This window comes from Coregonus clupeaformis, chromosome 15, assembly GCF_020615455.1.
Source record: "Coregonus clupeaformis isolate EN_2021a chromosome 15, ASM2061545v1, whole genome shotgun sequence".
NCBI classification, from domain to species: domain Eukaryota; kingdom Metazoa; phylum Chordata; class Actinopteri; order Salmoniformes; family Salmonidae; genus Coregonus; species Coregonus clupeaformis.
In genome coordinates this window covers 65,364,043-65,422,656 of record NC_059206.1, presented here as the reverse complement: position 1 = coordinate 65,422,656, position 58,614 = coordinate 65,364,043, and the positions used below count along the sequence as shown (strand labels likewise).

At 45.9% G+C, this 58,614-nt stretch overlaps 1 protein-coding gene across 1 annotated transcript; it reads left to right on the top strand.

The window, feature by feature from the left end:
- The first annotated feature begins 6,207 nt into the window (after positions 1–6,207).
- LOC121583448 (collagen and calcium-binding EGF domain-containing protein 1-like) lies at positions 6,208–27,485 on the top strand. Its single transcript, XM_041899610.2, has 11 exons — positions 6,208–6,550; positions 7,736–7,816; positions 23,986–24,038; positions 24,391–24,522; positions 24,736–24,873; positions 25,128–25,261; positions 25,453–25,573; positions 25,730–25,869; positions 26,044–26,079; positions 26,313–26,348; positions 26,566–27,485. Exons 1-11 carry the CDS (start codon positions 6,435–6,437, stop codon positions 26,752–26,754), a joined length of 1,176 nt encoding a protein of 391 aa, XP_041755544.1. The 5' UTR covers positions 6,208–6,434; the 3' UTR covers positions 26,755–27,485.
- The last annotated feature ends 31,129 nt before the right edge of the window (positions 27,486–58,614 follow it).

The window sequence follows — 58,614 nt, the reverse complement described above, 5'->3', positions numbered from 1 at the left end:
GTTCCATACCAGTCGGACAGGTGTAGTTATAGAGTGTGGGTTTGGTGCTATCAAGTGACTGACGTACCATACTGGACCTTTCCAGTCGGCAATGGTCTTTCTAGTGAGTTTCTTTGCTGCCTTCCTTTCCACCATCTCATGAACCTGAGTTGTGTATGCTGCACGCCAATCTGGTTCTCTCTTGAGTTGTTTCTCCGTCCTCAGAAACGTGGCTTTCACTGCGCTTCTGTTGTTGGGCAGGGAACTTGGATCTTCAATCCAAGGGTATTTTGTGTCCCAGTGAGGCTCCTGACTATGCACATCTGACTCCACGTAACTGAGACCTTGCCTGATTATCTCAAGCTCTCTTTCTTCACTAAGAGTCATGTCTTTGCCTCCTGGTTGACAGTTACCACAACGACATCCTCCACACATGGGTTCACAGGCCGCACCAATGCTGTCCCACTTCCACCAGTCCAAGAACTCTTTGCCAATAACAGTGGTTTTAGTTTCAGCTCTAGATTCTTGCATCTCAGCAATTTCTTGATACTTTACTGCTGTGATTCTCATAGATCGTGCAAAATGAGTTTCAGAATTGTGCAGGGCCATGTCCACTACTTCACAGAGGTCTGGATGTGCTTCTCCAACGGTCTTTCCTAAAGGGCTCTCCCACAGGACAAGATCTCCTACTACCTTTACTCTCTGTGGAGCAAGTCTTCCTTCCCGGTGGCTTATGAGAAGCTCAACATGTTCTGGTCTGTGAAGGTCTTCCAGGTTGGTATCGGGGAAGAACTTCTTGAGGTGTTGTGCTTTGATTGCTCTGTGAACTTTTGCAATCTCATCCAACCCATAACAGATCAGCTCATGAGCTTTCTCCGTGCCTCTTGGTGTCTTGACTCTCACCTTGAGTAAGTATCTTTTGGTCCTCACCTTCATGGCCATGCCTCCAACTCCATGGACGACTAGTGTGATCCTTTCACTTCGAAGCTTCAGTCTCCTGGCGGCTGTGTGAGTGATGTAGTTGGTGTCTGATGCTAAGTCAATGAGAGTTCCAATTTTCTGTCCTGTGTTAGTAGTTACCTCGAGAAGCATAAGAATAACTGGTAATTCACGTGTGCTTGAGTCCATTACCCCAGGAAGGCTTCCTCCAGTGCAGTGTGATTTTGCCATGTTGGTGAAAGCATTCCTGAATTTTTCTGCCACGTCCGGGGTGAGCTCACGTATTAATCTCTCTTGCTCCTCTGTGAATGTTTGCCTCCTGGTGCTGGGTTTTTCCACTTTCACGTATTCTTTCCTCTTAGCCCCTCCTTTAAGGCAGAGAAAGAAATGGTGATCCGAGGAGCTTCCTCTTTTGCAGTCTCTGTTTCTGCAAAGGTAAGTGTCCGTACATTCCTCATCCTCTCCATGACATCTGAGGCATCTTCTGCATGCTCCCAGTCTTTCGACAGCATTCAGCTTCTCACTAGGCTTTAGTTCTTTGAACTGCTTACAAAAGAAAATCTTCTCACGGTGCTTTTCATCTCCACACACAACGCATCCTCCCTTTCTCGTGGACCTTGTGGAAGCATACCACTTCTCCGGGTACGTAGCTTTCTTTTCAGGGTTTTCACTTACACCCAACTGGTCTAGTTTCTCCAGTATGTCCTCTTGTGTCTTTAAAAATCTTAGAAGGCTGTCGAAGTGATTGTCAGGTGTGACTCCATTTCTTGGGTTGACCATGAATGTCAGCCAGTCCCTCTTCATGTTATCCGGCAGCTTGCTCTCTATGGATCTGATGACAAGGGGATTCTTTATGGCTCCACTGCTTTCGAGCTCTGTGAGGTCATTCAGGGCCTTTTCCACAGCTTGAATCAGGTCAATAACCTTCCTTGGTTGGTGTGATTTTAAAGGAGGGATCCTCTCCAGGTCCTCAATTATCTCCAAAGCAATTGTTGGCTTGTTTCCATACCGGTTTTGGAGTACTCTAAACATGTCTTCAGCACTGTTATATGATGACAGGTGCAGGTCTCTACATATTCTCTCGTCCACACTGTCAAGAAGTTGAAACTTCTTCACCTCCACTGAACCAGTCGGCTCTCCCTGCTTTTGCAGGCTCTCCCAGTCTTTCCTCCATCTGTGGAAATTCCTCCTAAGCCCAGTGAATTTAGGTAGACTGGTTGGTTTTATTCTCACCACTGGTTGTGGGACTGCTCTTGGTTGAAGCTCTGTAGGTCTTCTGTCCTCTTCTGCAATTCTCTGTGCGATGAGGAATTCTGTTCTTTTGGCCTCTAGGTTACTGCCGAATATTCTCAGATCTTTTACTCTGCCTTTCAGCTCTGCAGTCTCATCGTGTGGGACCCATTTTTCCCAGTCTTTCAGGCTTTCACTTGCATCATGGATTAGCTTCCTCGCTCTTTCCAGCTGTAGTTCATAGCCGTCCCTGTTAATAGCAGTGACGGGGGGTTTCTTTGGCTCTGTCACAGGCTTTCTCCGCTTCTTGGATTGCAAAGTCTACCTCCTCTTTACCGTATCTTGGCCAGAGGTTGAATTGGACTGCCTCTCGGATTTCCTCCAATTTCATGTCGCACTCTTCAATCGTCCTTTCAAGATCAGCATGCTGGTCCTTGTCGAGCTTGACCTCTTCATCTCCCTTAGTTCCCGCTTCAGCCAGTAGGCCAGCCGCGTAGTCATCATTTGAATCACCGACACTTCTAGCCAGGGAACTGAGCTTGCTGAACTCCTCTTGTAGTTCATGCTTAATCATACCAGCTGCAGCTTTACTCAGGTAGTTCGCTTGTCTGGTGAAAGCAGATTTGGCTAAGGTCCGCTCTTGCTTCAGTTGCTTGACTGTTTTCCCAAAAGTTTCCTTGGCCATGGTGTAGAGTTTCACAGGCAATTCTTCCTTTGCGTCGACAGCTTGACTTCAGCCCTTTGATCCTCGTCTTCACTGCCGCGCTGGTTATCAACTGTCAAGTTCTGCGTGATTTCTGGCTGACCACAGCTCTGCCCAAATTTGAAAACGGCTTTATCCTTGATGAACGCAAAGGACAACTCAAAACTGTTCACTTTATGATTTTTTATTGTCATAAAGATGGAACAGAATAGGTTGATAACCTTCAAACAAAAACCCATGGATTAGTTACAAATAACTCTCAATTCCACTTTCTCAAAAATAAGCATAAACTAATGTTACTGAATCCTCAAACCTAACCAAACAATCATTTCATCATTTAGATTAACCTAGGATCATTGCAAGTTAATAATTAAATATCAATATCATAATTAAACATTTAACAATACACATGATTATAGTAACGTTACTGTCAAACAAAAGGGCATATAGAAGCATGAATTCACAACACATTCTGTCCTACCAGTTGCGTCTTTGGATGATCAGGAGCTGTGGTCATTGGTATCTCTTCTCAGGAATGAGTGAGAGCCAAGTAAGCTTTTACCAAACATTTCGATGCCATGCACATGCACTGCTTGTGGGTGCGCAGGTTAATATGGTCCCCAGAGCACTTCCTGGTGGTTGGTTTCAACAGCTCCGGTTGCATGGTTGCCCCCTGCAGGTTGGGAGTGCTTTGAGCCCCCTGGGTGGATTTAGGCTTGAGTGCTCGGTATAGCTTGTAGTCAGGAATTGACACAACAATGTGATTTTCTGGATTTTTTTGTCTGTCATAGTTGACGTGTACCTATGATGAAAATTACAGGCCTCTCTCATCTTTTTAAGTGGGAGAACTTGCACAATTGGTGGCTGACTAAATACTTTTTTCCCCCACTGTATGTATTTGCTATGAAGCCCCTAAATAAGATCTGGTGCAACCAATTACCTTCAGAAGTCACATAATTAGTTAAATAAAGTCCACCTGTGTGCAATCTAAGTGTCACATGATCTGTCACATGATCTCAGTATATATACACCTGTTCTGAAAGGCCCCAGAGTCTGCAACACCACTAAGCAAGGGGCACCACCAAGCAAGCGGCACCATGAAGACCAAGGAGCTCTCCAAACAGGTCAGGGACAAAGTTGTGGAGAAGTACAGATCAGAGTTGGGTTATAAAAAAATATCCAAAACTTTGAACATCCCACGGAGCACCATTAAATCCATTATTAGAAAATGGAAAGAATATGGCACCACAACAAACCTGCCAAGAGAGTGCCGCCCACCAAAACTCACGGACCAGGCAAGGAGGGCATTAATCAGAGAGGCAACAAAAACACCAAAGATAACCCTGAAGGAGCTGCAAAGCTCCACAGCGGAGATTGGAGTATATGTCCATAGGACCACTTTAAGCCGTACACTCCACAGAGCTGGGCTTTACGGAAGAGTGGCAAGAAAAAAGCCATTGCTTAAAGAAAAAAATAAGAACACCATCCCCACAGTGAAGCATGGTGGTGGCAGCATCATGCTTTAGGGATGTTTTTCATCGGCAGGGACTAGGAAACTGGTCAGAATTGAAGGAATGATGGATGGCGCTAAATTCAGGGAAATTCTTGAGGGAAACCTGTTTCAGTCTTCCAGAGATTTGAGACTGGGACGGAGGTTCACCCTCCAGCAGAACAATGACCCTAAGCATACTGCTAAAGCAACACTCGAGTGGTTTAAGGGGAAACATTTAAATGTCTTGGAATAGCCTAGTCAAAGCCCAGACCTCAATCCAATGGAGAATATGTGGTATGACTTAAAGATTGCTGTACACCAGCGGAACCCATCCAACTTGAAGGAGCTGGAGCAGTTTTGCCTTGAAGAATGGACAAAAACCCCAGTGGCTAGATGTGCCAAGCTTATAGAGACACACCCCAAGATACTTGCAGTTGTAATTGCTGCAACAGGTGACTCTACAAAGTATTTAGTCTTATTTCTTGTTTGTTTCACAATTTAAAATATTTTGCATCTTCAAAGTGGCAGGCATGTTGTGCAAATCAAATGATACAAACCCCCCAAAAATCCATTTTTAATTCCAGGTTGTAAGGCAACAAAATAGGGAAAATGCCAAGTGTGGTGAATACTTTCGCAAGCCACTGTACCTAACATCGCCACTGACACTGACTGACCACTGGCCCTTTAGGCTGACCACTGGGGTGACTGGTGGTCTGCTTTGCCCTGTCAGTGTGGTAACCATAACCTTTACCCTCTTCAGAGACAGAGCTCAACTATGCAAGTCACTCTCCTTGAAAACTGTTCAGATTCCAGAACAATCCTAGTACTGCAGCACAAACAAATTAAAAGCACAAAAAAAAAATCTTCCCTCATGCAGATAAATATGGTAATATTACATTGCATCTCCTAAATGATTTGTCAGGTGAATGTCAACAGTTCATGATTTACTCAATGAGCAATCAAATTTGTCTACTAGTCATTTAAATGTGTGATTATATCATTTTTTAAATAATTGAATCTGAAAATAATAAAGTAGCTTGTGTTGTGTAAACATATTAAAGATGTCCCCTACAAAGTTCCTTCAGTGACAAAGTTCCTCTGTTTTAGGATTATTTAATTTAAAGCAATACAATCAAATTAGGAAAACAGTGGTAGCTTTAGAGACTGAGCAACTGAAGAGTTATCTAGTTATTTCAGCTTTGATTTAGAATTACAAAAATATTTTACAGATACAGGCTAGTATTTATCTCGATTATGATTGAAAAAATATTATGTTTTTAAGACATTTTTGGACTTCATATAACTTCAGTATGTCAGTAGTGCAGATGAACATGAGATGAACAAGAATTTTCTGGACATTGATTAAAGAGTGGGCCTAAATCAACAATTTATGCGGTGAATTTAAATGGGAAAGTTAATTTCAGCAATCAGCAAATGTATTATGCTACAGCTTGTCCTTGATGAAAGAGAGAGTTAGTGGAGAATAGGAAACAATCAATCAAACGTTTTCCTCTAAATTGGTTCTGCTCTTTACATATAACATTGACCTCTTCCCCCACATATGTATTTTCTAAATCCACTCAAACGAATGCATTAATGTGTAGGGAAGAGTGGATGAGAGAAAGACGAATGTGGAATTAGAGAAATTATTCTGGATGAGAGTTCGCTCCACAAGAGGACGATAGAGGTATGTTCTACTGTGTCTTAAATGTTTCCTTTTCAGCAAAGTCTGTTTCTTAAAAACAGGAACGTAATTCCGCCGGGGTTTAATGATTGGAATCGCGCTCATCACCGCGCATGTCTATAAACCCGTCCAGAATCGCTCGAGGGGGTCTGATTCAGTGCGCAAAAGTTGGGACAGGACTCGGACTCACTACAGTGCCGCGCGAGGAAGTTTTGAGTGCAGTAATTAATGTGCAGGGTCTCACGTGTTTGACCTCTGAGTATAATTATGATTTCTGTTAGATTTAAATCTGTACATGTGAGACATTGATAAATTAAAACATATAGCTGTTTTGCAGAAGTCCAGCGTCTTCGTTCTCGAGGCATCAAGAAATTATAAACAAGGCTGTCACGGAGCTCGCCAGGGACATGGGTCAGCTTTGCGCTGCGACACTCTTACCATTTGGTGCCATCTACGTTGTTTTTCTTTGGGATTGTGGTGCCAGTTCTTTAATAAAAACAAGATTTGCAGTGCTCACTTCAGGGTAAGTTGATAGTCCGCGCATTTTTGAGGGAACGTTGTAGATATCAGTCTGTTATTTCCTATCAGAAAATGAAATAAAATATAGGACACCTGATCAAAGCTTAATAAAATGCATGCACATTCAAATGAAGGATTGGTAGGAAATGAATAAAACTGTCCAGTAACTTGCTATCCGGTTGGACATGGTGATGAATGTGCTATTTACACCGAAAAGTAACTGCATTTAATATTTCTGTGTGATGTGTGAGAGACAATAAAAACAATACTTTGCTTGTGAAAAACGTCGACAATCAGTCAAAGAAAGACCACCACGTTGCTCCACTCATTAAGCCTATCTACCCAATGATCCGTGTGTCCCCGAGTAAACGCGGTTGTGATGTGATGTGAATATTGAATGAGATCACTCAGTAGCATGCCATCTGTAAATTCTGCCCATAAGGTGACATAGGTTATTAAGGTGCGCACAGAGAGGTCTGGACCAGGGAGAGGGAGTTCATAGCCTACATACAATACTTTGAATGAAGTGGGCAAATTATAGACCACAAGAAATTTGAAGCATCTAATTTTGCTCAGAAATTATAATTGAATTCCGTGCTATTACCTCTTAGTTCAGCATTCCAGTTGTAAACGATTTCATGATATTATTATTTTCCTTTATTTTTTCAAGTAAATGTCTTTGTGATAGACCTCTGTATTTTCAAATGAGTTATTGTGTTTCTTAATCCTGGTTCTGGGGACCGAGAGGGGGTGCACATTTTTGTTTTTGCCTTAGACACACCTGCTTCAAATCATCCAAAGCTTGGTGATAAATGCACTTCTTTGCTGGGTTATTTAACTAACGTTTTCTTACAAAAAATGCAATCACAAGCTGGCCACTGCATGGCACAATACATTTTCTATAACTTTCATGTTGAAATATTATGGCTGCTTCACATATAATAGTTGCTGCCATAGAATTGTGATGATGTATTGTACCATGATGTACTAAAGTAGCCATAATGCTTGGGAACTCTGGCTGCTTTGAAAGGGAATTTCCACTATGAAATAACTACCAATTTAATTGAGTGACTCTCTCTTTAATACCACTCCTATTACTATAGTAACAACATTGTTACCTGGAGCTAGGAGCTCTCAGTAACCATTACACTGTTATCTCTCTCGTCTTCTTTCTCGTGGCTTTGTAAAGGGAGGAGTGTCCGGAGAACAAGGTAGTTACAGTGGAGTACCCCTGTATTACAGCAAGGGGCACGGATGGCACCTGTCTCAGGTAAGAGTGTCCCATCCTTTAAAAAGAAAAGAAGAGCCGCAACCTTTACGACAGGGTTTCCCAAACTCGGTCCTTGGGGCCCCCCTGGGTGCACGTTTTGGTTTTTGCCCTAGCACTACACAGCTGATTCAAATAACCAACTAATCATCAAGCTTTGATAATTTGAATCAGCTGTGAAGTGTTAGGGTAAAAAACAAAACGTGCACCCCTTGGGGTCCCGAGGACCGAGTTTGGGAAACGCTGCTCTATGCAATAATTTAATAGCAATGTTTCGACAGCCAAGCTGTCTTCATCATGGTTTAATGACAAACACTGCGGGTCACTAGTTTATATAGAGTTTCAAAGGACACACACAGGAGTCTGTAATCAAGGCCAGCTGTGGCATGATTTCATTGGTACATTTACAAATATCAATAGAACAAAGAAAAAAGCATGAATGGATTACATACGATCATAGATACAATTAGCCTACATCATATAGACCTCCAAACACATTATTTACAATGGATAACAAAAACACTATCACAGGAATGGCTTCAGATCAAACTCTATGTTGAGACCGAAGGGAGTGAGGGTCTTTAAATTAAAGATCCAGACGGCCCCTTGTTTTAACAATAAATTGTCAAGGTCACCCCCTCTCCTAAGGAGGGTGACGTGTTCGATGCCGATAAAGCGAAGGGATGAAATAGGGTGGTTCGCTTCCGGAAAATGTCCCTCCCATCATCCTGACAACCATCCACCATACGGAATGTCCTTAGAATCACACCACTCTACCAATATCCTCCACACACACACACACACACACACACACACACACACACACACACACACACACACACACACACACACACACACACACACCAGAAACCCCCAGCCTGCAGGTCTGGTTTAAGTCCAGAGCATTTGATCTGTGTACTGTCAAGGTTATAGCACAGCAATAGAAGTTGTCTCATTTGATTCTTGGCTCCAGACGAGATGTGTGTCTGGTGGTGGTGGAGTTTTAGCTAGTTTTCTCGTTTTTAGTGCCATGTCTCCCAGGGAAGCGTGGTAAGGCCTGTCTCAGGCTGCGAAATATCATTTAGATGATGGCCATGCATGAAAATGATTCTGTCTGGTCTGCCTAACCGTGCAAGCAGAGTGAGTTAACCATATAGCTCAGTGAGTCCTGGCAGTCTGCAGGCTTTCCCATGTCTCCACCTCTGGGGTTGGGGTTAGCACAATTACACTGGGTTGTTGTGGTGTCGGGCAGCAAACCCACACAGCCACTCTACTAGAAACAAAGAGCCAATGAGAGGCATTTGTTTTTTTTTCACTCCAATGAGGGTGAATCAGAAACAATCAACCCACTGGCATTGTTTTTGATCTCTGTCTCAGGCGGAGGTCAGTACAGACGATGCCAACTCAAACACACACAGTTGTTACCCAGTTTCTTTGTCTGTCTGTCTGAATGAATGAAAGGTCAGAGCTTACCCATCCTCCCCTTCCTGAGTCAAGGAAAACCTCTCTCTCTCTCTCTCTCTCTCTCTCTCTCTCTCTCTCTCTCTCTCTCTCTCTCTCTCTCTCTCTCTCTCTCTCTTTCTGAGTTGGCTGCTGTGCTGTCTCTCCTGGCAGGGTAGAGAAGGTCTGTGATGATGATGAGAGGAAGGAGCACTCTCAGCTCTGTGTCTCTGTGATGTTGATAAACCAATAAACACTCTTCCCCAGATTACTGTGTTGCTCTGCTTTAAACACCCGGCTGATGGCTCATTGGTCGAGGAGAAGACACTGATAAACAACATGCTATACTGTTTGAGTTAGGGCGCATTGCGAAACCTCAGAGCTGCTCCCAGTCTGTCTCTATACCAGAGAGACTGGTGACAGGGCAGCACATGGATAAAGAGCTAGCACTTTATGAGTCAATGTGATATAAAAGTCCTCCTTTATATTGCTTCACTATTCCATCATGTAGTCTTGACAGGGGATGTGCTAAAATAACTGATTATATAGATCCAGACTGTAAATCTGTCTCTCTACACCAACTTCTCCAATAGTGATAGATGGATTGAGGGATGAAGGGAGGTATTTGGGATTCGGGTATAGCAGGTTAAGGGTCTGTTTCCACGTCTGTTTTCACTTCCCTACTAGTCCAAACTGTTGTTGTTGTACAGTGGTAAGACTGGGCCCCCTGGGAAGAGGGCAAGTATTTGGGGATGTGGTATAGCACCTCTCCACCTAAACACACACACACACACACATATTCATCCACAGGCCAGAACGTGTGGTCAGGTCTGAGTGAAAAACTGTTACAACCCCAAGTCACATATGAGGTGGAGAAAAAAGAGAGGGAGAAAAAAGCTATTTACTAGCTAGGTTTCCATCCAATTGGCGACAGATTTTCATGCAAATATTCTAATATCTGCATAAAGAAAACGGACTTGTTGTGGATAAAAAGTAGTGCGTGATGACATAGTGCACACAAAATGTACTTTTTCATATACCGAATAAAAATCTAAAGTTCAATGTGTTTTCATCACAGATAGTTTTGTTACATAAACTGTTGCATTAAATAGCAAATGTGCCTACTCTGGTCTTGGCTAATGCACTCTAGCCAACAGCTCGCAGATACAGTGCGGCTAGGTTGTGCAGGTACTGGGTAGGCTAGTCTACATAATGAGATTGTTATGGATAAGAGGGAGAATTTTTGATGTTGTCAAGCATAGATCATTATGTCACCAGAATAGGACCCTCAATATTTTTTGGAAATGAGCATCAAACTCATCACAGTGCACTTTCAACATCCTGCAAAGTTCTTCATCATTTATTCACACACCATATCATTGCGAGACTCAAAGTTTACTTCAATATGATGGTTATTATATCAGTATTTGCACAAGGCGTTTCCACCGCCATTTCTCGCATAATACATTTTACAAACACAAAATGATCCCACCATCTAGAACAAATAAATTACCGGTCGGCATTTATAAAATTGTACCTAAACGTCCTGTTTCCTTCACAGCTGTCGTGATGTCGTGATTTTTTTTATACGGTATGACTTTACTCGCATACAAACTGTGGATGATAAGGTGGTTACTGTTAATGTTTCTCTAGTTTGCTTCCAGACATATCTAACGTCTTAGTCAAAACGGCTTTGGGCTGCATTTGCATCAGTGAAATTTCCTTGCTGTGGTCCACGATATGATCATTTCTCTCTTGGCTCACTTATGAACATTTTATTATTTTCTAAATATCCCATCCATCTTACTTGTCATGTCTGGGCCTGAGTGGGGATTCTCTGAAATGAACTGAGGTGAACTCAGTCACTCACTGGGCCTGCCTTCCTGCCACACACTCATCAAACCTCTCAAAGAAATCACAAGAATTTATTTACGTAATACTCAGTTCATTCCTGCCCGACCACTAGATTTCCTCTGCAAATCCCAGTTAAACCCGGCTGTCTTATCTCATTATACAGGGTGTGTTCTGCACCCAATCAGATGCCTCTGTGACCGGGGTTCCATCAGAAATGCCAATTCTGAGCATCCCCTTTCCCCTGTGTGTCAACCACTTGGCTTTCAAGTGGTCTGTGTTCATTAGAAAGACAGACCCGCTCCAGGCCTGGTCTCAATCTGCCCGTCCACACGACACAGCTTTTCTATTTTAACTGTGACTCTGCCTTCGTTTGGAAGGCTGAAGCCTTGACAGGGAGAGAGAGTCCAGGCCCCAGGCCCCAGTGTAGCCCAGGGTTTCCCAACCAGTTTTTGTACCAGGGGGTGTACCAAGGAGTACTGTAGTACCTTGGATAACCCCTTAGAACTTGACTTAAATTCTGATGTCAGCCAACCATCTGAGGGACTGGTCACAAGCATCTCAGGGAACGGAGGTTGAGAAAGCCAGGGCTAGTGTATGAGTTACGTGCCCAGGCCCAGGCCTCCTCACACAGGACTCCCTCCTCAGGGATGGGGGGGCGATGGGGGCTGATGATGACGCCAGGGAGAGGGTCTCGGGTGTCATTGTCCCACAGAGAGCTGTGTAGAGGATGTGTAGAGTTTCAGCCATTAAACCCTGAGATAACACCAAGCAGGGAGATGCAGAGTCTGTCTGGGGCCTCCAGGCCAGGGTGAACAACACTCAGGCTATTCACACTGGCTGCATTCCCCTCTTCTTCTCTCCTCTCCTCTTTCTCTGAGTGCAATGTGTGTGTCCTCCCTGGTGTTAAAGAGTACGTAGTGAGTGATAATGTGTGTGTCAGTCGAGTGTGCGTGTATGCATGTGTCCTAGGCTCTGACAGCTGATGCACATGCAGGCCCAGAGCATATGTACTACGTAGCTACTACCTCCTTAGTGTTATGCTCTCTCTCTCATCACTCTCTCTTTATTTGTTTCCTTGTGGATTTACTGCATTAGCCTTGGCTCTCACCTCTGCAGTGTTCTCGCTGTGGGCTCCGTACTCACTCACTCCCTCACCGCTCTGCTCCCCCATACAGCCCCTACATGTCGACAGGCCATGGTGGGGCCGGCTGTAAACAAGACTGTGACATGCATGGCAGGGGGAACAGGAGAAGAGAAGGAGGAGAGTAAGGGAGGGGAGAAGGAGGGGAAAACGTTAAGAATGGAGGTATTTTTTAAATCCAAATTAAATAAACCTGGATTCTGGCAATGCCGTGTGTTCCCCTCTGCAGTGGCTTGCCTGGAAAGCCACATCAAGTCCTTTAAAAAGGATCAGGAAGGGGAAATCACAGGAGGGAGGGAATCTCTATAGGTCAGAGCTCTGGCTTTTATGAACCTCTGTATTCTGCTGCAATTGGTGCCCGGTAGTCCAGTTGATGTGGTGGAACCCCGGTGGAGTCAAAGCCAGTAGTGTTGGAGCTAAAGCTTTAAAGTGTAATGAAGGATTCAGCACCAGAACAGCACCACCTCACTACGCTCTCTCTTTCTTGTTACCGCTCTCTCCTCCTTCTTTCTTCTCCTCCTCTCTCTATCCCTCTCTTTGCAACAACACTGTTGTAGTACATGTGGCTGCCTGCTGTAAGGTCTGGAAACCATCCTATCAGAGAGAGAGAGAGAGAGAGAGAGAGAGAGAGAGAGAGAGAGAGAGAGAGAGAGAGAGAGAGAGAGAGAGAGAGAGAGAGAGAGAGAGAGAGAGAGAGAGAGAGAGAGAGAGAGAGAGAGAGAGAGAGAGAGAGAGAGAGAGAGAGAGAGAGAGAGCGAGAGCGAGAGCGAGAGCGAGAGCGAGAGCGAGAGCGAGAGCGAGAGAGAGAGAGAGAGACAAACTCTCACAGTCCTGTCTCTCTTTTGTGCTCTGGTTTTATCATTTAAGCAGGCGAGAGGTGTTTGTGTGTGTCTGGGGCACATAGCTGAACTCTACTAAGCCCCCCTGTGATTCGCTGTCCAGGGCTCTGAGAGGTCTCCCCCCTACAAGCCATAAAACAAGCGACTATATAACACATACATCATACCTACCCTGGTAAGCCCTGTCTGTCAGTCAATCACTGGCACTAAATTGATTAACAATAAATAGAGAAATTAGGTGCTAAAACGAGTCATGTCAGAGTCAGGAAAAACATAGTGAAGAATGGGCAGAGGCGATGTGATTTAGGTCCGGAGCAACAGGCTCCGAAGCAGTAACGAGGACCAGATGCCTGCGTGTGTGTGTGTTTGTGTGTGTATCCAGTCAGGTCTGAACCCCACACTGTGCTCCACTAAGGCTCTGACAGGGTTACTATCTTCAGCCAAGTCCTCATCAGACTCACCACACTACAGCAACCAGCACGTTAGCCACGAAATGAGGAGAGAAATATCTCACCACTTCCACCCAATTGTACAAGCTTAGGTGATAAAAGGTTCAGAGAGACATGTCTTCTCTTGCCAAGAGTACATCAGGACAGCTCATTCACCCTAAACACATAGTGAAACTGCCTTTCATCACACATTGTTTACGTTGCATCTAGGAGTTCCGGGGGTGTCCTATTCTAACTAGTACACTTCTTCCTCGTGTGTTTTGAATGGCGATCAAGCTGTGGGAAAATGAAACTGTTTAATTTGTTTCACACAATACTGTTCTGAGTACTGCCGTAATACTGTTTCATTACAGGGGAAATATTATCAATTTCTCTGTTTCTCACAAAACACTTTTTTACAAGGCCTGAGGTTCACTTCCTGTCTTTAATGGTGAAGTCTAATCATTTGCGTAGATCGGTATTATTGTTGGACCCCAGTAAATATCCAGTAATCATTTTACATATTTTTCTAATTAACATTCACCTGAACAGCGCTCTGTACAAACACAATGCCTGTTATTCATTACAGTTCCACAGAGCAGGGGTAAGCACATTTCTGCCCTTGTATGGGTATGATGTAACACTAATATCTCAGCAATACAAATCACCCACCAATTGATTAAGGCCTGTAATGGCACCGTCAGCATGTTGTTTGAAGTACAGCACAGAGAAGCAGCCGTGTGCTGTATAGACAGTAAATGTTTTTATATCACAGAATTGGAAAAAAAGGGGGGAATGAAGGAATGAAAAGGGGGGGATGAAATAAAGGAAGTTTGAAGTGGTAAAGATGAGGAGTCACGGTCGGACACAACAAACATAAATCTCTCCATGCAGTGGGGCAATTTCAACCCTCCCACCTCCAGGCCGTCTCCCTCTGAGTCCTGGAAGGTTCTGGAAGGCCAAGTCTTATCAGTCCATTACCTTGAGCCCTGGTTAAGGACTTTGGTGTGATCTCAGCGTAAAATCCTTAAAAAACACCAGACTGTAGCCTGGTTTCCTGCCCTGGCAATAGAGCACTCACAGACACGTCATTAAGACAGATCCATCATTAGTTTGGCTTTAGACTCCCTTCTCAGTTACTGGCTGCTCTCACTACATTACCTATAATCTGGACCTCATCTCTCTCTTAGGCCCTTTATTGTCCTCGTAGGGTCCATATTCTCTCTCTCTCTCTCTCTCTCTCTCTCTCTCTCTCTCTCTCTCTCTCTCTCTCTCTCTCTCTCTCTCTCTCTCTCTCCGTCATCAGGTAAGGCTCCAGGCCAGGTCACATGTCTGTCTGTTGTTGAGAGGTTGTGAGCGGCTCAGAAGGGTCAGAGATGGCACATTCCTGGGGTGACACCCGGCCCTGGGTTGACCCCAGGGTCACAGTAGCCAGCGGCCCTTCATATTGCCTGGGGGGAACTGAGGGTGGGCTCTGGCACTGGGAATAGACCTGGGAGCTTTAGGGCCTGTAATGAGAAGGGCCATAAAAGAGAGGGAGAGTGACAGAGAGGGATAGGGGGCTCTTTGTCACTCTTTGGCCCAACATTAACTGGCTTTATGAGTGGTGGTATACCCTTTTCACACTACCGTGCAGACCCAAACCATTCTGTGCTATGCTGGCTCTGATATATTATTTTCACATTGTCCTTCCTAGCACGGTTCCAACAATTATGGTTGATGTGTCACCAGGTCAGCCGTGGGAATAGGGATAGGCTGTTAGAATTTTAGAACAGGCTTTGGTGATGGAGTGAGGAGCTGTGAAGACAGAAGCGGTAGGAGGTGGGTTAGAGGTGGCGAAGGAGTGTTGGTGCTTTTTGGGAACTGTAGCGTGGCTGTGCTTGTGGAAGTGGTGCAGACCTCCTGTGCTCTCAGTGAAAGCATCCTCTGTCTGACTAACAGCCTCCCCACTCTGATGTGTCCCCAGAGAGACCGCAGGCTGGAAGTGTGCTGACAGAATAAATAAACAGAGAGAGGACACGCTCACATCTCAGCACACCTTCACATATACTCACACTGTCCAAGAACAATATGCTTATACACTAACACCCTTACCTACCCACAAACACCTTTATATAACAGCCTATCACCCTGCTGTATGAGGAAACACTAAGAAAACAGACCCTCTTAAAAATAACACCCTAATCAATTATACACACAGGACTGACGCTTTTACTTACAGTTTTTCTCGATTGCTAAGACACATTTCTTGAAAGCTGCTCTCCTTTTCTCTTAACTGTGAACACAAAACCCAATTTTCAAGCTACATTCACAAAACCTCAGACTCTTCTTGCAAAACCAAACTTTCACCTCAAAACAGTTCAATCTGTGCTCAAAACTGAACTATGTTGTCAAATCGTGCCCCGAGTCAATCAAAATAAAAAACACTACTGAACAGTCACTAAACACTACGTAGAAAAATAGAAAACACAATGCTCAGGACATGAAGCTGGATAAATAAATGTTTATTGTTCACTGTAGGCTAAATGCATGTTGCAAAACAAAAATAAACTGTGCATTTAGCACTTGTACAAAAAGACAAAACAGAAATCTTGTGCATTTACATGTAGCACTTGTAAAAACAAACAGAAATCTTATGCGTTTGCCACTTGTGTACAGTAAGCCCATGTAAAAATAAAGTACAAAAATATACAAATAAGTGCATTACTCAGCCACAGCATCATGTCTCCGTACTGGGTCAGGCCACAGGACTTCATCCACATCACAGGCCACATTTTGTCTGGCCAGGCAACGGGGGAAAAAACCCCTGGCATGCCGTATCCAGGCTTGGCATGCCTCCACACCTATGTCATCACAGGCAAGTCCCATGGCTTGCAGGAGATTTACCCTGGTGTAAGGTTGGCGTTCATATACCTTCCACCGCCATGAGGAGAAGAATTCCTCAATGGGGTTTAGGAAAGGGGAGTACGGTGGAAGGCAAAGATTGATAAAACCTTGGTTCATATTGTACCACTCTCTAACCTGGAGGGTTCTGTGAAAACTCACATTGTCCCAAACAACAACATAGATGGGATGCTCATCCTGCTGCCCTAACAAAGCATCTCGCATGTGATTGAGGAAAATGAGGAGCTGGTGAGTGTTGTAGGGCCCCAGGTTGGCATGATGGTGGACAACCCCATGATTGCTGATGGCAGCACATAATGTGACATTGCCACCACGCTGCCCAGGAACACCAACAATGGCCCGATGGCCAATCACATTACGGCCTCTCCTTCTCCTTTTGGTGAGATTAAACCCAGCTTCATCCATGTAGATGTATTGATGGGGTCTTTCCATTGCATCCAGTTGAAAAACCCTCTGTAGAAATAGATATAGTTTTGTAAGTGATACGGAAAAAAGTGATTTAGGCCACTACAGTAAATCACTACTTAGAGTAATCAACATTGAATGTGTCTGGATATATGCCAACCTGTACATACTGGAATCTTTGCTCTTTGACTCTGTCTGAGTTGCGATCAAAGGGCACTCTGTATAGCTGTTTCATGCGCAGTCTGTTGCGCTTGAGGACACGATCAACAGTAGAGAGGCTGACACTGTTGATACCCTCAAAATGTAAATGGTCCTCAATGATCTTCTGCTGAATTTCGCTCAGTTTACAGTTTTTTCCAACTGCTTACACACGTTTTCAAAACGATGTCTCCTTTTTTCAAAACTCTACACACAATTCCCAAAACTGCACACACAAAATGCAAAATGCCTCACATCTCCTTCAAAATGTAACACTGCATTCAAAATGCCATAAACACATGTCAGAATGAAGCATTTGCATTAAATGGCATACACTTCTTTCATAATAGTACATTTTTGGATATACCATGTAAACACTGTTGTTCTAAATCTAAAGCTCTTTGGTCTTTCATAGGCTTATATCTACATTTCAATACAATGTTCTACAGTGAAAGTAATCTACTGAGAGGGGTAACAAGTACACTGTAAACACCAATGCAATGTAGAAACAGAAAATATTTATTAGGCCAAACATTACTGTTGTATACAGTAGCATACAACAAAACCATAAACATATGTAAACCAAAAGTATATTCTTTAGAATACAGTAAAGAACACAATTGTGTGTGTGGGGTCCCGGGGGGGCAGTCCAGAAATTGGTAGGGGGGGCAGTCACCAGTGCTAAGCTACGCTTCATCTCTTCTCCGGGCTGGGTCTGGCCACAATACTTCGTCCACATCACAAGATACGTTTTCTCTTGCCAAACATCGAGGGAAGTATCTCCTAGCATGGCGTATCCAACCTTGGACAGAGGCAACCTCTATGTCCCCACATGCGTCCTCCATTGCCTGGAGAAGCGGCATGCGGGCATAGGGTTGGCGATCATACACTTTCCAGCGCCAGGCTGAGAAGAATTCCTCTATGGGATTTAGAAAAGGTGAATATGGGGGTAGGTACAAAACTACAAATTGTGGATGGGTGGCAAACCAGTTTTGGACCAGAACAGCCCGGTGAAAACTAACATTGTCCCATATAACCACAAATCTAGCAGGCTCCTGATCTGGATCAGGGACAAGCATTGTGTAAATTGCATCCAGAAAAGTGAGCATATGGCCGGTGTTGTACGGACCCAGTATGGCATTGTGATGGAGGACCCCGTTTTTCGCAGATTCTTGACTCTGTCAGAGTTTCTCTCAAATGGCACCTTGTAAAGTTGTTTCATCGTCACTTGGTGCCGTTGGAGGATGTGTTGTATGGTCGACAGGCTTACAGCATTGATGTTGTTAAATATGGTGTCATTATTCAAGATATGTTCTCTTATCTCTCAAATCCTAATTGCATTGTTGGCCAAAACCATATTTATAATTGCAGTCTCCTGTACATCTGTAAACAAGCTTCCTCGTCCTCCATGATGTCTTTGCCTTTCCACTCTGTACAAAATTCAAACACAGTATGTGTTCAGCATAGGAACTGTAAACAATGTACACAAAAATGTAGTACAGCATGATAACCAACCTCATTCATTCAATGCAGTGCAGTAAATGGATGGCTTAGAGTTACAAATGTTTATGCAATACTATGCAGTCATACGTATTTTACAGTACATTACTTTAATGCTAAAATAGTCATTAGATAGTTGCATACCTGTTCTCATTTCTGAAGGTTCGAATTATGGACGCCACTGTAAATCGACTCAAGTTGGGCTGGACTCTCAGTCCAGCCTCTCTCATGGTCAAACCGTGGTTGATCACATGATCAACAAGTGTTGCCCTAATCTCATCAGAGATGGCTCTCCTTCCTTCTCTTCTTTGCCCTCGTCCTCTTCTTCCTCTTCCTCTTCCTCTTCCTCTTCCTCTTCCTCCTCCTCTTCCTCCTCCTCTTCCAACTATTCGTCTTTGAATTTGTCCTCGTTGTTGTCCCCTGCCTCTCCCTCCTACTCCTCTTGCTCTCTGTCCATTGTTGGCATCCATTGTTCAAAACAGTCCTATACTACAGTAAAGCAGTGATTGGTTAGTGATCAGTTAAGCAATTAGTGTTTGAACATGTGAGGAGAGTGTGTTTGACCTGGTGAATAAGTGTAGCATTTTGATTGGTTGTGTTTGGAAAAGGAAAGCAAGTCACTTCCTGTTAGATTTTTGTGTTTTAGGTAGAGAATTGTGTGTAGTGTTTTGAAAAAAGTGTTTTATGCAATTGACAACTGAGTCAAAGGCTGAGAAATAGCTTATGGTTTTGGAGATTTTGTGTGTAGTTTTGCACTTTGAGTGAGAGGTTTAAAAAATCGTGTGACATGAAAAGATTTTGTGTGTAAGCAGTTGGAAAAAACTGTAATGGCATTGTTCTAACGGACCATATCAACAATTAGGGTCTCTTGGTGTGGGGAGAACATACCTGTCCTCCCACCCCCATGTGGCAGTCTTTCAATTCTACAAAAAGAGAACATGGAGTTACAAAAAATATACATGGAATACTAGGCCTACAAACAGTTAGACCAACCCTCCATTACAATACTACAGTACATTGGTACAGTGATGTACTGAAACATATATTTACTTACAGTATACTGTGGTACAGTATATAGTATGTCATACAGTAATTGCTGTCAAGATTTACATACTGTACTATAATGTCAAAAAAAGGTAATTACATGGACAAGAACATGGTCAATCACAGTAGCTCTGATTTCATCAGATATTACTGTTCTTTGTCTTCGCTGACCACCTCGACCACCTCGACCTCCTCTCACACGAACTCTTCCTCTCAGATTTCTATCCATTGTAGGGCCTCACAAACCAGTGCTCTCTGAACTGGCTTACTGTATATGTTCCCTCACATCATTAGCCACAAGTGTGATCAATTTTGAGTTGTTGTGTTCAAGTGGTGACACCTGTGCTCTAATTGTGTTTGACTTTTGTCACCTGTTCTCACCATTATGCAGCACGGGTGCATCACAATGAAAATGTGTTGGCAAGTTATGTCTAAACAGGTGAAAAGTGCTTATGGTTTTGCCAAAAGAGTGATTGATTCAATCAGTGGGTTCAGGCAACTGAGCATTTGGTTCAGACAATAGGGTTTAGTGTTTTAGCAATTGAGAAAAACTGTAAACACAAAGACGGGAGACAGACTATCATCCTCACACAGAGAGGCACTTAGACAGGATAACATTCATTCAAAAACTGCAAAGCACACAGCACACCCACACCCACATAAAGACATCAACATGACAGATATGTAAGAGCAGAAACACACAAACACACTGCCTCTCCTGTCCTGAAGTGTCGAGGGGTCAGTGACCTCCACCGAGGTCCACTTCCTGTGTTTCTGACTCACAGAGCACCACATGAAGGACCATCAAGCACAACTGACACAAAAGCTACATCTCTCTTTTTTTCACTCCTTCTCTCTCCCTCCATCCTCCTCCTCTCCTCGACGTGTCAACATCTCCCTGTCTCATTTCCTCCTCGCTGCGTTTCCATTGCCACAACAACCCCCTTAAGTCATCTCCGCTGTCTCTCTGAGGAGTCTGGGAGTTGACCGAGTAAATATGATACATAACGTTGCCTCACTAAAGTGGCACAGGGCATCTAATGATACTGTTGTCCCTCTTCGCTATATCCCCCATATCTAGAAACAGAAACACTATCTGAGGTCCAGGGAGCAATCCTGTACTGAGTGAGTGGAACTGTTAATACATAGTGACTTCAGTCTGGTTTATGGAAAGCATCATTCTAGATTGGTCTCTGCTCTGCTCTCTCTGTGTAACCTCAGTGCTGTCTGTCCAGGCTGTAGACGGTTGGGGGCGGGGTGGGGGGGGGTCTATAATTAATATCCAGTCTTGTAGTGCATTCCTGGGTGGGTCTATAATGAATATCCTGTCTTTGTAGTGCATTCCTGCCACAAAAGCACAAATAAATCACGCCAGCCTGGATGGAAAACAATAACATTGATCTCTCTTCCCTGGAGGGAGACCCTTGCTAAAGTACATAATCTGGCGTGTAAAGTGATCCTGCTCTGGCCTGTACTGTGGATCCTGTCTTGCTATTCCTCCAGCGTCTCTGTGCTGTTTTTGGCAGCAGCAGTGTAGTGTAGAGCCTGTGTGGGCCCTCGGTACGTCCCTCTCTCTGCAGGTAGTCACTGGGTCACCACCAGCACCAAGGAGGACCAGGGGAGCACAGGGACAGGGATGCCCAGGCATGGTGCTCCTAAAACGGACTCATAGCTGGGTGACTTGCATGGTCAGACAGACCTGGTGGGTCTGTAGGCACTTTGTTAGAGTGTGGAGCATTAAGAGAAGCAGTGTCTAACAGCAGGAATACCCTCAGGGTGACACAGGGACTCTACTCATCTTCTGAAGGAACTTAATCAGACAATATGCTTGTGAAGGACATGTTGATGCAGAATGTAGAAACACAGAAGAATCGAATGGGCAGGAAAATACCATAGAATCCGACCATCAGTATTGAAAATCTGGGAGTAGAGAAAGATACTCTCTTAGAAAAAAGGGTTCCAAAAGGGTTCTTCGGCAGTCCCGATAGGATAACCTTTTCTGGTTCCAGGTAGAGCACTTTTTGGTTCCAGGTTGAACCCTCTGTAGAAAGGGTTCTACATGGAACCCAAAAGGGTTATACCTGCAACCAAAAAGGGTTCTTCAAAGGGTTCTCCTATGGGGACAGCCGAAAAACTCTTTAAGGTTCTAGATAGCACCTTTTTTTTCTAAGAGTGTACTCTCCTAACCTTGTTAGTCACCTAACCTTGATGTTTGTCTGTATTGTGAAGAGAGCAGAGCAGATAAGTGAAGGAAGAGCCTGGTCTGGTAGCTCTCCTCCTTAAGGCTGTGCTTAACAGTCCTGTCAGTGTCACACATCACTCTCACTAATAACCCATGCCCTGTTTCTTGACATTAACAAGATGCACCCAATTACTGACTGCTCTGGGCCCCAGGCACACACGCACACACACACACGCACACACACACGCACACACACACACACACATGCATGCGGGGGAGCATGAGAAGCGGTTATCTCACTGTGGAGGACAGTGATGTAGCTTTAGTGGTTTGGCCTTTTCCCTTTTAGATCAGAGAACAGTGTTCATCAACAGAGACCAACCCCTACATTCCCAAACATCAACAGACAGGTCATCACACTGTGTAACTAATAAACTGAACAGTTTATACAGACCACTGAAGAGCCGTTATCATCAATCAGAGATACCTCTAGCATTTACTTTGACATTTTAGTCATTTAGTAGACGCTCTTATCCAGAGTGACTTAGTTAGTGCATTCATCTTAAGATGGCTAGGTGGGACAACCACAGATCTCAGTCATAGTAAGTACATTTTTCCTCAATAAAGTAGCTATCAGCAAAGTCAGAGCTAGTAAGGGGGGAAAATGTCAAGTTAGCTCATGAAAGAGTTTCTTTCTTTTTTTTTCAGGTCCCAGATCAGGGGCAGTGTGGGGTCAGGTCTCTGTGTGAGTGACAGGCTGTCTGTTGATGTTTTGAGTAGAGCAGTGGAGCAGTGGACACAGAGCAGAGGTTGTGTGTTGATGTTATGAGTGGACACTCAGAGAGACCAGAGGCTGCCAGCCATAGCCTCCCCTTGCTGGCTGTACATCTCCAGCACAGCACAGCACAGCACAGCACAGCACAGCACGCACAGACAGACAGACAGACAGACAGACAGACAGACAGACAGACAGACAGACAGACAGACAGACAGACAGACAGACAGACAGACAGACAGACAGACAGACAGACAGACAGACAGACAGACAGACAGACAGACAGACAGACAGACAGACAGACAGACAGACAGACAGACAGACAGACAGACAGACAGACAGACAGACAGACAGACAGACAGACAGACAGACAGACAGACAGACAGACAGACAGACAGACAGACAGACAGACAGACAGACAGACAGACAGACAGACAGACAGACAGACCGACCGACCCACATCTGCTGTCCATTAGCCCAGCCTGGCCCTCTCTTCTCTGGACACACTGACTGGAGGGACATGAGGTGGCAGGCCTGGAGAGAGATGTCCTTCAGGCCCCTGGCCAGAGCCCCAAGCAGACCCCCAGTATTGTCCCATCCCATCCCCAGCTCTCTCCATCACAACACAACAAAGCTATGAGCCACAGATTAAAGCGCCAGTCTGTCATGTGGCTTTAATCAGGCCCTGGCCAGGCCCATAGTTTTGTAGGTTTTTTATCATTCAGAAGAGGGAGTGGGGGAGGGTCTTAGAGGAGTGATTTAGGGTTATGTTGCATAGAGGTTGGAGAAGAATAAAAGCAAGTTGTTATCTTCAGGGAACCTTGAGTGAGGTACCATGCTAAATTCCCTCCATCAAGAGCGTGCAGTTTTCGGGGCAGGAGTTGTGTGTTTCCCCCCATAACCTCCACCCCCCTCCTCGTCTATGGTCTGTGTTATTTTGGTTCTGTGATTCTATGAGTGTTCCAATATCCCTTTCCATCGTTTCCTATTCCGCAGTTCCATCCCTAATGCCTGTAACATGTGGTGTTTTGGTTTGCTGTGTGTGAGGATGATGCTCTTTGTTCAGCTGTCTCTTGACCACCTAGGCTAGTGTTGTTGTGAAGTGGGGAGGGAGGTGAGGGATCTGGTGCTAATGAGGAGCTTTGGTCCTAAAGACAATTGACAGGCTGGGTGTTACCAGAGAGGAAGAGGCGAAGCGAGAGTGTTTACTCCTGTCAAAATCTGTCCACGATTAGGAAACTGATAAGCAGAGAGATAAGTAGACCACCTGCCTTCCCTCCTTTGGGACAACGACTCCCATTGTTAGGGCGGAGACATGAGCATCTTGTCATTATATACAGTATTTCTGGTGTTTCACATTTAGTGGCTTTGTAGATCCATTCAGTATGTGAAGGGAAGGATACAGCAGCTGGGATATGAATTATTGGCTCATGCTACTGTCTGTCTGTGTGTTTATCCACAGGAGGAAATGCTGTGAGGGCTTCAGGTTTGTGATGGGCCAGTGCATACCTGAAAGTAGGTTAAAAAAATACACCAGTTCTACTCACCCCAAGTCAGATTCTATACTCAGTGCCTGTAATTACACCTGGGCACCTGTACACAGACAGAATGCAAATTACTTACGCCAAATTAACCCATTATTGAACTGCAAATTGTATCGAAGAGTAAAATAGATGTAATTCCATAAATTGTCAATACTGTACAATGACACACCATGACCACTAGAGGGGGCAACATTACAAAGGAATACCCTTGAGTAATATTATTGGCCATCCAAGGTTATTATTGAGCTGTTAGCTTTGCATGTAAGGTCCTATATGTGCATGTCCCTATTGATGAACCAATCCCTCCCCTTTATCTGCTCCAGATGTGGATGTGTGTTCTGGCTCCCCCTGTGAACAGCAGTGCACCGACAACTTTGGACGGGTTGTCTGCACCTGTTACCCCGGATACCGCTTTGATCGAGAGAGGCATCGCAACCACCAGACCTACTGTTTAGGTAAGTCCACTACCTGTTTATCTGCCAATCAGAGGTTTATCAGCCTGTTTATCAGCCAATCAGCATTGTCTTCTTTTGTATAAATCTTTATTTAACATCCTGCATCAGAGCAACCGCTCTCTCTCCCTCCCTCTGATTAGAGCAGCCTAAATGCAGCCTTAATCAGAGGGTGTAAAGTAACAGCTGGTGTTGTGTCTCCCACACCACCCACAGACATAGATGAGTGTGTGGAGTCCGACGGCAGTGTCTGTGATCACGACTGTGAGAACACCGTGGGCAGCTTCCTGTGTCGCTGTCGCAGTGGTTACATCCTGGCACCGGACAAGCACTCCTGTATACCCAGTCACAACCGTGGGTGTTCAGTATACTACTATATTTTACTCCTACTGTCTACATGAGCCTGGCTACTACAGCTACACTACCTCTGGGTTTAGCTCTCCAGTGCCTTCCTGTGTGTCTTCAGCCTGAGGGTACAGTGTATGTGTTTGAGACGGTAAACATAGACTACTAGACTTTCTGTTTGTGTCACTTATTCTGTAGTGTTACTTATTCTGTAACAAGCCTGTGTCTCTGAGAGTCTCTTTGTCTCTGTGTCTTTCTGTCAGTGAGCTCGTCAGGGAAGTCTGAAACCCTGATGAGTGCTGGCTCCTGCTCCCTCACCTGTCAGGACTTTGTCAACATGAGGAACAGCCTGCTGCAGCTCAAACTGAGGCTGGGCAGCACTCAGTCACCTAACCAGGTACATCTACATCACAACACTAAATACTGCACATCTTACTTACACTGTTGTTCCATACAAACACAGAGATACACTAACCAGAGATACACTAACTGTAAACTAGCCTCGCCAGACTTGATGTCTCACAATGGAAGTCTGGCCAAATTGAGACAGGTTGTTGTACTACAACCTGTGTGTGTACCTGTCTGTAGGTGTTGTCTCCTGGCCTGGCTAACAACAGTAATAAGCCGTCTGCTGGGAGGGTGGGGAAAGGTCCTGACATCCCCGCCCTCCCTGGTCCTCCTGGCTCTCCAGGATCCCCTGGGGTCCTAGGTAAGAGTTGTCTTCTCTTTCTCGGAATCTTTCTAACTCAGTCTTTCTCTCTCAACTATCTCTCTGTTTACTGCCTATGTCAGCCGTTTGTTGGCTGATATTCAGCAGGCTGATACTCCTTGGTTCCTCTTACATCCCTTTATTCTTGGATCCCAGGCCACTCAGGATTGCCGGGGGAGAAGGGAGAGCCTGGAGAGAGAGGCCTGACCGGCCCCCAGGGGCCACGGGGAGACATGGGCCCTATGGGCCCCGAGCCTGACCTGGAGCACATCAAGAGGGGTCGCAGAGGAGCTGTGGTAATCTTATTATTTCTCCCCCAATAACATGCTGTTGGGTCTATTAGTCCAGGCAGACCTCAACACATCCATAGCTGCAGAGATACATCATTACAATAAATGTTGCATGAGAGGAGCTGTAGCTCCCACTAAAAACATTTCAACCCATATTTCTGTCACTCCTTTTTCCAACAGGGACCTCCTGGCGCACCAGGCAGAGATGGACTGAAGGTCAGTATAACAGTCTATCCATGTGTCTGTGTATGTTTAGTAAATGCTTGTGTGTGTACTGTATGTGTTTAAACTTTCCTGTAAACGTTTCAAAGCTGGTAACTGGAACATTAACAGCAACACATTTCACCCCACCCTGAGAGCTCTGAGCTGCCAATGTGAGCTCTTATAGAAGCCTGTGTGAATGTTGGAAGTACGGAACTGGACGTTTCTGGATGTTTCTTTCTCTTTAGGGTGACAGAGGAACTCCTGGTACCAGAGGTCCACCAGTGAGTCTGCTTTCTGACTTACTATATTTGCCAGCTAGGCTTTGAACTATTTTTAAATGCATTTTCATCATTGTCATCTTGTTCATTCTATTCTATCTAATATCGGATTCCAAGCATACAGTAAGTCCAGCCAAAAGCACGCAACATGCCTTACAGGTTGAAATCTCATTTACTGATGTGTGGATAGAGATATTAAAACCTCCGTATCTTTCCCAAGGGACCTCCCGGCTCCTTTGACTTCCTCCTACTCATGATGGCCGACATTCGCATTGACATCATCGAGCTGCAGGAGCAAGTGTTTGGGAAGAGGCGGGGCCTCTCCTTAGACAACCCGCCCCACTCCAGCGGAGAGACAGGGTTCAGGGAGTGGGGCTCCGGACAAGGAGAGCTCATGCTCAATACCTGACCTCCATAGCCCTGCCCACGGCAACTGTCACTCAAAACGATAAGCCAACGGAAACTAACTAATCAACTGGCTCTTGTAGAGCAGAGACATTGAACTGACTCAACTGACTCCTTTCCTCCAGTGAAGCCTTGTCTCTAAAACCCAAATAGGACTGTATGAGGTGAGGAGACCTCTGATCAGTTCTCTCTCCTGTCAGAGATATAGACTATAAACAAACACAAAGAGAGAGAGAGAGAGAGAGAATGGTAAAAATGGAACCACTGGCCCTCCAAACCAAACCACTGCAAGCTTTGCCTTGCTGCCTTGATGTTTCCTTCATGCCTAGCCTGGTCTGGAATGACTGAAGAGACAGGGTATGCCTTTGCGTGCGGGGCTAAGGGTGGTGATGGTTGTAGCCCTGTGTGACTGTGTCTTTGTGCGCTCTGAGCTGAACCACTTCAAACACAGCAGGGGCTTTATCGTCTGCATCTCTTCCTGTTCCTGTCAAATCTGTCCAGTCCGAGGAGAGGAGACTCCGGTCGGTCGCTGCCTGACACTGCAGGGACCAGAATCAGACTCAGGCCCCAGACTAACTGCACCTGTTTATGCAACAACCCAACTCAATAGCTTTTATACTGCAGCCACTAAACTACAGACTCTCTGAAGCATCTTTAGAGATACAGTACATACACTACATGACCAAAAGTCCTCCTCGTCGAACTTCTCATTCCAAAATCATGGGCATGAATATGGAGTTGGTCCCCCCTTTGCTGCTATAACAGCCTCCATTCTTCTGGAAAGGCTTTCCACTAGATGTTGGAACATTGCTGCAGGAACTTGCTTCCATTCATCCACAAGCATTAGTGAGGTCGGGCACTAATGTTGGGCGATTAGGCCTGGCTCACAGTCAGTGTTCCAATTCATCCCATAGGTGTTCAATGGGGTTGAGGTCAGGGCTCTGTGCAGGCAAGTCAAGTTCTTCCACACCGATCTCGACAAACCATTTCTGAATGGACCTTGCTTTGTGCACGGGGGCATTTACATTTACATTTTAGTCATTTAGCAGATGCTCTTATCCAGAGCGACTTCCAGTTAGTGAATACATATCTTTTTTTATACTGGCCCCCCGTGGGAATCGAACCCACAACCCTGGCGTTGCAAACACCATGCTCTATCAACTGAGCTACATCCCTGCCGGCCATTACCTCCCCTACCCTGGACGACGCTGGGCCAATTGTGCGCCGCCCATGAGTCTCCCGGTCGCGGCCGGCTGCGACAGAGCCTGGATACGAACCAGGATCTCTAGTGGCACAGTTAGCACTGCGATGCAGTGCCTTAGACCACTGCGCCACTCAGGAGCACTGTCATGCTGAAATAGGAAAGGGCCTTCCCCAAACTGTTGCCACAAAGTTGGAAGCACAGAATCATCTAGAATGTAATTGTATGCTGTAGCGTTAAGATTTCCCTTCACTGGAACTAAGGGGCCTAGCCCGAACCATTGAAAAACAGCCCCAGACCATTATTCCTCCTCCACCAAACTTTATAGTTGGTACTATGCATTTGGGCAGGTAGCGTTCTCCTGGCATCCGCCAAACCCAGATTTGTCTGTCGGACTGCCAGATGGTGAAGCGTGATTCATCATTCCAGAGAACGCGTTTCCAATGCTCCAGAGTCCAATGGCGGCGAGTTTTACACCACTCCAGCCAACACTTGGCATTGCGAATGGTGATCTTAGGCTTGTGTGCGGCTGCTCGGCCATGGAAACCCATTTCATGACGCTCCTGACGAACAGTTATTGTGCTGACGTTGCTTCCAGAGGCAGTTTGGAACTCGGTAGTGAGTGTTGCAACCGAGGACAGGCGATTTTTATGCGCTAGGCGCTTCAGCACTCGGCGGTCCCATTCTGTGAGCTTGTGTGGCCTACCACTTCACGGCTGAGCCGTTGTTGCTCCTAGACGTTTCCACTTCACAATAACAGCACTTACAGTTGACCGGGGCAGCTCTAGCAGGGCAGAAATCTGATGAACTGACTTGTCGGAAAGGTGGCATCCTATGACGGTGCCACGTTTAAAGTCACTGAGCTCTTCAGTAAGGCCATTCTACTGCCAATGTCTGTCTATTGAGATTGCACCTGTCAGCAACGGGTGTGGCTGAAATAGACGAATCCACTAATTTGAAGGGGTGTCCACATACTTTTGTATATATAGTGTAAATAAAAAAGGAACCATTTGAAAGTTTCAGAAAGTTATTTGGATATGAGTGTTGGTAAACTTACTCTTTTGTGTTGTCGTTAGTGTTGACCTTCCCTACTCAAGATAGGTACATATATGGTGTGGAGGTGTTCTCTTAATGCTAGCTATTGGTCTACACCTTAGGTCACCTTCTAAAACATTATGTGTGTCCCTGCTTGTGTGTAAGTATGAATATACTACACACCAGCACTTTCCCTAATGAAGTCAAGATGTTAGAGCACCGCAGGGCTTGGAAACATCTGCTAATCACAAATGATATGCACCATTAAATCACAAATACCAAGAGTGTGGACTGTAGACAATTAAAAGTAGCAACAACAACAAATGTAATGAATAAAAGGGAAAGGCCAGCTGCTTGACCCTAGTTGAGGATGCAGGCTGCTGTTCCTCAGGGTATACGCACTACAGCCAGTTACAATCACTCATGGGAACAATTCCCTTTTTTTATTTTTTATATGCTCCAGACTATTTGTTTGTCTGTCTGCTTTCCTGCCTTTCAGTCAGTCTATTTGCACTTGTTGCCTCTCCAGTTATTCTCTCTCCAGAGGGACTGTGTTATCTCCAGCAGAGGGAGCTAAGTTACAGATGGGGTTCAGTATCACCTAACTAGCTGTATGTTACTAACACCATTAAACGACACAGAGTAAATCATTTATATCTGGCTTGGCAGGTAAAGATGGCTGTGAACCACAGTGAGGTTCAATGTAATTATGAGTGGTGTAATTACCAGAGGTCAGGGTTCAAATGCTTTGGCAAAGACAGCTGGATGGGTAATTACAGACCCCCAGTGTCGGCCAGTCTCAACTCGTTCCCTAACTTAGCCTGTGATGAGAGTCCACATGGATGAGTTAAAAGTATGTTCTGTTCAGCCTGGAAAAATCCCCTGCACATCATGTTTGTTCTGTGGTGAAGAACACAGACTCCTTTCTGGTCTCTTTGATCCAGACATGTTGCACACTTGTCAGCTCTCTGGTGGTGATAGCACAGGTGGAAGGCTATGTGTGTGTGTGTGTGTGTATGGTGGAAAGGTGTGTGTGTGTGTGTGTGTGTGAGCGTGCGTGCGTGACAAGCCTCCATGCCTCTCATCTACCAGCTCCACCCCCTGCCGTGCAGCCTCGGCTCACAGTAAAGACGTCGCTAGGCAACAAAGATCAGGAAGAACAACATTAAACAATTTAAGAACTATGTCAGAGAGAAAAGAGAGAGGGAGTGAGAGATTATCTCATTTCCTTCACTGCTTGTCATGCAATTGTAATGTATTTTCCCCGTTTGGCCTATAGATGACAGCAGTGAGGAGTTCAGCGGAGTTCATAATGGGTCAACAAAGTGCACTTCAGATGTGCAGTGCATACCATACTAACTCTTATCTACCTTATCTACCGTACCGCTGCCATATGCAGGAGATGTTTAATGAACATTGTGTCTAGGCTTTAGAAGTTCTCTCTACTGTGCACAATGTCATTATACTGATGAGAAAGGAAAGATTAACCACAATCTGTACTTACTTCTCTCTCTCCATAGGTCTGCAGTATATCAACTATACAATGATCTTTTCCTTCCTATACATTTAATCTACCACTCATTTATTAATATGTCAATGACTTTTGGAGATATTGTATATTCCAGGTATTCATTTATATTTATTATATGTTGAACGTTTTAGTTCAATGCGGCACCTCCACCATTGTTGCACTACTGGGTGAGGTTGTTGCCACCCTAACTCAGCTATTCACTGGCAGCTGCAGATGAGTACCAAGATGTGGCAGATAAAGCTGTTCCAGAAATGCTCTCCTAGTAGCCTCAGATAGGAGAGTTATTCTCTCCCTGACACGCCATGGCCGTCCAGACACACATCTTGTGCATGTTCAAGTACCCATGGGCTGTCACTGTGCTATTTGTGTTTGAGGAAATGCAGTGACAGTACTGAGTGTGTGTGTGAGTGCGTGTGTGTCTGTGACCAAAGGCACGTAACACATGCCTAGGCAGAGGGCTCTGACATCAGGCCAGGCAGTGAGGTCACTGATGCAGGCTTGGATATACCCAGATAGATAGAGATCTATAAAAGTGTTATATTTAATTCTGTGCCCACAGCTGCCTTTTAGTCAGGAATAGACACGGCACCTGCATTCCAACAGCATAACTAACATCCTCTCTGTTCATTCCTCAATAGAGAAACTCAAATATGCTGGTTATCTTGTTGTCATCTGTCATTTCTGCGTTGACATAATCCAAGGGACTTTTTTTTATCTTGGCAGTTGGGCTGGCTACCTGAAAGGTCTGGATTTCGACATTGTTTGATGTGCTCCACGGGTAAAGTAACTGTATTCAGCCAGGGAGAAGGGCTAACTGAATGCATGCCAGCGGCTTTTATGTCAACAAGTTATGTCAGTGGTCATAACACTAAGCAGCCCAATTCAACTCAACTCAGAGTCCAGAGTTTCCCTGTTCAGTTCCTGCCGCCATAGTAAACAAATCCGGAACACTCAAATTAGTATGATAAGTTACATTTGGTATGGTTACATAAGACAGAAGGTTACTTAAGGTAAAAACGAAAGGAGGTAAAAACAAAAGGAGGGTGGTTGGTCGGGGTGGATGGGTAGGCTTATAACGTGAACATCTAGCAACCCTACTATAACGCGAACATCTAGCAACCCAAAGGTTCCATGTTCAAATCTCATCACCGACAACTTTAGCAACCCAAAGGTTGCATGTTCGAATCTCATCACCGACAACCTTAGCATTTTAGCAACTTTTCAACTACTTACTACTTTTTAGCTACTTTGCAACACGAACATCTAGCAACCCAAAGGTTGCATGTTCGAATCTCATCACCGACAACTTTAGCAACCCAAAGGTTGCATGTTCGAATCTCATCACCGACAACCTTAGCATTTTAGCAACTTTTCAACTACTTACTACTTTTTAGCTACGTTGCAACTACTTAGCATGTTAGCTAACCCTTCCCCTGACCCTAACCTTAACCCTTTTAGCTTCCCCTTCCCCTACCCTAACCTTAACCCTAAACCTTAACCCCTAGCCTAGCTAAGGTTAGCCAGCTAGCTAACGTTAGCGTTAGATAACTAGCCACCTAGCTAACATTAGCCACAACAACGTAATTCATAACATATCTTACAAATGGATGATGGATATACACAAATTAATGCATACCATGCGAAATGTACATCTCATACGAAATGGAGTGGCTCAGATTTACGTACAGAATAATATGAAATCCTCCAAGACCAGGTTGGTTCATGTGGTCAGTACAAAACCCTGGCCCTGAGTATTGTGTTGTTGCCAATGTGAATGAAAGCCGTAGCGGCATAGAGCAAATATAACCATCGGCCATCTTTCATCTGTTGACAGATCTTCCCCCTGCTAATGAATGACTAGAGATGAGGAAGAGAAATGTCCAAATTCAAAGTCAGTTATAATGACCTTAGTCTTGGTCTGTCTCCCCTATGTATCAAAACTTACCCCTGTGTCTCTCAGCCAGGTAGGGGAGAGAGATGCTCTGAGGTGACACTAAACACTAAACCTGCTCTTCCTCTATGTGTTGTTTACATAACCAGCCCCAACCTGTGTGTAGAGGTATAGAGGAAGAAGAGAGCTCCTCAGCGCGGCTCAGCCACTGAGGTGCTGCATATCTCTGTCAATATTTAGGTGTTTCCAGGGCTGCACAGCCATTGGAGGCATTACAGATGTTGGATCTTAATTTGAGCCAGTTTTCTACAGCAGGAAAATAATCCTGCAGCAACAGGACATTTGAATTATTATGTGGATTATAATTAATGGACATTTTTGTAGGGGTTGATAATTTTTTTTGTAAAAAGTAGATATTACAAACTTCAGAAGCCTTTTTAAACCTCAAATTCACTACAAGTTTTATATTTCCTGCATTGCAGGAAAGTTCTCCTGCAACAAGGTGATCAAATTAAGATCCTACATCTATGGGTAAATCACAGGTATCCATCACCGCTGGGGTATGCAGCTGCGTGCAGCAAATGAGAGAGAGAGTACACATAAGCACACACACACACAGACAGACATGCTCTCTCTCACGCACACACAGTACACACACACACAAGATTTCCTGCACGAAACATAGGCATGCCACTGAACACCTGACAGGTGCAGGCGTGGTCTGTAGCGAGACACGCTATCTTGACACGCTAACTCATTCTTAAATCTGAGATACATGCCTCCGGCTGAAATCAGCACAGCTCGCTCTCTGAAGCTCAATCCCTCCTCCTCTTGCCACACCCCTTCCAATAGTACTACTGTCCCTCTATTGAAGGGACTGTAAGCCTGAGACCTACCTGGACAGGTTTAGTGAATGAGTCAAGGGTCTGTTATACTGGTACACACTACATGTAGGTCTATGTCACCTCGATCATCTGTCATCATTAGGTGTCTGTGAATGGCTACAAGACTGTTAACTTGACAGTGACCCAGGAAGTAAAATTTAAAGTTTGAATAAGAACAATGTTTCATGATAATTAGGTTGTGTTGGATGGAGACAGATGTTGAAGTTGGTTAATGAATCGGCCTTGTCTGCCTATATGTCTGTCTATTTATAACACAGTAGGCTACTTATTACTTCATTAAATAAACTGCTGTATGACCCCAGGAGGACATTGTGGGCCTATGTCTATAAACATGCAGCAGGCCTTACAAATTGACAGAATTCATCAGAAATAATTATTATAGGTTGACAAAAAACATGATTGTCGGCTTATAAGCATTATATACAATGTAAGCTAAATGATGCATTTTCAATCCAATCTTTAATTCTGCATACCAGTTACTCTTGTCAAAAGCACAATAGCAGCAACAGAATATATCTAATCTGTCAAGGGTGTAGGCTATGTGAAAAAGGGATCGGGGCCAAGAAACGTTGAATATTTTCACAGGAAGGTTGCGCTTTATTGCCATTGTTATGTTAGGTTGGATAGAAAAATCTGAGAGGGTGGATAAATGTTAAGGCGTTGTGTAAACTCCCCTAGCCCCTGGCACTTCTTCTCTACACCTTGGCTTCCTCTGTCATTTACAAGCTGTTCGCATGCACATTTGCAGCCAAGAACCAGGAACCAGCCGGACAGGTCTGGGGCATCTCAGTTTTGAGGAAAAGTGTGTTGCCTCTGGTTCCGAAATTGCTTGGCTTGCGTGAGGACAACTGCTTTATCTTTTCATTCCCTACGACCTCTCAACCTGGCCTTTGGCTGCGGCATTTTTACGATTTTATTTTTTCTTCTCACCTTCTCATGGGCCCGCAAACAGCCTATTGATCGTGACAGGTAATAATAGGCTGTCCTTCACTGCGCTGTTGTTGCTCTGTGTGCAGTCACCATGTTGAACATATGCTGCTGTGGTCCATATGCCTCTGGCCTAGATTCTGAACCACAGGCATAGGCCTACCTGTGATATATTTTTGGACAAATTAATATTGGGCTTTTTCATGAATAGCCAAGGCCAGGTTATGTAACACTAAACACTGTCATGGAGTAGACATACATAGGTTATGACTAATTGTGAAAAACAAACCCACAGTATTAGTGAAAGAATTAGCCTTGACATATTAAACAAGTAGCCTACACGGACAGATGGTCAACATCACACAAGTTGGCCATTTCATATTATATTACACAGCTGCTGCTGATCTGCAGTAGCCTAGGCCTCTACACTTCGACCTTTACATGAATGCACTACTTTGACTTTTGCCAAGTTTAGAAATTGATTGTGTTCTCACACTAAGCTTTAAAATGATCCATCTACACAATGGCTCTGTCTACTGAGTCAAGTGTTTTCCTGTGTCAGCTAAATAAGAGGAGAGTTTCCATGGGTTAAATAGTGGTACTGTAGCCTAGTATAAATAAGCACTTTGATGAGTATCCCCTTACTGTCCTGACATTTTTCATAACAAACACAAGTTGTAACATGTAGAGGGGAGAGGGGTAAGTTGAGCCAAATTGGTAAATCAACTCACCCTTGTTTCTAGGAAACGAATTTGACCAAATATTTAGGAAGAGGACATCATTTCATGGAGTCTGTGAAGGCAGAAACCGCATGGAAATATTGGTAAGCGAGTTAGGTCCAAAAAACAGATTTTCACCAAGTCAAATGAATTTATTGTGTTAGAGGTTTCACAATGCTTGTATTTAAACCAAAGTAGATCATTTTAAGATTGTTCTATGCATCAGTTGGGGTCTCTATAAGCTTCTATATGAGGTCCTAAAACTAGGATGAAAGTGCATCCTTGTAGCTGTGTGGGCAAATATAGTAAAAAACTTTGCCTTGGGGTAAGTTGAGTCAATGGTCATGGGGTAAGTTGAGCCAATGGTTGAGCCAATGGCAAGTTGAGCAAATTGAAGTGTTTTCTTTCCAGTCGTAATGCAAGGCATTATCGCTGGGATATGAGGTAACAACAGGCCCTGGCCTATGTAAAAAGTGTTTAAAAAAGTACAAAGTGTTTGTTAGGTGTTAAAATATGCTTAAAATTATTCAAAGACAAAAAAGTGATTGTGATGAATTGTATTTGGGAAATAAAGATAGACATGGTTTTAAAAAGGTAGTGGTAATATTTCATTCAGTAAAGAACACAGGCGTCTTAACTAACCCTGTCCCGCGTTGTGCCAAGATACCACTTTTTTTGGACAAGCTATGTTTTCAAAATTGTAATGTTTACATTAATTCTGATTACTTCCAGGGATACACAACATCCTGAAATATATGTAGATATCTTTGTTAGTATGGCTGCGTTTACACAGGCAAGCCAATTCTGATATTATTTCATTAATTGGTCTTTTGACCAATCAGATAAGCTCTGAAAAAGAGCTCTGAAAAAGAGCTGATGTGAAAAGATCTAATGTGATTGGTCAAAAGACCAATTAGTGGAAAAATTATCAGAAAGGGCCTGCCTGTGTAAAAGCAGCCAAATAATAATATATTTCCCTTGACAGAGTGATGCTGAATGTAAAAAATGGCTCAACTTACCCCACTCTCCTGTACTGTCAATAGAGCTCACACAATTCCAGCACTGTTCACATAAAATTGAAGATATTTTTGGGCTGAGCCACAGTCAGGAGAATGACAGGCAGTGGTGACATGCCTGAGAACCACTATCTATGCCTCTAAATGAGGTTAGCCAAGTTCATGGTGTGTCCAGGCTCTTGATGCAGTCATACCGTCACAGGGCCCCTCTTTATACTGAATAAGCTTTATGATGCAACTGGTGCCATTCATAGTTGCCCCTGTTCTCCGTGTGTGTGTGTGTGTGTGTGTGTGTGTGTGTGTGTGTGTGTGTGTGTGTGTGTGTGTGTGTGTGTGTGTGTGTAGTCGTGCAGGCCAGGAGTGTTTAAGTGGAGCTGGATGTGTGTATTATCTCCTTGGCCCCCGCTGCCGGGCACAGCTCAGTGTAATTGAATTATGGCCGAGTGCTGAGCGGCAGGCATTTTGAGTGTCTCTCCGTGTCACGATCGTCTAAATAAGCGGACCAAGGCGCAGCGTTGCGAGTGAACATGATGACTTTATTTAAACAAAGCAACCACGAAAACAAATAAACGAATGACGATAGTGAAGTCCACAGTGACAAATGACTGTACATGGAACAAAAACCCACAAACACACAGTGAAACCACAACAGTTTAAATATGGCTCCCAATCAGAGATAACGAGCCGACAGCTGACACTCGTTACCTCCGATTGGGAGTCATATGACTAATCACCAAACATAGAAATGAACAACTAGAAACCAACATAGAAATACACCCAAAAGAAAATGAACAACCCTGGCTCAATAATCAAAGTCCATGGAGCCAGAGTGTCACAGTACCCCCTAAAGGTGCGAACTCCGGGCGCACCAGCATACAGTCTAGGGGAGGGTCTGGGTGGGCGTCTGTCCATGGTGGCGGCTCTGGCACTGGTCGTGGTCCCCACCCCACCATAGTCACTACCCGCTTACGTAGCCTCCTCCAAATGACCACCCCCCAACTAAACCCCACAGGATTAAGGGACAGCACTGGACTAAGAGGCATCACCGGACTCAGGGGCAGCACCGGGCTAAGGGGCAGCACCGGGCTAAGGGGCAGCACCGGACTAAGGGGCAGCACCGGACTGAATGGCGGATCCTGGCTGGCTGGCTCTGGCGGATCCTGGCTGGACGGCTCTGGCGGATCCTTGCTGGACGGCTCTGGTGGATCCTGGCTGGACGGCCCTGGCGGATCCTGGCTGGACGGCTCATGGCTGGCTGACGGATCTGGCTGCTCATGGCTGGCTGACGGATCTGGCTGCTCATGGCTGGCTGACGGACCTGGCTGCTCATGGCTGGCTGACGGATCTGGCTGCTCATGGCTGGCTGACGGATCTGGCTGATCCTGTCTGGCGGAAGGCTCTGGCTGATCCTGTCTGGCGGAAGGCTCTGGCTGATCCTGTCTGGCGGAAGGCTCTGGCTGATCCTGTCTGGCGGAAGGCTCTGGCTGATCCTGTCTGGCGGAAGGCTCTAGCGGCTCCTGTCTGGCGGAAGGCTCTAGCGGCTCCTGTCTGGCGGACGGCTCTGAAGGCTCATGGCAGACGGGCGGCTTTGCAGGTTCAGTACAGACGGGCGGCTTTAGCGCCGTTGGGCAGACGGGCAGTTCAAGCGCCGTTGGGCAGACGGGCAGTTCAGGCGCCGTTGGGCAGACGGGCAGTCCAGGTGCCGTTGGGCAGACGGGCAGTTCAGGCGCCGTTGGGCAGACGGGCAGTTCAGGCGCCCGTTGGGCAGACGGGCAGTTCAGGCGCCGTTGGGCAGACGGGGCAGTTCAGGCGCCCGTTGGGCAGACGGCAGACTCTGGCCGTCTGAGGCGCACCTTAGGCCTGGCGCGTAGTGCCGGAACTGGAGGTACCGGGCTGAGGACACGCATCTCAGGGCTAGTGCGGGGAGAAGGAACAGGCCGGACCGGGCTGGCGACGCGCACCGTAGACTTGGTGCGGGTGGCAGGAACAGGCCGGACCGGGCTGGCGACGCGCACCGTCAGTTTGGTGCGAGTGGCAGGAACAGGCCAGGTCGGGCTGGCGACGCGCACCGTAGACTTGGTGCGGGTGGCAGGAACAGGCCGGGTCGGGCTGGCGACGCGCACCGTAGACTTGGTGCGGGTGGCAGGAACAGGCCGGACCGGGCTGTCGACGCACACCGTATCCTTGGTGCGTGGAGCAGGAACAGGCCGGGCAGGGCTGTCGACGCACACCGTAGGTTCTGTGCGTGGAGCAGGAGCAGGCCGGGCTGGGCTGGCGACGCACACCGTAGGTTCTGTGCGTGGAGCAGGAACAGGCCGGGCTGGGCTGGCGACGCACACCGTGGGCTTGGTGCGTGGAGCAGGAACAGGCCGGGCAGGGCTGTCGACGCACACCGTATCCTTGGTGCGTGGAGCAGGAACAGGCCGGGCAGGGCTGTCGACGCACACCGTATCCTTGGTGCGTGGAGCAGGAACAGGCCGGGCTGGGCTGGCGACGCACACCGTAGGTTCTGTACGTGGAGCAGGAACAGGCCGGGCTGGGCTGGCGACGCACACCGTGGGCTTGATGCGTGGAGTAGGAACAGGCCGGTCCGTACTGGGAACACACACCACTGGCTTTAACTGGGGATCAGGAACGGGCCGGACCGGACTGGTAACACACATCAGTCTCTCACGCCGTGCCGCAACAACTTCCCTTCCTCTACTCGCCAATGGCTCCCGTAATCCGATAGCCTTCTCTCCACGTCTCCCTGTGGCCGCCTCCTGCTGCCCAGCCGCCCAAGCCATGTGCCCCCCCCCAAAAACTTTTTGGGGTTGCCTCTCGTCCTTCCAACGATGATGGCCCTGCTGACGCCGTTGCTCCTCTCTCGCCAGGGCCTTGATCTTCCCCCAAGGTCCCTTGCCCCCGAGCATGTCCTCCCAGGACCACGATTTGCCAACCTGGGCCATCGCCAGCCTCTCGATCTCCTTACCCGGCGCCTCCTCCCATGTCCAGCTGTCTTGCTCCTGGACACGCTGCTTGGTCCTTTTACGGTGGGTTTTTCTGTCACGATCGTCTAAATAAGCGGACCAAGGCGCAGCGTTGCGAGTGAACATGATGACTTTATTTAAACAAAGCAACCACGAAAACAAATAAACGAATGACGATAGTGAAGTCCACAGTGACAAATGACTGTACATGGAACAAAAACCCACAAACACACAGTGAAACCACAACAGTTTAAATATGGCTCCCAATCAGAGATAACGAGCCGACAGCTGACACTCGTTACCTCCGATTGGGAGTCATATGACTAATCACCAAACATAGAAATGAACAACTAGAAACCAACATAGAAATACACCCAAAAGAAAATGAACAACCCTGGCTCAATAATCAAAGTCCATGGAGCCAGAGTGTCACACTCCGTTCAGTCGCCCTGTTCAAACACCACAGCAGCCCAGCTAGCAGATAAACCCAGGCAGTCAAAACACATGTCAACCTCAACGTGTAAAGTCTTGGTCCCATGTTTCATGAGATGAAATAAAATATCCCAGTAATTTTCCATATGCACAAAAAGTTTATTTCTCTCAAATTGTGTGCACAAATTTGTTAAATCCCTGTTAGTGAGCATTTATCCTTTGCCAAGATAATCCATCCACCTGACATTTGTGGCATATGAAGAAGCTGATTAAACAGCATGATCATTACACAACTGCACCTTGTGCTGGGGACAATAAAAGGCCACTCTAAAATGTGCAGTTTTGTCATACAATACAATGCCACAGTTGTCTGAAGTGTTGTGGGAGCGTGCAATTGGCATGCTGACTGCAGGAATGTCCACCAGAGCTGTTGCCAGAGAATTGAATGTTAATTTCTCTACCATAAGCCACCTCCAATGTTGTTTTAGAGAATTTGGCAGTACAGCCAGCCGGCCTCATAACCGCAGACCACGTGTAACCATGCCAGCCCAGGACCTCCACATCCGGCTTCTTCACCTGCAGGATCATCTGAGACCAGCCACCCAGACAGCTGATGAATAATTTCTGCACAAACTATGTCAGAAACCGTCTCAGGGAAGCTCATCTGCGTCCTCACCAGGGTCTTGATCTGACTGCAGTTCGGCGTCGTAACCGACTTCAGTGGGCAAATGCTCTCCTTTGATGTCCACTGGCACGCTAGAGAAGTGTGCTCTTCACGGATGAATCCCGGTTTCAACTGTACTGGGCAGATGTGTGGGCGAGCGATTTGCAGATGTGAAGGTTGTGAACAGTGTGCCCCATGGTGGCGGTGGGGTTATGGTATGGGCAGGCATAAGCTACGGACAACGAACACAATTGCATTATATCTATGGCAATTTGAATGCACAGAGATACCGTGACGAGATCCTGAGGCCCATTGTCGTGCCATTCATCTGCCGCCATCACCTCATGTTTCAGCAGTATAATGCACTGCCCCATGTTGCAAGGATCTGCACACAATTCCTGGAAGTTGAAAATGTCCCAGTTCTTCCATGGCCTGCATACTCACCAGACATGTCACCCATTGAGCATGTTTGGGATGCTCTGGATCGATGTGTACCACAGCGTGTTCCAGTTCCCGCCAATATCCAGCAACTTCGCACGGCCATTGAAGAGGAGTGGGACAATATTCCACAGGCCACAATCAACAGCCAGATCAACTCTATGCGAAGGAGATGTGTCGCGCTGCATCAGGCAAATGTGGTCACACCAGATATTGACTGGTTTTCTGATCCACACCCCTACCTTTTTTTAAAGGTATCTGTGACCAATAGATGCATATCTGTATTCCCAGTCATGTGAAATAACTATAGATTAGGGGCCTAATTTATTTATTTCAATTGACTGATTTCCTTATATGAACTGCAACTCAGTAAAATCTTTGACATTTTTGCATGTTGTGTTTATATTTTTGTTCAGTGTATGTAGATATCTTTGGTAGTATGGCTGCGTTTACACAGGCAGGCCAATTCTGATCTTTTTTTCACTAATTGGTCTTTTGCCCAATCAGATAAGCTCTGAAAGAATCTGATGTGAAAATATCTAATGTGATTGGTCAAAAGACCAATTAGTGGAAAAAGATCAGAATCGGGCTGCCTGTGTAAAAGCAGCGAAATAATACTATATTTCCCTTGACGCAGTGATGCTGAATGTAAAAAATGGCTCAACTTACCCCACTCTCCCGTACTGTCAATACAGCTCACACAATTCCAGCACCAGTTATATAAAATTGAAGATATTTTTGGGCCAAGCCACAGTCAGGAGAATAACAGGCAGTGGTGACATGCCTGAGAACCACTATCTAACCAATCACTATCTAACCAATCAGACAGATGTGGAGAGAAGGGCTGTTTGAGGGGGTGGGATGCGGGTGCTGACAAATAATATACAGTGGGGAAAAAAATTATTTAGTCAGCCACAAATTGTGCAAGTTCTCCCACTTAAAAAGATGAGAGAGGCCTGTAATTTTCATCATAGGTACACGTCAACTATGACAGACAAATTGAGAAAATAAAATCCAGAATATCACATTGTAGGATTTTTAATGATTTTATTTGCAAATTATGGTGGAAAATAAGTATTTGGTCACCTACAAACAAGCAAGATTTCTGGCTCTCACAGACCTGTAACTTCTTCTTTAAGAGGCTCCTCTGTCCTCCACTCGTTACCTGTATTAATGGCACCTGTTTGAACTTGTTATCAGTATAAAAGACACCTGTCCACAACCTCAAACAGTCACACTCCAAACTCCACTATGGCCAAGACCAAAGAGCTGTCAAAGGACACCAGAAACAAAATTGTAGACCTGCACCAGGCTGGGAAGACTGAATCAGCAATAGGTAAGCAGCTTGGTTTGAAGAAATCAACTGTGGGAGCAATTATTAGGAAATGGAAGACATACAAGACCACTGATAATCTCCCTCGATCTGGGGCTCCACGCAAGATCTCACCCCGTGGGGTCAAAATGATCACAAGAACGGTGAGCAAAAATCCCAGAACCACACGGGGGGACCTAGTGAATGACCTGCAGAGAGCTGGGACCAAAGTAACAAAGCCTACCATCAGTAACACACTACGCCGCCAGGGACTCAAATCCTGCAGTGCCAGACGTGTCCCCCTGCTTAAGCCAGTACATGTCCAGGCCCGTCTGAAGTTTGCTAGAGTGCATTTGGATGATCCAGAAGAGGATTGGGAGAATGTCATATGGTCAGAAGAAACCAAAATATAACTTTTAGGTAAAAACTCAATTTGTCGTGTTTGGAGGACAAAGAATGCTGAGTTGCATCCAAAGAACACCATACCTACTGTGAAGCATGGGGGTGGAAACATCATGCTTTGGGGCTGTTTTTCTGCAAAGGGACCAGGACGACTGATCTGTGTAAAGGAAAGAATGAATGGGGCCATGTATCGTGAGATTTTGAGTGAAAACCTCCTTCCATCAGCAAGGGCATTGAAGATGAAACGTGGCTGGGTCTTTCAGCATGACAATGATCCCAAACACCGCCCGGGCAACAAAGGAGTGGCTTCGTAAGAAGCATTTCAAGGTCCTGGAGTGGCCTAGCCAGTCTCCAGATCTCAACCCCATAGAAAATCTTTGGAGTGAGTTGAAAATCCGTGTTGCCCAGCAACAGCCCCAAAACATCACTGCTCTAGAGGAGATCTGCATGGAGGAATGGGCCAAAATACCAGCAACAGTGTGTGAAAACCTTGTGAAGACTTACAGAAAACGTTTGACCTGTGTCATTGCCAACAAAGGGTATATAACAAAGTATTGAGAAACTTTTTGTTATTGACCAAATACTTATTTTCCACCATAATTTGCTAATAAATTCATAAAAAATCCTACAATGTGATTTTCTGGAAAATAAATTCTCGTTTTGTCTGTCATAGTTGACGTGTACCTATGATGAAAATTACAGGCCTCTCTCATCTTTTTAAGTGGGAGAACTTGCACAATTGGTGGCTGACTAAATACTTTTTTCCCCCACTGTAGACCATGGTGTTGTTTCAATAGAACTATGGAAATACTGTAGTTATGTAGGCTAATAGAACGTTATATAAGTAGATCATAAACATATCTGATGATCAAAACACCTGCATGTACAGGGTTTGGGCAGGGGTGGGGGGTGGACATAGTGGTCTCCTTGTAGTGTGATGCATTGAGGAGGGGGTGAATAGGTTAATTCACATTCACATGGGACTCAGCTTATCTTTTTGTGAAGGTATAGTGCAGAGTTGACGTGAGTTGATGTCTCTAAATGAGGTTAGCCAAGTTCATTGTGTGTCCATGCTCTTGATCTGGTGATATAATTGAGAGAGGAAAGCTCTATCACACACCGCAGACACTATCACACACTCCAGAGTGTGTCACACAGAGACTCTGTCACACACTCCAGACTTTGTCACACAGAGACTCTGTCACACACTCCAGACTTTGTCACACAGAGACTGTCACACACTTCTGACTTTGTCACACACTCCAGAATTTGAGCAGTGGGGTTATTAATGACTCCCACCAAAACAAACGTCACATGGCCCCTCTTTATACTGTGTAAGCTTTATGATGCAACTTGTGCCATTCATAGTTGCCCCTGTTCTCTCTCTCTCTGTGTGTGTGTGTGTGTGTGTGTGTGTGTGTGTGTGTGTGTGTGTGTGTGTGTGTGTGTGTGTGTGTGTGTGTGTGTGTGTGTGTGTGTGTGTGTGTGTGTGTGTGTGTGTGGGTGTGTGGGTGTGTGGGTGCGGGCGTCTGTGTGTTTGTGTGTGTTCAGCAGACTGGGTCATAATGAGTCGTGCAGGCCAGGAGTGTTTAAGTGGAGCTGGATGTGTGTATTATCTCCTTGGCCCCCGCTGCCGGGCCCAGCTCAGTGTAATTGAATTATGGCTGAGGGCTGAGCGGCAGGCATTTTGAGTGTCTCTCCATTCAGTCGGCCTGTTCAAACACCACAGCAGCCCAGCTAGCAGATAAACCCAGGCAGTCAAAACACGTCAACCTCTGGCCTTCCTACCACAGAGCCTGCTGATGCTGCCATCAGGACACACATGATACACATCAGTAATTTACTGTTTCTAATAATTAAAAGAAAACACAACTTGCAGATTGTTGGGGTAAAACTAACACATAAGTTCCTGCTGTGATGTCAAACTCAATGGAGCACATGAACCAGTGAGTGTGATGGAAAGCAAAAGCCAGATAAAATCTAGAAGTGCCATTTTGATCTGGGGAAAACAGAGCCTCCAACAACAGTGTGTGTTTTCGGTCCTCTATTGAAGCTTGTTGGTAAATCTGTTTTCCTCTCCGTGTGTTTGGAGTGTAACGTCTATCAGCAGGTACATGGAGACCGGAGGTACAAAGCTCTGTGAGGCGGGGATCGGGCCCGGGGATACAGCAAAGCTCACATAAAAATAATTTAGAGACAGTTGAAAGGCGTTTTGATTTACTATCCATCATGGAAATGTTGGCAGGAGAACAGCCTCTGGTGGCATTTCATCTAGTCTCTCTTTGATATAACTAAACCCCTTGGGGACATTGGGACATTTCCTCACCATTTTTGATCTGCAAACTTCACTTCCCTACTGACAGAAAAAGTCAATAAATACACACTCATCAAACTGAAGCTCTGTCAGATGTTTAATGGTTTAGCAACAGAGAAAAATGTTGTTTCAAGATGTTGCTGTGATCTGTGACATTTGGCTATTTCATAATGGGGTTGACATAAGGATTGACATAGACAGAGGTCAGTGGAGGCTGCTGAGGGGAGGATGGCTCATAATAATGTCTGGAATGGAGTGAATGGAATGGCATCAAACACATGGAAACCATGTCTAAGAAGACACAGTACACTCATAAAGAAGAAACTAAACCACTCCACCCTGAATGGTAATAGTAGTAGTGACAACACAAGCCTGCTGTGCTCATAAAAGGCCCAGTGACAAAGACACTAGAGGATGTAATTAAAGCCTGTGGGTGCTGCTGCGACGTTCTCAAATATTTTCACTGAGTCTTCCTCTCTCAGTACACATAGCTAGGTTACATGACTTCGTGCAGTGGATCACACGCACACCTGGGACTCAGGTGAATGGGGGTTTCAAACACAGCCAGAAACAGCCAGCCATAATGTAGGTCCAATCAAACCATCAAGGTGCCATCCACTATGCCAATTATGAATGGGCGAGCATGGGCAATAAATAGCACCTTTCTAAAATATATACGGTATATTCTCCAGAGCTGCTCGTTAAGCAGAGATGCTCAAATGTTAGAGACTATTTTTGATGCTATGAAACGATAGCAATAGACCAACCAAAGAACAAGCCTCCCAATGGGCACAGACTTCAGTTCAACGTCTAGTTTTGATTTACATTTGGTTTAGTTGTAAACTGTGAGTTGTCAAATTCACCAGGTCATTGGATTTAAGTGAAAAGTTGGGTGAAAAAAAGACGAAATCCCTTACGTTGATGATTTTTTTCTAATTAAATCAGATTTCCACGATGATTCAACGTCATCACATTGATTTTTTGGGGGTTGAAATGATGTCGAAACAACATTGATTCAACCAGTGGGCTGTGGTCTTGGAGAAATGTCAGAAGCTTCTATGTGAGTGACTGTAATCCTTTCATTTCCAGAATTCACCGAGCACTTCCACTTCGTCCTGATGTGGAGGCTATCTCAGGTTGCATTGAGAGCAATGAAGCGTCACACAAAATAGGAGATCTCTATCAGAGGTTTCTTGGAAACACACACACTTAAGCACATTCTCTCCCCCTGAACATGCACCCTTCTTCCCTCTCTCTCTCTCTCTCTCTCTCTCTCTCTTTCCATCTCTCTCTCCCTCGCATGCACTCTTCTGCCCTCTGAGGTACGTGTAATGATGGATAGGTGATACAGTGGCGTAAGAAGCAGCTCTAAGATGCTCGCTCAAGACAGCACGTTCCTGGGTTGCAGGCAAGCTTAAGCAGGCAATGGTGTGGGAGAGAGAATATGTGTGTGTGTGAGAGAAAGAAAGGAGGTAGGGAGAGGGCGTGTGGAGCACTTCTGAACCCAGTAAACACAATCTAAAGCTTGTTAACCTCTTCCCTCTCTCTTCTCTCCTCTCTGCTGGACATGAACATGAACTTGTAGCTTCACACAATTCCCTGTCCCTGAGAGTAACCCAACCACTGTAGTACTTCTCAACCTGACTTGCAGCTGGGCTAAGGTGCTTAGAGGGAGGAAAGAGAGAGCGAAAAAGAGATGCCATTGTCATTCACAAAAGAGTTTGACTCTTCAGGGAATGGGAGTGTCCCTGAGGTTGTTTAGTCAGTACTGACTTTGAAGCGCTTGTAAATTGGAACAGAGTACACACACATTCCAAGTCTGAGTAACTCAATTGACAAAGGGGCATAAAGTACACTGACAAAATGGTGCATATCAGGAGCATTTCTGAACTATGTGTCAGGTATGATTTACAAGCCTGAAGGCATGAAACATCATTGAGTTTCTGAAGAGAACACTGACATAAGTCAAGTAACCATATGTTTAATGGGGATTGTGTTGCATTACATCCTGTAAAACCATTTTAGGGCGATTCCACGCCAGCGGGAGCAGATAATATATATTTTTCTTCTCAGATTGTTCTGGCAATTCTCACAAAGAACCTTATTTGGGAGGAAGGATGTTTGAAATGCTTTGTACATTTGTATCATAAACCATTTTTGGGAAAATCATGATGAAAGAGGCCATTTAGCTTGGCACAGTGTAGCTTAAAGGGCCTAAAATTGCCAATTTCATCATGATTTTCTCAAAAATGGTTTGTGATACAAATGTAGAAAGCATGTTTAACATCCTTCCTCCTAATACATTTCCTATGTGAGAATTGCCAGAACAATCTGAGATACCAAAAATATTTTTGGAATCGCCCATTACTACTACACTAGCACATTAGAGGCTGATGCCTATAGACTGTGATGTCACGAGAGGCTGTGTCCTGGAGGGACGTTACATCCCCCTGAGGTGGCTGCAAACCCAGACAGCTATGGCTCCATCTGCTGGTATGGTCGGGATCTCCACCCCTCTATGGCCAATCTTCCCACGCAGCTGAAACAAATGAGGAGCTGATGAGCGGAAGGTTTGGGAAGGGAAGAGACACAGTCTCCAACCTGGGCTCTCTGGAGGACAAGAGTGCTGCACGTCCACTTCCATGAGGAATATAAGGATTTGGAGATACTTACCTTTGGGAAATACTCACCTTTGGATATATGCACCTGTGGAAATACGTGTGGGACATTTGGAAGGACGTTTTGCTGGGTTGGCCACTAGCTGCAACGTGGAATACAGTAAGACTGGGGAAAAGTTATTTGAGCGAGGGAGAGTTATGATTTTGGATGTGGAAGAGACATCCCTGAACTGTTAACCCTTAAAGAGCCACCAGAGAACAGAATTGTGTTATACTTTCGTTAGTTTCCCAAGACCTTTAATAAAATCCTTGTTTTGGTTGAACCTGGTCTCCTTGCACTACTTGAGCAATCCCGCTGAAAGCTGTGTAGCCTCTCGTGACATCACAGATGGTGGAGAATACAGGCACGCTCAAGCGTTAATAGTGCATGTCAGAGGAGGATACCGAAGGTTTGATCACCCAGTTTTCCAAGTTGGCCGTAGGCTCCCCGCCGACTGAAATGGAGGACATATTGAAAGCCCTTGTTGCTGGCCAGCAAGCCCAGATGCAAGCAAACGTGGCTCTCTTGGAGGAGCAAAAGAAAGCCAACCTTCTGAAGGCAGAGGAATTGCAGTTGCAGAGACAGAGGGTGGTCCAAAATACCCGCCCAATAAAGGCAAGTGACTTTATATCTAAGATGGGAGCTACCGATGACATTGAGGCATACCTGCATGCATTTGAGGCCACGGCCACTAGGGAAGCCTGGCCCAAGCAACAGTGGGTTGGTCTGTTAGCCCCCCTTTCTAACCGGGGAAGCGCTGAATGCTGTCCGGGACCTGGGCCCTGACCAGGTTACTGACTATGATGCCCTGAAGTCTGAGATCCTCAGCAGATATGGACTCACAAAGTTTGGTATGGCCCAGCGCTTTCACAGTTGGACCTTCCAACCAGACCAACCTCCTCGGGCGCAGATGCATGAACTTGTCCGAATCGCAAGGAAATGGCTGGATCCGCAGAGGAATACAGCAGCGGCGGTGGTGGAGGCCGTTGTGGTGGATCGTTACCTACGCGCCCTGCCTTATGAGGCAAAACGGTTCATCAGTCAACAGGCCTTGACCACGGCTGATCTGACCGTGGAAGCTGTGGAAAAGTACCAGGCCACAGCGGAGATGCTGAATGCTTCCCGAAAAGACCCCAGGAGTGCGGCCCCACCACAAATGGGAAGAACCCGTCCAAAGGACCCCAAGGTCTCGAACCCAGCCACGTCAGGACTTATCCCGGCTCCAGGGGGGAGCCAGAAACCAGGCGGGTCCAAGAAGAGTACACCAGGAGGGGGGAAACTCGACAGTGTTACCGGTGTGGGGAGATGGGACATATCTCCTGGCAGTGTGGGAAACCAGCCGATGAACCTATGCCCACTGCGGAGTCCTCCAGCTCAGCACCCACACACCGTTTTGCCTCGCTCTTGGGAGTCGTAGATGGCGGCCCAGATCGACCCCCCACCTGCCCGGTAACTGTGAATCACCATGATGTGGAGGCCTTACTGGATTCTGGTAGCCGGGCCACCCTGGTGCGTAAGGATTTGGTGGGCCCAACGTGTCTGACCCCGGGGAAAGGCCTCCCAGTTTCCTGTGTCCATGGGGACACCAGAGAATACCCCATTACTGAACTTACAATGACCAGCACACGGGGGAACCATACACACGACGGCGGGGGTGGTTGATTCCCCTCCCGTCCCTGTCCTAATTGGACGAGACTGCCCAGCCTTTTACCCACTCTGGAGAGAGTCTCAGGAGAGGATAACCCGAGTACCTCGGAAACGGAGAGGCAAGACTCATCCTGGGAAGGCTCCGGTGCAATCCTCCGAGTTACTCACTCCCGCCCGGGCTCTGATAGGGATGGCAGGTGCCCAGACCGACACAGAGACGGAGCTACAGAATCTGGACAAAGAACTGTCTGGTCTGAAGGGGACCGCTGAGAGGTATCGTTTGTTAAAGCAACAGTTAGACATGAAGACAGAAGAGTTAGATATCCTCCAGGCTAAACTCCAACAGAGCTCCTTCCATAAGCAACAGGAGGAGCTGGAGAGGCTGCGCAGGACCATCGAGGAGTGTGAGGAGACCCTGCGCAGTAGTAAGGAGGTCCAGAAGAAGGCAGAGGAGAAGTACAAGGTGTTGGAGAACAAGATGAAGAATGCGGAGGCAGAGAGAGAGAAGGAACTGAAAGCTGCTCAACAGAAGCTAAACTCTGCTAAAACCAAGGCTGATGCGTTCAGTAAGAAACTCAAGGAGAGACAACAGGAGGCTGAGTCCCTGGTCCTAGAGGTGGAGGAGTTGAAGAGAGAGCAGGCTGGCAAGCACCACGGCAATGCGGACGCCCTCTCCCGGCGTGATGCCTTCTTCGCTGCCTTTACCCCGACGAGGACGTCGGTCCCGAGGAGGGGGATGTGTGATGTCACGAGAGGCTGTGTCCTGGAGGGACGTTACATCCCCCTGAGGTGGCTGCAAACCCAGACAGCTATGGCTCCATCTGCTGGTATGGTCGGGATCTCCACCCCTCTATGGCCAATCTTCCCACGCAGCTGAAACAAATGAGGAGCTGATGAGCGGAAGGTTTGGGAAGGGAAGAGACACAGTCTCCAACCTGGGCTCTCTGGAGGACAAGAGTGCTGCACGTCCACTTCCATGAGGAATATAAGGATTTGGAGATACTTACCTTTGGGAAATACTCACCTTTGGATATATGCACCTGTGGAAATACGTGTGGGACATTTGGAAGGACGTTTTGCTGGGTTGGCCACTAGCTGCAACGTGGAATACAGTAAGACTGGGGAAAAGTTATTTGAGCGAGGGAGAGTTATGATTTTGGATGTGGAAGAGACATCCCTGAACTGTTAACCCTTAAAGAGCCACCAGAGAACAGAATTGTGTTATACTTTCGTTAGTTTCCCAAGACCTTTAATAAAATCCTTGTTTTGGTTGAACCTGGTCTCCTTGCACTACTTGAGCAATCCCGCTGAAAGCTGTGTAGCCTCTCGTGACGTCACAAGACATAGACTAGAAATCACTGTCCACTTTATGAAATGGAACACTAGCCACTTTAATAATGTTTACATATCTTGCATTACTCATCTCATATGTATATACTGTATTCTATACTATTCTACTGTATCTTAGTCCATGCCGCTCTGACATCGCTCGTCTATATATGCATATATTCTTAATTAATTCCTTACTTAGATTTGTGTGTAGTGGGTATCTGTTGTGAAATTGTTAGATACTACTTGTTAGATATTACTGCACTGTCGGAGCTAGAAGCACACGCTTTTCACTACACCCGCAATAACATCTGCTAAACACGTGTATGTGACCAATACAATTTGATTTGATTTGATGCTGTAATATTCAAAGTAGAGACAAATAACAAGAAGGTGGTATCTGCTGAAATACTGTCCGTCTCTTGTATCCCTCCTCCTAACCTGGAAATACACAAGTGCAGTATCACATCGGAATCGCTTGATTATTATTATCATCATAATCACTATAATTCAACTCACTTCCACCTCTTTTATGGGCTACCGTATACCACAGCTTAGCATTAGTCACAGCTAAGCATTATTTTGTGGACTGTTCAATGGCAGTGTTAGTCATGGTCCTGGCCATTACTCATGCTAGAGGAATCAACATGTAATGTAGCATACCTGTCCATTTACTCATACCTGACACAGTACAGAAATGCTCCTGATATGCACCATTTTGTCAGTGTACTTTATGCCCCTTTGTCAATTGAGTTACTCAGACTTGGAATGTGTGTGTACTCTGTTCCAATTTACAAGCGCTTCAATGTCAGTACTGACTAAACAACCTCCGGGACACTCCCATTCACTGAAGAGGCAAACTCTTTTGTGAATGACAATGGCATCTCTTTTTTGCTCTCTCTTTCCTCCCTCTAAGCACCTTAGCACAGCTGCAAGTCAGGTTGAGAAGTACTACAGTGGTTGGGTTACTCTCAGGGACAGGGAATTGTGTGAAGCTACAAGTTCATGTTCATGTCCAGCAGAGAGGAGAGAAGAGAGGGGGAAGAGGTTAACAAGCTTTAGATAGTGTTTACTGGGTTCAGAAGTGCTCCACACGCCCCCTCCCTACCTCCTCTCTCTCTCTCTCTCTCTCTCTCTCTCTCTCTCTCTCTCTCTCTCTCTCTCTCTCTCTCTCTCTCTCTCTCTCGCTCTCTCACTCTCTCTCTCTCTCTCTCTCTATCCCTCCCTGTATACACTAAACAAGCTGGTCCAAATGAAGTTCCCGAGTGGCGCAGTGGTCTAAGGCACTGCATCTCAGTGCTTGAGGCGTCACTACAGACCCCCTGGTTCGATTCCAGGCTGTATCACAACCGGCCGTGATTGGGAGTCCCATGGGGCGGCGCACAATTGGCCCAGCATTGTCCAGGTTTGGCCGGTGTAGGCCGTCATTGTAAATAAGAATTTGTTCTTAACTGACTTGGCTAGTTAAATAAAAGGGGAAAGATGGGTATTGTCAGTTCCCCACCCATGCATGTATTTCATCTTCCTCCACCACTCTCCTCTTCCTTGACCATTAGTCTCTCCCTCCACCACTCTCCTCTCCCTCCACCACTTTACTTCTTCCCAGTTCAACACAATCTCACATTCAATTTGTGCAAATATGTACAAAAAGTATTTCAGCAGATTTTGTGCATTTTTGTGTGGCTTAATTAGTGTGAAAAGATACACATTTTTGTGCGACTTTATTCGTAGGAAAATGCACACATTTCTGTGCGACTTCATTCATAGGGAAATAATTTTTTGGGGGCCAAACTTCGGAACAATATTTTGAAAGCTGTTAGAGCAATGCATGATGGGCAATGGTGTTCTACACTGCCTTTTTTTTGTGTCCCACATTTATTTATATAAAAGAACAAACGTGTTCACAACCCAATATTGTTAATCAACCAGGTTGTCAACTAAATAATTATAATATAATAGTAGTCTTATGTTGTTTTTTATTTTTATTAATGCCAATACTGTTTTCTATTCTTGTTTTCTATTCTTGTCAGAGAGGCCCTTTTTTGTGTAGGCAACAGTAGGCCCACATGATTTTCTTCATAAAACATTTCACATTTTGTGGAACCTACATTACACCATTTTCTTCATAATGCATTTAATATAAGACTCTACTTTTTCGTGTACATTACACAATTTCTTTCATAATGTATTTTATAGAAGGCTATGTCGAATTTTATGAGGGTTGCCAGATTGGAGAAAATACAGTTTTTTTTTGTTTTTTTTTGGTATCGATTAAGGTATTTGTTTGGAAATGGGGATACATTTTTATGATGGGAAATTATAATACACACCATAATACACACACACGCACACAAACACTTACACACAGATACACACACTCACTTTGTTTGTACTGATGTTATAGCCAACTCTTGACTTTTGTATGAATTATTTTGAATCTAGTTGTCATGTATTCATTATCTTTAACTGGTTAAATGTTTGTAGTTTGCATGTTTCAGTCATGATTAACATGATTAAATAGTCGTAAATCCCTGCTTGATTTAGCTTTTGGTATATTTGGCATTTTTAAACATATTCTGTATTTCCACTGAAGAAAGCAATAATTAATCAACACACTACTGTAAATAAATGGACAGGGCTGTTCAATGTCAGCAGCAATTTCCAGTGAGAAATGCTCAGTCTGAAGCCATTCGGCTATGGGTTTATTTACAACCTATGGGGTATAAGATGATGGGAACAGTGGCATAGGAGAGTCTGAAATGAATGAAATACCGTAACCCTAAGCTATGTTCAATGTCAGCAGCAATTTCCAGTGAGAAATGTTCAGTCTGAAGCCATTTGGCTATGGGTTTCACAGCCCTATAATAATGATACAAGTTATATCACCTTAACAATAGTTTATTTACAACCTCTGAGGTATAACATGTTGGGCAAAGTGGTATTGGAGAGTCTGACATACAGTTGAAGTCAGAAGTTTACATACACTTAGGTTGGAGCCATTAAAACTCGTTTTTCAACCACTCCACACATTTCTTGTTAACAAACTATAGTTTTGGCAAGTAGTTTAGGACATTTACTTTGTGCATGACACAAGTAATTTTTTCAACAATTGTTTACAGACAGATTATTTCACATTAATTCACTGTATCACAATTCCAGTGGGTCAGAAGTTTACATACTGTACACTAAGTTGACTGTGCCTTTAAACAGCTTGGAAAATTCCATAAAATGTCATGGCGTTAGAAGCTTCTGATAGGCTAATTGACATCATTTGAGTCAATTGGAGGTGTACCTGTGGATGTATTTCAAGGCCTACCTTCAAACTCTGTACAAACAATTGTACGCAAGTATAAACACCATGGGACCACAAAGCCGTCATACCGCTCAGGAAGGAGACGCGTTCTGTCTCCTAGAGATTAACGTACTTTGGTGCGAAAAGTGCAAATCAATCCCAGAACAACAGCAAAGGACCTTGTGAAGATGCTGGAGGAAACAGGTACAAAAGTATCTATATCCACAGTAAAACGAGTCCTATATTGACATAACCTGAAAGGCCGCTCAGCAAGGAAGAAGCCACTGCTCCAAAACCGCCATAAAAAAGCCAGACTACGGTTTGCAACTGCACATTGGGACAAAGATCATACTTTTTGGAGAAATGTCCTCTGGTCTGATGAAACAAAAATAGAACTGTTTGGCCATAATGACCATCGTTATGTTTGGAGGAAAAAGGGGGACGCTTGCAAGCCGAAGAACACCATCCCAACTGTGAAGCACAGGGGTAGCAGTATCATGCTGTGGGGGTGCTTTGCTGCAGGAGGGATTGGTGCACTTCACAAAATAGATGGTATCATGAGGAAGGAAAATTATGTGGATATATTGACGCAACATCTCAAGACATCAGTCAGGAAGTTAAAGCTTGGTCGCAAATGGGTCTTCCAAATGGACAATGACCCCAAGCATACTTCCAAAGTTGTGGCAAAATGGCTTAAGGACAACAAAGTCAAGGTATTGGAGTGGCCATCACAAAGCCCTGACCTCAATCCTATAGAACATTTGTGGCAGAACTGAAAAAGCGTGTGCGAGCAAGGAGGCCTACAAACCTGACTCAGTTACACCAGCTCTGTCAGGAGGAATGGGCCAACATTCACCAAACTTATAGTGGGAGGCTTGTGGAAGGCTACTTGAAACATTTGACCCAAGTGAAACAATTTAAAGGCAATGCTACCAAATACTAATTGAGTGTATGTAAACTTCTAAACCACTGGGGACGTGATGAAAGACATAAAAGCTTAAATAAATCATTCTCTCTACTATTATTCTGACATAAAGTAGTGATCCTAACTGACCTAATTTTTACTAGGATGAAATGTCAGGAATTGTGAAAAACTGAGTTTAAATGTATTTGGCTAAGGTGTATGTAAACTTCCGACTTCAACTGTATAACCCCTAACTTGACTTCAGTCTTCACCAATGAGAACCAAGAGGAGCCTAGCTTCATTCTTCATGATTGGGAAAGGCCTCGATTCTAGGCCGTAGAAAATCCTACATCCATCTCATTAGATCAGAACAGGATGGATCAACAGTGATTCATATTACCGGTTTGCATCCTAAAAAAGGATAGTTGTGTTTTGCTGCATAACACACTATTTGTCTACCCATATGATGTGGATCATTGTCAGGTTATTTGATATATAAGCTTCAGTAACAAAAGAACACCATGGTTGTAATAACACTTTAAACAGGTAGTTTGTAAATGTGTAGAATGTGTTTGTTTTGGGTCCACACTGGTAAATTAGACAGTCAGAGATTATTTTCTTCTGAATAACTGGTCAGGGGATAGCACTTTCCATTCAGCTTCAGGCAACTTTGATGTAAGGTTTGATCACACCTGTAGTGACTACTTCTATCCGTCACGCCCATTGCTGCTTATCCATTGTTCACTAAATATATCAATGTAATTATACGCGACACAATGTTGAAAAACATAATGCTTCCCACCACTAGATCACATAACTAGACGCAAGCTGGATGTGATCCCAATGCTGCCACCAATGTAGCGGAAGAGAGTGAAAGCTGCAACAGGCTCTAAGCAGGGCTCATACATGGCAAAGTGAGCTCTAACGGCCGTTGCCATGAAAGTAGGCCTCTGGGTAGAGGCAGTAGTCCTACAATACTGGCATATGTGGTCCTCTGTAGCTCAATTGGTAGAGCATGGCGCTTGTAACGCCAGGGTAGTGGGTTCGATCCCCGGGACCACCCATACCTAAAAATGTATGCACACATGACTGTTGTCACGATCGTCAAAAGGAGGAGACCAAAGTGCAGCGTGTTGAGCGAACATCGTAGACTTTATTATAAAGAAACCACGATCAAAACAACAAACCAAATAAGACGAAAGTGAAGTTCAATACTGATAATGACTAACAGCAACAAGGAAACAAAAACCCACAAAACCAAGGTGAAACCACACAGTATAAATATGGCTCCCAATCAGAGATAACGAGCCGACAGCTGACACTCGTTACCTCCGATTGGGAGTCATATGACTAAATCAACATCAAAACCAAACATAGAAATGAAACAACTAGATCCCACATAGAACTACACCCAAATGAAAATGACAACCCTGGCTCACTACTAAGAGTCCCGGAGCCAGAACGTCACAGTACCCCCCCCTAAAGGCGCGGACTGCGACCGCGCCTCACAACCCCACAATAGGGGAGGGCTGGGTGGGTGTTGCTCCCCGGAGGCGGTTCCGGCTCCGGGCTTGACCACCACCCCACTATAGTTACTACCCGCTTTCTTAACCTCCTCCCAATGACCACCCTCCACTTAAACCCACCTGGATTAAGGGGGCAGCACCGGACTAAGAGGCAGCACCAGGCTGAGGGACAGCACCGGACTAAGGGGCAGCACTGGACTAAGGGGCAGCACTGGACTAAGGGGCAGCACCTGACTAAATGGCGGATCTGGCTGCTCATGGCTGGCTGACGGATCTGGCTGCTCATGGCTGGCGGAAGGCTCTGGCTGCTCCCGTCTGGCGGAAGGCTCTGGCTGCTCCTGGCTGGCGGAAGGCTCTGGCTGATCCGGTCTGACGGAAGGCTCTGGCTGCTCCTGTCTGGCGGAAGGCTCTGGCTGATCCTGTCTGGCGGAAGGCTCTGGCTGATCCTGTCTGGCGGAAGGCTCTGGCTGATCCTGTCTGGCGGAAGGCTCTGGCTGATCCTGTCTGGCGGAAGGCTCTGGCTGATCCTGTCTGGCGGAAGGCTCTGGCTGATCCGGTCTGACGGAAGGCTCTGGCTGCTCCTGTCTGGCGGAAGGCTCTGGCTGATCCTGTCTGGCGGAAGGCTCTGGCTGATCCTGTCTGGCGGAAGGCTCTGGCTGATCCTGTCTGGCGGAAGGCTCTGGCTGATCCTGTCTGGCGGAAGGCTCTGGCTGATCCTGTCTGGCGGAGAGCTCTAGCGGCTCCGGTCTGGCGGACGGCTCTGAAGGCTCATGGCAGACGGGCGGCTTTGCAGGCTCAGTACAGACGGGCAGTTCAGACGGCGTTGGGCAGACGGACAGTTCAGACGGCGTTGGGCAGACGGGCAGTTCAGGCGCCGTTGGGCAGACGGGCAGTTCAGACGGCGTTGGGCAGACGGACAGTTCAGGCGCCGTTGGGCAGACGGGCAGTTCAGACGGCGTTGGGCAGACGGACAGTTCAGGCCCCGTTGGGCAGACGGCAGACTCTGGCCGTCTGAGGCGCACCCGTAGGCCTGGTGCGCGGTGCCGGAACTGGAGGTACCGGGCTGAGGACACGCATCTCAGGGCTAGTGCGGGGAGAAGCAACAGGGCATGCTTGGCCCTGGGGACGCACCGTAGGCCTGATGCGTGGTGCCGGAACTGGAGGTACCGGGCTGAGGACACGCATCTCAGGGCTAGTGCGGGGAGAAGCAACAGGGCATGCTTGGCCCTGGGGACGCACAAGGCCTAGTGCGGAGAGCAGCAACAGGGCATGCTGGACCCTGGGGACGCACATAAGGCCTAGTGCGGAGAGCAGGAACAGGCCGGGCTGGGCTGGCGACGCGCCCCGTATCTCTGGTGCGAGAGGCCGGAACAGGCCGGGCCGAGCTGGCGAAGCGCACCGTATCCCTGGTGCGTGGAGTAGGAACAGGCCGGGCTGGGCTGGCGACGCGCACCGTATCCCTGGTGCGTGGAGTAGGAACAGGCCGGGCTGAGCTGGCGACGCGCACCGTATCCCTGGTGCGAGTGGCCGGAACAGGCCGGGCCGGGCTGGCGAAGCGCACCCTATCCCTGGTGCGTGGAGCAGGAACAGGCCGGGCTGGGCTGGCGACGCGCACCGCATCCCTGGTGCGAGTGGCCGGAACAGGCCGGGCCGGGCTGGCGTAGCACACCGTGGACCTGGTGCTTGAGTAGGAACAGACCGGTCCGTACCGGGAACACACACCACTGGCCTCAACCGAGGATCAGGAACGGGCCGGACCGGACTGGCAACACACATCAGTCTTTCACGCCGTGCCACACTTCCCTCCTCTACTCGCCAATGGCTCCCGTCTCCGTTAGCCTTCTCTCCTTTTCTCCCTGTGGCAGCCTCCTGCTGCCCAGCCGCCCAAGCCATGTGCCCCCCCCAAAAATTTTTTTGGGGTTGCCTCCCGTCCTTCCGACGATGGCCCTGCCGATGCCGTTGCTCCTCTCGCCGTCGCCTCTCCACCGTCTCGTTCCATGGTCGGCGATCCATACCATCCAGGATCTCCTCCCAAGTCCAGGACCCTTTACCGTCCAACAGTTCCTCCCATGTCCAGACCCTTTGCTCCTGGACGCGCTGCTTGGTCCTTTTATGGTGGGTTTTTCTGTCACGATCGTCAAAAGGAGGAGACCAAAGCGCAGCGTGTTGAGCGAACATCGTAGACTTTATTATAAAGAAACCACGATCAAAACAACAAACCAAATAAGACGAAAGTGAAGTTCAATACTGATAATGACTAACAGCAACAAGGAAACAAAAACCCACAAAACCAAGGTGAAACCACACAGTATAAATATGGCTCCCAATCAGAGATAACGAGCCGACAGCTGACACTCGTTACCTCCGATTGGGAGTCATATGACTAAATCAACATCAAAACCAAGCATAGAAATGAAACAACTAGATCCCACATAGAACTACACCCAAATGAAAATGACAACCCTGGCTCACTACTAAGAGTCCCGGAGCCAGAACGTCACAACTGTAAGTCGCTTTGGATAAACGCGTCTGCTAAATGGCATATTATTATTATTATATGCCTTGTTACAGCCTAAGTATATAACATGATTGACACGACTGTAATAATCAAGCCACACAAAAAAGCATAAAAACGCACGAAATCTGCTGAAATACTTTTTGTACATATTTGCACGAATTGAGTGCCATATTGTGTTGCCCAGTTACAGAGGGTCCCTGTAATGCCACATTTCTGAGACCTACACACCTATAC

What these genes read in the sequence shown, in the direction of transcription:
- LOC121583448 (XM_041899610.2), top strand. Translation starts at nt 6,435, where the DNA reads ATGGGTCAGCTTTGCGCTGCGACACTCTTACCATTTGGTGCCATCTAC. An exon ending in CCACCAGACCTACTGTTTAG is followed by an intron (nt 24,523 to 24,735) that starts GTAAGTCCACTA and finishes CACCACCCACAG; the next exon opens with ACATAGATGAGTGTGTGGAG. An exon ending in GGGGTCGCAGAGGAGCTGTG is followed by an intron (nt 25,870 to 26,043) that starts GTAATCTTATTA and finishes TTTTTCCAACAG; the next exon opens with GGACCTCCTGGCGCACCAGG.